Source organism: Pinus tabuliformis, chromosome 6 (genome assembly GCF_031772625.1).
Source record: "Pinus tabuliformis cultivar Carrire ecotype Pingquan chromosome 6, CPIR1, whole genome shotgun sequence".
NCBI classification, from domain to species: Eukaryota; Viridiplantae; Streptophyta; class Pinopsida; order Pinales; family Pinaceae; genus Pinus; species Pinus tabuliformis.
The window spans coordinates 755065811-755137899 of record NC_142292.1 but is presented as its reverse complement, the minus strand read 5'-3'; the positions used below and the strand labels follow the sequence as shown (position 1 = coordinate 755137899).

Here is a 72089-nt window from a genome sequence, read left to right as displayed (position 1 = left end):
TTGCCATCAAGTCCAAAGGGGGAGATTGTTGGCATTATGATACATGTGTTGTACTTGATGGCAACCCACTAATAGCAGAACAACTCATTTGTATATGGTAAATAGATGAATCTACGTAACTAGATGAATCTACAGGAGAGATATCAAATGCGACATAATGCATGGAAGTTGTGTTTACAGATGTGACAAAATGTAGGGTAGTTCAAAGGAATCATTTCAGAACTAATATGGAAAATTAGAATGTAATAGGTCTATTCAGAGGTAACAGGGCACTGTTACATAAGAACAGGAAGATGGAACTAAGGTCTACTGATCAAAATAAAGAAGGTAAAGGAAAAGGTTGATGTAAAACAGTTTAAGAAGTATACGCAGGTCCATCTTGTCCAATCAGTGTATACACGTGGGTTAATAGAAAAAAAGGAGCGTATACATATATACGCACATTCACCTGAGGAAAAGCACATACATGTTGGAAAACCAAGGTTTTGGTCTGAGGCATTTAGTCCAAGATATTTTGGTCCAAGGTATTGATCCAAGGTATTTCGTCTGAGGTATTGACCCTAGGCATTTGGTCCAAGGTATTGGTCCTAAGTATTAAAAAAGGCCTAAAACTATATAAGGATGACAAGATCATTAGGCTGAGTGTGCAAGTATTGAATATCTTATGAAGTGTTAGATCAAATATGCAGGTTATGGTCTTCTGATGCTTTGTTGAACTAAGGATGGACCTATGTTGTTGATTATGGATGATGGATTGGGATCATAAGGCCTGAAATGAATTATCATTATGTGGTTTGATCATGGATAGTCTAGATCTGAATACTGACGCATGTTTTGTTCTGTTAATGTTATGATCTGGGTTTGTCTGAAGTCGAGAATTGCAGCAAAGTTATAAGTATTTGCAAATCTATACACCAATTCACTTTGGTGAAGGTGTGTATACACGCTAGTCTGGCTCTTCCAAGTAGCGTATGCAAAAGAAAAGCTTGATGTTCAGGAATGATTGATCTGTCAGATCGATATTGTTGTTTTGTTGCTGTATTACTGTTTTTTTTCAATGATGTATTCTTAGATATGAAAGTAGAACTGAATGTATCAGGAAATTAAGCCTGATTGATTGATTGACAAGGAAGGGTGTTATAGACATATTTGGGCACTTCAACCCCAATCATATATGTCAATAAACGAAGGGCTCTTTAACCCCTAAAAGTGTTGTTTCATACCCTAAAGGATCATGGTCAACTGATTACATCATTTCCTAGAAGTTCCACTTAAAAAAACACTCAGAACTGTCCAAATCTGGACCATACTGACTTCTCCACTGTCAGGGTGTGATGCATACTAACTCCTACACTAGCCAAGTGTGTTGCATACTGAAGAAGCCTTCTATGGGGTGCGATGAGTGAGAATGGACAAATGTCTGAGACAGTTTGCTAAGTAGATGCTCATGGAATCTTCTAGAAACTTCTCTTATGACACTTGCCTCTTTGAATTCGCCCAGGGATGAGTAAGAGATCAATGAAATCTCCAAGTGGAACCAAGAACTACAAGTGGAATGACACTAATCGAAAACCCAGAGATGACTCACGCCTTTGCAGACATCTATAAATGGATCCCTCATCTGAGAGATCTAGAGGCTGGAATTTTGTAATTTGTAACGAAGTGTTGTTAGTTTGTCTTTGAGAAGAAGCACTGTATTGTTGGGTGATCTTGCTTTTCATGAGGTGAAGAGGGCTTCGATTCTGGGAGGATGATGCTGGATCAAACAGCTGGGTTGTAATTCTCCCTTCTATTTTAATAAATTTCTTTGAGTTTTCCTCCAAACAATTGTGTACTTGTGAATCTTGTTATTTGTGAATGCCATTGTATGTTCAATGTATTTTTGATTATGCATTGTTTATGATATAATAGATCGAGATGCTTTGATGGTGCTTTGTTACTTTGTTTTTACAGGTATTCTCTAAGCACGACAAGTAGGAGAGGAGTTGCAAGCTCTATCAAGGGGGAGAGAAATCAAGCAAGGAGTTAAGCAGAAGATCCAGGTTGGTCCCTTTGCTTCTCTCTTATCTATCATACATAGAGGAAATCACAAATTTATTTGATTGTTTGTTTCTAAGATAGCTGCCAATCTTAGTGGGACTAGAAAATCGAAAAGACATTAGTTTTCCCGGAAACAAAATGGCAACTCCACTGGGAGTCGAATAGTTTGCTTGTTTGTCATTGATTTTTTGTTTTATAAACTATAGATGAAGCCTAAATTTAGCCAGATAGCCTTTGAACTACTCTTTCTCTGCAATTGCAAAGTAGATGAATGTTGCTCTAGTCAATCTCCGGTTTAGTTTATGATTTGAACATTTGACTTACAAACATTCTAGATGCCCAGTTGGTAGCTCAATAACCTCCCAAGATCATCCCCCTATACTTTTCTCTTTACTGTCCATAATAGCTTAGCTTAACTCACTGAAATTAGCTGCAAATTTGAGCGAAAACCTACCTCAGTTGTGCTCTGTGGCCCATCGCATTGTCTATAACTAGAAGCCAGTATGCATCGCACCTCCTGAGTGTAGCAAGTGATATGAATCCCTGTTTCTGTGAAGCACAGGTGCAATGACTGAGTAATCCTATTTCTCTCTATGAAATTTGGGTTTTTTGTCTTTGTTTTCAGCTTTGTTTAGTTGCTTCTGCTGCTTATGAACAGTATCTCATTGTTGAAGCCTCCTTGCTTTACATAGTTTAGCCTACGTTTATTAGGATTAGTAAATGTTTTTATGTGTTTGTCCATCATTTACAGCCCTTCGTCAAATTTTTTCTTAAATCGAACTGTCGTTTTGGTGCAAAAGTGTCGTAGTTGTCGTTTTGTGTCAAAAAAGAGAAGTGTCATAAAGTCTTCCTTCTCTAGATAATCGATTGAACTTTTTGCTATGTATTTGATTTGAATTGTTAATATTTGAAGTGTCAAAAGAAACTTTCTATTCGAAATCGAAAAGTGTCGTTTAGTCTTCCTTTCATTTTGAAAAGAAATTGTCAAAATGTCGCTTTGAAGAAAATAGTTCAGATCTATACTTAGTTTCCCTTTCTGGCATTTTTCACATTAAGGGGATGAAAAACAAATACATGCATTTGAATTTACATTTTGAATGTGTGCAAAAATGATTTAGGAAAAGTGCATTTAGTGTATGCTCTTTGCTCTTTGTTTGAAAGAATCGTAATCTTCTTTCCTTAGTAGCTAGGATTTTCATTGCTAAAAATAAACAATGATTGTTTATCATTTTAGTTTTCATATTTAGGAATTTTACATCTACATCACGTGGTGAACCTTGAAAGGCAAACTTCTAAGCAAGATCAACTCTAAAACAATTTTCAGTGGACTTAACAATGCTTTGGAACCTAATGCAACACATTTAGAGGTCTAGGATAGAGACGTGTTTCGGTGTTGTAAAATCTAGTAACTATTGTTTTCATTGAAGGTTGGGTGATTCCTCCTCTTTGATATGACAAGTGGTAGCACAGACTTGTGCTCCACGTATCATCGAGTATATATTGGGAGACCACAATAGGCTTATATCTTTTATCCATAGGAATCCGTGTCTGTTGCCCTATCAATCGCAATGCACTGAACACAGCATTCGGGAAGATTGACTACCCTACATAAGTCCTTGGTAATTTCTCTTTAATTTACCACCAAGGTGTATATTGTAGTTTTGTGATTGGTTTCGTAATCCCTCTCTCTAGTTTTCCAGAGTAGTCACTTTCGTTCCTTTTTTACTCCTTAAAATAAAAGGTCCATCTGAGCACTTGTCACTTTAGGCTCATTAGAAATCGAAGGCAACTATAGTCATCTTTAGTTTTTTCTTAACTCTTAAAAATTGAAAAAGCAAAGTTGTGTCAAAGTGTCATTAAAATTTATTAAATTTGGAATAACATCCCTATTCCTTCATTGATCTTAGGTTAAGATAATGGAGTCCACTAGTCATGGAATCCCTCTCGAGGGGAATCCTAGTCCATTTTCTTCTTGGGGAAATATTGGTGCTCCGTATATGGCCACATTGTCCCTTCCAGGAATCACAATTGGCCTACTAGTATGGCTATTCTCAACCTTTGTTGTTCAAAATACCGTGATTCCTCAGCAATCGAATCAACAACCAGTTGATACTGAAATTGATCGTTTACCTTCTTCATTTTTGTCTCCCTACTCTTCTTCCTCTTTGCTCGATGAAAATACTGATGTTAGTAACCGAGTGGCTAAGAAGAAGAAGAAAGGGAAGGAGAAGAAGAAGAAGAATTCAGTTTAGCAAGGGGGCAACCATGCAGCATCTGGTGAAAATCCACATATCGAACTTTCCAAACCCAGACATCCATGCACAATTTGCAAAGGAGACCATTTCCATCGAGAATGTCCATGCATCCCTTGGATCTTGAGAGAATGGTCTCCCCATTCGCACTGTCAGATGTCATCAACCTCTGGTGATCATGTTGACAGCACACCATCACCATCAAATGTCATCAACCTCTGGTGATCATGTTGACAGAACACCATCAACTAGTAATAGTGAAGTCAATGGACAGAAAGGAAATGTCATAGTTCCATGTAGGTTATGTGAAGGTAATCATTCTCTTCACCATTGTCCTTTTTTGGATGAAGCCAAAAGAGTCTTGGATAACCTTCCTGCTTCACCACAACAACTTCCATCTGGATACAGGAAACTCTCCCCAAGTCCTTTGCTAGTTGAAAATCCGACCGACATAACTCAAACGTCGGTCGAAACACCTATCGTTGAAAGTGAATCTTCTGAGTCCATACCAGACCAAAGTCAACAGGATGAAATGGCAATCAACCTAGTTTGGGGGCTTTTCATTATAAACCCAAATACAAAGGAACCCATGACTAAGCGACTTGAGATAGCGATCTAAAGGTAGACCCGATGGAGTTTAGGGTAGATTTAATAATATTTCAAGTCCGATAAAAGGCATTTTTGTGGATTTTACATCGTTTTCAGTGTATTTCTCTGTGTAAATAGAGAAATGATATTTTTGGGATTTCAACACATTGATGGTCCCTTCCATTACAAAACCAATGGCCACCATACCTGGAGACGTTTAAAAATGATTGTTTAATGCTGAGAGGGTATTTGAGCGGATAGAGGTCGGGAGCCAGAGAGCTTGAAAGGGAAAATGAACAAACAAGTGTCAATTGGCTTAAAAGCCACTAAATGACAGAGACAGAGGCAGTCAATGTTGAGACAAAGGGAAAATAGAGATGGAGAGCGAGAAGGAGAGTTTGTGTATTCAGAAAATCTTGAGGGATTCAAGTAAACCCTGTTGTTTTATTATTGTTGTTTAGAGACTCAATTTGAGCTCACATTTGTAAAAACTCTGCTCTTGAAGACATAATAGAGAGGTCACCACTAAAAGCTGGACCAGCAGATGTAGCCAAAGAGCTTTGGGTGAACTCCTTGATTATTTGTTGTGTTATGTGTGTGTGTCTATTATGTTTCTCTAACTACTCATTTTCTATATTATTCACAATCTTTTCGATCCATTTACCTAAGTAATATAGGAAAATCCTATACTTGAGTCTATAATACCTTAAAAATAAACTAAGATCATCATTTACAGATCAAATTGTTTTAGTTATATCAGAGATTGATGAAGTCTGGAATAGTTCCAAAGTTATAAGTTAATATTTGCAGATCTGTACGCTGGTTGGATTTGATAAAAGCGTGTATACATGTTGGTTCAACACATCAAAGTAGCGTATACATTATGAAATATGATGTTTGAAGTTGCAGTTGGTTCTGGTTGTTGATGCAAAGTTTTGGGTTCCGCTTTGTGTTATGGTGACTATGTTGTAGTGATAGTGGTCTCAATGTTCAGATTGATTGATTGTGATATGCTTCAGTGATGATGGGTTTTCAATGATTGATTCAGTTGTGGTTGATTCAGATATTGATGATTGAGTTTCAGTGATTGGTTGATGCAAATTTATTTGATGGATGTATTGCAATGGTGATTGATTCTAATATTCAATGTTGTTGATGGGTCGAGTATGAAAATTTGATGAAACGAGGCCTTTATATTGTGGTGTTGCATTCCAGGAGTATCCAGTCTGAAAATTTATGAAACGTGGTCCCTAGAGGAAGAGAGAAGGTCGTAGCCTTCTATAGGTTAGCGCCTACATACTGGTAAACATATCGGCCAGTACAAGAGCCAGGGGGTTGGAGCTCCCTTCCAGTAGTAGTTGGAAAATGAGTGAAGGTTGGAGCCTTCGGTAGGCCGACACCTATGCACTAGTAAACGGATCGGCTATTACAAGAGCTAGGGGGTTGTAGCTCCCTTCCAGTAGTAGTTGGAAAATAATTGAAGGTTGGAGCCTTCAGTAGGCCGGCACATATGTACTAGTAAACAGATCGGCTAGTACAAGAGCTAGGGGGTTGTAGCTCCCTTCCAGTAGGAGCTAAAAAATGAGAGAATGTTGTAGCCTTCTACAGGTAGGTGCCTGCATACTGGTATGAGTCTAGACTAGTACAAGATTGTAAAAAGATTTTCTTATTAATAAAAGAAGACAGAGACAACAACAGCGGGTGGTTTTCAGCCATATTGGGTTTCCACCTTAAATCTTGGTGCTCATCTGTGTTGTTGATGTGTGATGGTTTATTCTTTTATTACTACACATGGTTACTATTTAATGTTTAATAAAGTACTGATGCACTAATTAAAGATCAACATATGATGAATTACCTTAATCATAAGTTCACTAGATATATGTTGGTTACCTTAAGAATAGTTGCGTGCAAACGCATGTTCCCTTCACTAAAGTAGCGTATATAAATCTGATTATGGAAATGAAAAAGTTATTGGTTTGTAAATACTGATGCACCCCCACTCTTATTATTATTTCCAACAATTGGTATCAGAGCGGGTCCTTTGGCAGAAGCTTGATCGCTTGAAGGAGATCCGCAGAAACAATGGGAAAGAAGCTAAAGAAGAAAGAAACTCAAAAGAAGAAGGAATCTCAAAGGAACTGTGATAGTGGGAGAGGCGATTGGGGATTATGTGGAAGCAACTCTTCAGATTCAGAATCACTGGAGAATGAAGATGAACAAGCAAAAGAACTATCAGGTATGAATTTATTGTCCTCTGGTGATACATTTCTATGTTCATTTGAAGATGATGAAAGTGACAGTGAAACAACTGAATTTTCTCTTTTGGGTGAAAGATAAAGATATCAAATAGAGGCATAATTTAAAATTTTCACAGACAAAATTAGAGATCAACAAGATCTATTGGAAAAAAGGGAGTGTGCCTTCAAAGAAGAAGCTACTAGACTAAAAGCTCAACTGGACGAAGGAAACAAAGTAAGGAAGTAGTATAAGGAAAGGGAAGATCAATGTCAAAAGCTGCAAGATGAAGTGACATCAATAAGAAATGAATTAAATAAAAAGAGTACAACAATCAAGAAACTTAAAGATAGATCCAGTTACTATGAAAGTTCTGAAGCTAAGATCCTCTCTCTAAAAGAAGATATTGAAAAATCAAATAAGCAAAATGAAGAACTAGCTCAAGCAGATGAAGAACAAGAAAATGAGAATATCAAATTAAGGAAACCAGTGGAAGAAGGAAGAAAGGTTGAAGAAATATTGAAGAGGAAATATCTGGAAAAGGAAGAGAAATATCAGGTTGAGGTAAATATCTTGAAAGGTAAATTAGAAGAAAAGGATAAATTGTTACGATGTCAAGATAGTACTAAGATTTTGGATAATATTCTTAGTAGCCAAAGGTCTCCTACCATCAAAACTGGTCTTGATTTCATGAATTTGTTGAAGGTGAATCAAGCTCACAACATGAGGCAAGGAACTCTAAAACAAAATCTGAAATGCTCGACAAGGAGATAAAAGGTCAACCCCATCAACAACCAAGGAAACAAAGTCTTCAAAGAAAATCATTCACTCCTAACTATGGAAGTGTTAATCGATTCTTTTGTCTGATGAATAATTTTGAATGCTTTATATGTCATAATTTTGGACATGTTGCAACAAGATGCAGAAGTAGAATGATTCAAGAAAATAACCGTCACATAGGAAGATCATCAGCATCTAGATACTTCAAGGGATATTGTTTTTCTTGCAATATGTTTGGTCGCAAAGCCATTGATTCTTATAGAAGGTATATGAAACATATAAGATGTTATGCTTGGAACAAGTTTGGGCATATAGAAAAAGAATACAAGAGAAAATCTTGGCCAACATACCAAAAGGAACAAACACCATCACACTCCAAGGTATGGAAGAAGAAGGAATTACAATTGAAAAGATGTGGCATAGCTTAGTATACAGATAGAATAGACTCAGAAGGAACTGAAAGTATGAAATTTCAGTGTCCTAATTCTCATGTGCAATTATCATGAAGACAAATCACGTATATACGTGAGTTAGAAGCTTCACAGTCGCATATATGATGGACAAACTCAGAAAAATGATCTGATATGATTCAAACAAATATCAATTATCCTTTCTGTCTTGATGATAGATGACTACAGTCTATGGATGTTATTTAGAAGTGCTTTTGATCCTCATAAGATGTTGATAACTTGATGTATATCTCATTGATGATGCCTTGATATTTCTTACTAATATATGAAATGATCAGATCTGACAGTGAACAAGTGGCACAGGTTCAGGGGGAGAATATGCTAGGCTTCTAATATTGCATTGTTGGCATTATGTTTAGAAGTCTTTGGTACCAAATGATTATTATCAATGGTGATGATGCTTCTATGTCTAAAGTGTTTTGATACATCATGCTATGTTGTGATTATAAGTTTCCTATGATGACGATACTTGTATTGCTTGGGGTTACATGGTTTTTATTCAGATCAAATTTATTGATGATTTTGGATGACTTTTTGATAATGCATACAATACATATATGTTACTTACATGATGATCTTCATAAGGACAAGGAGAAGTACAAAGCTTGAGTACACAACTTCATTATTTGATGACGAGTCACTCATTTCTTTTATGTTGTTGTCATCATGCCTTCAAAGATGCATAAAGTTCATATGGTGTAGTTATAATGCAAGTTTCCTATAGTTCTTGGATCTCACATGGTTGAGGATTGTTGCTATTGATGGTATCAAGAAAGCTTGATGCATGACTATGAGCTCATGGTTTTCTAGATACATATTTCTATCTCTTTGATGGATATACATTATGATTGGATACATGGATGATTACTTAAGCTTCATATTGGTAGATATTGTTGGTTAGCCAAGAGAATGGTGTTGTTACAAGTTCCATATCCATTTGAAGACATTGATATTCGAAGACATGGCTTACTTATTCACATAATGATGATGACTTCTTACTTGATGATGATAGGTTTGATATTCACATATGTTGATTATCATGGTTGATGCTTATCAGATGCGGGATATTCCCTAGTGATGATACATGGTTGATATATAGAGGGTTCTTGTGGAAAGATCATGCAGTTCTAGATGATGATGTTATGATCATAGATGATGACTATGGTGTTTTCACATACATATGATATAATGTGAATAATTGGAGATATGACATATGCTAAGTTGATTCATGGAAGGTTATGATAAGGCTCTTTCTACTAAAGAAACGGAACAGGTTGATCTTGATGAGATCAAGAGGATGAGTTGATATCTATATGCAGCATACTTTGTCACAGGTTGATGATAATTACATTGTCATATCTTGGGAACTGATGATGGACATATACAAGTTGTTGATCTGAATGATACTGATAGATGCTTATGGTGCAGATCATACATGGTGTATGATAGTTGCTTATGACTATCATGGTCTTGGTCTCTATTATAAATGTCATGTATATCATTTGATGTAAAGGTCATGTAAGGACCCATGATGTAATAATATGTCTTTGTCTATCGTAGTCTTTTAATGAATCATTTTTGGTCATATGATGTAATTTTTACCCCCACTATGCATGGGAAGTATAATGTAATCATTTTTATATTTCAGTCATGTATAAACAATTTGGTATATGCCCACTTGGTTGAGAGATTGATGTATGTATGAGTCATTGTTGATAGGAAGTTCAAACTCACATAGTTGAGTTATAGAGTCATGTTATTCTTTTCGAAAATATTTTTGCAGACTCTACATGTGCTCAGGGGGAGCATGGACAATTAGTGCATTATATCATATCAAAACATGCACGAAGAGGGAGTCTAATAATAGAATTCAACATGTCCCTGTGGGGAGCATGATCAAGGTTTATATTAAGCTGTTCAAATATGAAATTATTCATATCAAAGGGGAAGAATATCTTGGTCCACCCTTTCCCTTGATGTCAAAGGGGGAGAGTATTTTTGTGTTGCTTGTTATCTCTAACAGTTTCTACAGCATGCAGTAATTAACACCAACATGGTTGCCATCAAGTCCAAAGGGGGAGATTGTTGGCATTATTATACATGTGTTGTACTTGATGGAAAACCACTTATAGCAGAACAACTCATTTGTATATGGTAAATAGGTGAATCTATATAACTAGATGAATCTACAAGAGAGATATCAAATGTGACAGAATGCATGGAAGTTGTGTTTACAAATGCGACAAAATGTAGGGTAGTTCAAAGGAATCATTTCAGAACTAATATGGAAAATTAGAATGTAACAGGTCTATTCAGAGGTAATAGGGCACTAGTACAGAAGAACAGGAAGATGGAACTAAGGTCTACTGATCAAAATAAATAAGGTAAAGGAAAAGGTTGATGTAAAATAGTTTAAGAAGTATACGCAGGTCCATCTTGTCCAATCAACATATACACGTGGGTTAATAGAACAAAAGGAGCGTATACACATATACGCACATTCACATGAGGAAAAGCGCATACATGTTGGAAAACCAAGGTTTTGGTCTGAGGTATTTAGTCCAATGGTCTGAGGTATTTAGTCCAAGATATTTTGGTCCAAGGTATTGATCCAAGGTATTTCATCTGAGGTATTGACCCTAGGTATTTGGTCCAAGGTATTGGTCCTAAGTATTAAAAAAGGCCTAAAACTATATAAGGAGGAGGATATCATTAGGCCGAGTGTGCAGGTATTGAATACCTTATGAAGTGTTACATCAAATATGCAGGTTATGGCCTTCTAATGCTTTTCTGACCTAAGGATGGACCTATGTGGTTGATGATGGATAATGGATCGGGATCATAAGCCCTGAAATGAATTATCATTATGTGGTTTGATCATGGATAGTCTCGATCCGAATACTAACGCATGTTTTGTTCTATAAATGTTATGATCTGGGTATGTCTGAAGTCGAGAATTGTAGCAAAGTTATAAGTAAGTATTTGCAGATCTATACGCCAGTTCACTTTGGTGAATGTGTGTATACACGCTGGTTTGGCTCTTCCAAGTAGCGTATGCAAAAGAAAATCTTGATGTTCAGGAAAGACTAATTTGTCAGATCAATATTGTTTTTTTGTTGTTGTATTACAATTTTTTTTAATGATGTCTTCTTAGATATGAAAGTAGAACTGAATGTATGAGGAAATTAAGCCTGATTGATTGATTGATTGAGAAGGAAGGGTGTTATAGAAATATTTGGGAGCTTCAACCCCAGTCATATATGTCAATAAACCAAGGGCTCTTTAACCCCTAAAAGTGTTGTTTCATACCCTAAAGGATCATGGTCAACTGATTACATCATTTCCTAGAAGTTCCACTTGAAAAACCACTCAGAGCTAGCCAAATCTGGACCATACTAACTACTCCACTGTTAGGGTGTGATGCATACTAACTCCTACACTAGCCAAGTGTGATGCATACTAAAGAAGCCTTCTATGGGGTGCGATGAGCGAGAATGGACAAATGTCTGAGACAATTTTCTAAGTAGATGCTCATGGAATCTTTTAGAAACTTCTCTTATGACACTTGCCTCTCTGAATTCGCCCAGGGATGAGTAAGAGATCAATGAAATCTCCAAGTGGAACCAAGAACTACAAGTGGAATGACACTAATCAAAAACTCAGAGATGACTCACACCCTTGCAGACATCTATAAATGGATCCCTCATCTGAGAGATCTAGAGGCTAGAATTTTGTAATTTGTAAGGAAGTTTTGTTAGTTTGTCTTTGAGAAGAAGCATTGTATTGTTGGGTTATTTTTCTTTTCATGAGGTGAAGAGGGCTTTGATTCTGGGAGGATGATGCTGGATCAGACAGCTGGGTTGTAATTCTTCCTTCTATTTTAATAAAGTTCTTTGAGTTTTCCTCCATACAATTGTGTACTTATGAATCTTGTTATTTGTGAATGCCATTGTATGTTCAATGTATTTCTGATTATGCATTGTTTATGATATAATAGATCGAGATGCCTTGATGGTTCTTTGTTACTTTGTTTCTACAGGTATTCTCTAAGCAAGACAAGTAGGAGAGGAGTTGCAAGCTCTATCAAGGGGGAGAGAAAGCAAGCAAGGAGTCAAGCAGAAGATCGAGGTTGGTCCCTTTGCTTCTCTCTTATCTATCATACATAGAGGAAATCACAAATTTCTTTGATTGTTTGTTTCAAAGATAGCTGCCAATCTTAGTGGGACTAGCAGATCGAAAATACATTAGTTTTCCCGGAAAGAAAATGGCAACTCCACTGGGAGTCGAATAGTTTGTTTGTTTGTTTTATAAACTATAGATGGAGCCTAAAGTTAGCCAGATAGCCTTCGAACTACTCTTGCTCTGCAATTTCAAAGTAGATGAATGCTGCTTCAGTCAATCTCCGGTTTAGTTTATGATTTGAACATTTGACTTACAAACATTCTAGATGCCCTGTTGGTAGCTCAATAACCTCCCAAGATCATACCCCTGTACTTTTCTCTTTACTGTCCATAATAGCTTAGCTTAACTCACTGAAATTAGCTGCAAATTTGAGCCAAAACCTACATCAGTTGTGCTCTGTGGCCCATCGCACTGTCTGTAACTGGAAGCCAGTATGCGTCGCACCTCCTGAGTGTAGCAAGTGAGATGCATCCTTGTTTTTGTGAAGCATAGGTGCGATGACTGAGTAATCCTATTTCTCTCCATGAAATTTGGGTTTTTTGTCTTTGTTTTCAGCTCTATTTAGTTGTTTCTACTGCTTATGAACAGTATCTCATTGTTGAAGCCTCCTTTCTTTACATAGTTCAGCCTCCATTGATTAGGATTAGTAAATGTTTTTATGTGTTTTTCCATCATTTATAGTCCTTTGTCGAAAATTTGCTTAAATCGAACTGTCGTTTTGGTGCAAAAGTGTCGTAGCTGTCATTTTGTGTCAAAAAAGAGAAGTGTCGTAAAGTATTCCTTCTCTAGATAGTCGATTGAACTTTTTGTTATGTATTTGATTTGAACTGTTAATATTTGAAGTGTTGAAAGAAAATTTCTATTCGAAATCAAAAAGTGTCATTTAGTCTTCCTTTAATTTTGAAGAGAAATTGTCAAAATCTAGTAACTATTGTTTTCATAGAAGGTTGGGTGATTCCTCCTCTTTGATACGACAAGTGCTAGCACAGACTTGTGCTCCCCGTACCATCGAGTATATATTGGGAGACCACAATAGGCTTATATCATTTATCCATAGGAAGCCGTGTCTGTTGCCTTATCAATCTCAATGCACTGAACATAGCCTTCGGGAAGATTGACTACCCTACATAAGTCCTTGGTAATTTCTCTTTAATTTACCACCAAGGTGCATACTCTAGTTTTGTGACTGGTTTAGTAATCCCTCTGTCTAGATTTCCAGAGTAGTCACATTCGTTCCTTTTTTACTCCTTAAAATAAAAGGTCCATCTGAGCACTTGTCACTTTAGGCTCATTAGAAATCAAAGGAAACTATAGTCATCTTTAGCTTTCTCTTGACTCTTAAAAATTGAAAAAGCAAAGTTGTGTCAAAGTGTCATTAAAATTTATTAAATTCGGAATAAAATCCCTATTCCTTCATTGATCTTAGCTTACGATAATGGAGTCCACTAGTCATGGAATCCCTCTCGAGGGGAATATTAGTCCATTTTCTTCTTGGGAAAATATTGGTGCTCTGTATATGGCCACATTGTCCCTTCCAAGAATCACAATTGGCCTACCTGTATGGCTATTCTCAACCTCTGTCGTTCAAAATACCATGATTCCTCGGCAATTGTATCAGCAACCAGTTGATACTGAAATTGACACTTCGCCTTCTTCTTCATTCGTGTCTCCCTCCCCTTCTTCCTCTTCACTCGGTGAAAATACTGATGTTAGTAACCAAGCGGCTGAGAAGAAGAAGAAAGGGAAGGAGAAGAAGAAGAAGAATTCAATTTAGCAAGGGGGAAACCATGCAGCATCTAGTGAAAATCCACATACCGAACTTTCCAAACCCAAAAATCCATGCATAATTTGAAAAGGAGACCATTTCCATCGAGAATTTCCATGCATCCCTTGGATCTTGAGAGAATGGTCTCCCCGTTCGCACCGTCATATGTCATCAACTTCCGGTGATCATCTTGACAACACACCATCAACTAGTAATAGTGAAGTCAATGGACAGAAAGGAAAGGTCAGAGTTCCATGTAGGTTATGTGAAGGCAATCATTCTCTTCACCGTTGTCCTTTTTTGGATGAAGCCAAAAGAGTCTTGGATAACTATCCTGCTTCACCGCAGTGACTTCCATCTAGATACAGGAAACTCTCCCCAAGTCCTTTGCTAGTTGAAAATCCGACCGACATAACTCAACCGTCGGTCAAAACACCTATCATTGAAAGTGAATCTCCTGAGTCCATACTAGACCAAATTCAATAGGATGAAATGGAAATCAACCAAGTTTTACCTTCAGAAGGTCCATCTTCAGATGATACCATTCCCAAAGAGAGTGAGAACAATATTGTTCAAATTCTTTTTGTTACTTCGAAGTCTGATGAAATTGGGGGCAATCCACCCATTCCTTCGCAACAGGAAGAGAATCCCCCAGTTCCCGCTACTCAAGTGGTTCATTCAACCATTTATTCAGTACCCCTCCAAGCAGTCTTATCGCTTCCTTCGATTGGGATTGACTAGCGAGATCCCGCCTTCCTTCTAATGTACCATTCCAGATCATAGTACAAGTGTACAAAATGATTATGTCTGGCACTATCATAGATGAAGGAGCTTCAGTGAGTATCCTTTCCTCAACTGCTTGGAAAGTGCTTGGTTCACCATCGCTTATGCCTATTACACAGAATTTGTCAAGCTTTAACAAAGCAACCAGTCGACCGTTAGGGAACCTTCCTAAGTTACTGATCACTTTGAGTAGGAAAACCGTTCGCCTGAACGTGATGATAGTCCCAGAACCATTAGATTACAATCTAATCCTTGGAGGCGACTATGTTTACAACATGGAAGCTATTGTTTAAACACTCTTTCGAGTGATGTGTTTCCCACATAAATGCAAAATTGTCACTATTGACCAGCTTTCATTTCCCAGTTCAAACATAGCTTCAAGTCAAACATCATCTCCAAATGGTCCTTTTGTGTCAAGAATGTCTCTTTGACCTTCATTCTGTCTACCAAATTACCGCAAGTAGGCTGGTGAATGTAACAAAGCTTTGGGGGCATGCACCCTGGTCTGCTTCTGCAGACGAACCCAGCTGAAAAGATAGGTTTCCCTATAGGTTATGTGATTGGAAGTGTTATCTCACACCATTCTCCTTTGTCTATCTGATGGACAAAGCCAAGGAAGTGTTTCGTCGGCTTCACTGATAAAAACAATCCTGCTTAACCGCAGTGACTTCCATATGGTTACCTGGAGACTCTCCTTTTCTCGATGCCTGGGGGCATGCAAACCTTTTTATGCAAAGCACAAAATGACCATCATTTTTTAGCTTTTTAGATTTTTTTCTTTTTAGTTTTTCAACTTCTTAGGTTAGGTGATTGGTCTAATCCACCATTCACTTTCGTCTATGTTGCGGACGAAGTAAAGGAAGTGTTTTGTCTAAACTGTAGATGGAACCATCCTACCTAACCTTAGTAGTTCCTTAGATTTCTAGTCTTTTTAGCTTTTTAGTTTGGTCATTTCTAGCTTACATAAAAAGAAAGTTAAGCATATGTTACTGTAGAGTTCAAGCTCACTAAAAAATGAACCTACAAATAAGGGACATCTTTGACTGCAAATGAGCAATGTTTCCGCAAGGTTCAAGCTCGTTAAAAAATAAACCTGCCAATGAGCATATGTTCCCCCAGAGTTCAAGCTCGTTAAAAAATGAACCCACCTTTGGTAAATAACCTTTGTGATTTCCATTCTATCTGCCTTTTGAACCTTGGTTGTGTTCCTACCATCACCTCTATTCTTTTGGCCGATCATACACTTCCACTTGATTGTTTACCATTTTGAGGAATAGCTACGATGAGTGGTCCTATTAGCAAACCTCTTCACACCACCATGTTTTGAGAAGTTCCAAGATTACCCAGAACCAGTTTGCTACCCTAAACACCACTCGTTCCTCAAAAAACGAGTCTACTTTAAATTGTTTTCAGACTCACTAAAAATGAAAAGATTGTTGAGAAATTGGCCTCTCCAACTCACTAAAGTGATTGGAAGTGCCATCCCTCCTGTATGTTTTAATATTTTTGGACCTAAGGGACTATACCACAAAACAATCGAGCGCTTGTCTTTTTCAGTTTGCTAAAGTGATCGGAAAAGTCATCCCTTTTGTATTATTTTAATCTTTTTCAGACTCAAGGGATTATGCTACGAAAAAGAACTGCTGGAGTTTACTTTTCGTCCCTTTTCAAACTCTCTAAACATGAAAAGGACTGAGTTTTCATTGTCGTTAGACTCGTTAAAACAATAGCAACAAACTTGTCCATCCAGACAAGAATGAGTTTCACTGTCGCTAGGCTCGCTAAAACATAGCAACAGGTTTGCCTGAAGGGAAAATTATAGAACAAGAATATGTTATCCTCCTCAAGCTTGACAAAAATAAAGAGGTACTGGTCAGTAATGACTGGGGAAAAAGGGAAGAAAACTTGAAGAATTTTATTGGTAGCAGGTCACTCTTAAACATGACACTTTCACTCCATCGCCATGATTGAGTCGGGTTGGGTTATTTCATTCACCGGTCATATCACCATTGGTCCTCCGTACCATCCATATTTTAGGGTTAATGCTACCAATCCATCTCAGTGTCACCAATATGTTCAAGAGAACTCATTTAGAGAATTCACCATCTAGTTAATGCCTCATCCACTGTAATACCTTCACCATCCATTTTTCATGACCACCATTCCTGAACCTTGTATCATCAGATCGTTTTCACCTCAAGAAAATCATTTGCTTAGTTTCGTGTTGTAGATGTGGGATACATCAAGACCCTCCTACGATAGGTCACTTCTTGTCGACATCAGCTCATTATCCAAGAATTTGACTTAGAAACAACCCTTTCAATACTTTGAAGCTTGCATGCCTCAATGGCAAGTTTCTCACTTCCGGTGACGGGTTTACATCAATGGCCTTTGACCGAAAGGTTTTCTGTGGTGTTTGACATCGGATCATATATTCACACCACGTGAATTGTACTGCAGTACTTTGAGGATCATTATCATTATCGGTGACTCCTCTCGCACCTGTTAACAGCTTGCATCAATGGCTGGTAATCAAGTGATGTATTTCCATGTTCGGCTTCAAAACATCTTCTCACATGGATCAACTTGTACATCGGGAGAAGATTGAACGAGTTTGAAGACCCCAGATCTAGTTTCATCCATCCAGGCTGCGATATATTCAGGAATATAAAGACATCAAATGTAGACAGAAGTTGCACAAATGATCATCCAAGCTAAGGGATGATGACTCTACATATAAAGAATCACCAGTCTGCAACCGCAAACAATTATTTGTCCTACGTACATGAAAATGAATTTATAAAGCTGACCATGGGAATGCCTGCCTTAGCTAGATCATGAAAATAATATGATGATGTATTGTATTGTATCTTATACAAGTCACCTTCCAGTTCGAATACCTCGGATCCTCATGATAAATAATTTCACCCGACATTAAAATATTTATGACCTTATGCTTTATGGGGCAGCTGTTATAGACATATTTGGTCACTTCAACCCAATCATATATGTCAATAACCAAGGGCTCTTTAACCCCTGAAAGTGTTGTTTCATACCCTAAAGGATCATGGTCAACTGATTACATCATTTCCCAGAAGTTCCACTTGAAAAACCACTGAGAACTGGCCAAAACTGGACCATACTGACTGCTCCATTGTCAGGGTGCGATGCATACTAACTCCTACATTAGCCAGGTGCGATGCATACTGAAGAAGCCTTCTATGGGGTGCGATGAACGAGAATTGACAAATGTCTGAGACAGTTTGCTAAGTGGATGCTCATGGAATCTTCTAGAAACTTCTCGTATGACACTTGCCTCTCTGAATTCGCCTAGGGATGAGTAAGAGATCAATGAAATATCCAAGTGGAACCAAGAACTACAAGTGGAATGAAACTAATCAAAAACCTAGAGATGACTCACACCCTTGCAGACATCTATAAATGGACCCCTCATATGAGAGATCTAGAGGCTGGAATTTTGTAATTTGTAAGAAAGTGTTGTTAGTTTATCTTTGAGAAGGAGAATTGCATTGTTGGGTGATCTTACTTTTCATGAGGTGAAGAGGGCTTTGATGCTGAGAGGATGATGCTGAATCAGACAGATGGGTTGTAATTCTCCCTTCTATTTTAATAAAGTTCTTTGAATTTTCCTCCATACAATTGTGTACTTATGAATCTTATTATTTGTGAATGCCATTGTATGTTCAATGTATTTCTAATTCTACATTGTTTATGATATAATAGATTGAGATGCTTTGATGGTGTTTTGTTACTTTGTTTCTACAAGTATTCTATAAGCGGGAAAAGTAGGAGAGGAGTTGCAAGCTCTATCAAGGGGGAGAGAAATCAAGCAAGGAGTCAAGTGTAAGATCTAGGTTGGTCCCTTTGCTTCTCTCTTATATATCATACATAGAGGAAATTGCAAATGGCGTTGATTGTTTGTTTCTAAGATAGCTGCCAGTATTAGTGGGATTAGCAAATCGAAAAGACATTAGTTTTCTTGGAAACAAAGGGTGATCATTGTTGCTATCTATTTAGAACTCTATAATATGACAATAGATCTTCATAATGTCACTGACTAGTACAGTTTGTGGTCTAGAGGTTTTATGATTCAGTATCTATAGAGGTATACGCATGTTGGGCAAAAGGAAGTAGAGTGTACATGCAAGTTTGCTTCATTAAAGGAGCGTATACATTTTGACACATGCATTTTGAGGTTACAGTGTGTTCTAGTTGTTGATGCAATATTATAGGTTCATATTTGTGTACTGGTTACTGTGATTTGTCTATTCCAGTTGATTGGATGAATTTTATTAAGTTTGAATGAATGGTTGATTTAGTTATGTCAAAGGTTCAGTGATTGTTGTATTCGGTTGTGTCAGAGGTGTCAGTGATTGATTGTTTTAGCTATATTATAGATTGATGAAGTCTGGAATAGCTCCAAAGTTATGAGTTAATATTTGTAGATCTGTACGCTGGTTGGATTTGATAAAAGTTTGTTTACACGCTGGTTCGGCACATCAAAGTAGCGTATACATTATGAAATATGATGTTTGAAGTTGCAGTTGGTTCTGGTTGTTGATGTAGAGTTCTGGGTTCTGCTTTGTGTTCTAGTAACTGTGTTCTAGTGATAGTGGTCTGAATGTTCAGATTGATTGATTATGATTTGCTTCAGTGATGATGGGTTTCAATGATTGATTTAGTTGTGGTTGATTCAGATATTGATGATTGAGTCTCAGTGATTGGTTGATGCAAATGTATTTGATGGTTGTATTTCAATGCTGATTGATTCTAAGCTTCAATGTTGTTGATGGATCCAGTATGGAAATTTGATGAAACGAGGCCTTCAGATTATGGTGTTGTGTTCCAGGAGTATCCAGTCTAAAAATTTATGAAACATGGTCCCTAGAGGAAGAGAGAATGTCATAGCCTTCTATAGGCCAGTGCTTACGTACTGGTCAACATATCAGCTAGTACAGGAGCCAAGGGGTTGGAGCTCCCTTCCAATAGCAGCTAGAAAACAAGTGAAGGTTGGAGCCTTCTGTAGGCCGACACCGACGTACTAGTAAATGGATTGGATAATACAAGAGCTGGGGGGTTGTATCTCTCTTCCACTAGCATTTAGAAAATGAGAGAAGGTTGTAGCCTTCTGCAAGTGGGTGCCTGTGTACTGGTATGAGTTTGCACCAGTACAAGATTGTAAACAAATTTTCTTATTAATAAAAGAAGGCAGAGACAACAGCAGCAGGTGGTTTTCACCCACATTGGGTTTCCACCTTAAATCTTGGTGTTCATGTGTGTTTCTTATGTGTGCTGGTTTATTCTGTTATTACTACACATGGTTATTGTTTAATGATTAATAAAGTTTTGATGCGTTGATTAAAGATCAACATATGATGAATTAACTGAATCATAAGTTCACTAGATATACGTTGGTTTCCTTAAGAACAGTTGCGTGCACACGCGAGTTCCCTTCACTGAAGTAGCGTATATAAATCTGATTATGGAAATGAAAAAGTTATTGATTTGTAAATACTGATTCACCCCACCCCCCCCCCCTCCCTGTCAGTATTATTGGATGTTGGAGTTGTATTGTTGTCATTTTCCCTTCTTTGTTGCCGCTAAGTTTTCACTTGGTGTTTGTGGTTGTTTGAATTTCTTTTATAGATCTTCATTTTTTGATGTTAAGTTGTGTTGTTTTAATTATACCTTCTTTGTTACTTCTGATTTTATCATTTTCTTTGGCTACATTGTTGCTAGGATGTTTGACTACTTTAGCACAATTTATTGCTTCTTTTTCTTTACTTTTCTTTGTACTTTATTCTCATTAATATCCCAAATAATTCTTGATGTGAGGAGATCTTTGAATGTTGAGAATACCATCTAGGATTTTGGTACTCTTATCAAAATTCAAATATAAATTTAGTTGATCAATGGATTTTTCTAAATCATTTACTAAGGAACCAATCTTAGCTTCCAAATTATCATAGTGACATTCTCTTTTAGTCAATTGGCTAGTCACCACTTCATTCATTATTTTGGCTTCTTCCAATTAGGTCTTAATGACAACAATTATTTTCATTAATTCATCAAAACCTTGTTCCTTATTCCCATAGTCCTATAATAATTCCTTCTATATGCAACTCATTACTATTATCCTCTTAACCTCCTGTGGAGAAGAGATAAGTTTTTTTCATAATTATATATTCTCATTAAGAGTTTCTTCAACCTCATCTAATTCAATATCCTTTTACCATTTGTTATTTCATTTGGATTTCTTCATTGCATCAAGGGAACTGTTGAGATCACTCTCATGATCTATATTCCTTTCAAATCCTTATTTCTTTGATTATAATGTCTCCTTGAGAGTAATGAGTATAATCTTTTCTTCATCACTACTAGAAGTACATTTGTTACCTCTTTCAAATGGACATTCATTTTAAAGGTAATGAAGATGTTTATTATTTTTCTCATGGGGTGATATCTCAACTTCAAGTTCTACTTTATTACAACCACTTTTCTGAATATGTATATGAACATTTAAAAGCAATATTACCTTTTCTTCAACAATTAAAACAAAATAGTAGCTTATGTATGGTTTGTATTACATCTTGTTTACATTTTCCTTCATCTTCTAGATATGGATTATTCTTTTGATGATAAACAAACTAAACTCATGACAACATAGTCTCCTATATGCTCTAATTCATTTTTTGGGTATCTAAGGTCTTCAATCTTTGTTTATCCCTTTGATTCTATTCTTCATGTATACATTACCTTTTCTTATACAATATTACCTTTTCTTATACAATTAAAACAAAATAGTACCTTACCTATGGTTTCTAGTGCATCTTGTTCAACTTTTCCTTCATCCTCTAGATATTGATTATTCTTTTGACGATAAACAACTTAAACTCATGACAATGTATTCTACTTTATTCTCTAGCTCATTTTTTGGGTATTCAAGTTTTCAGTCTTTGTTTATTCCCTTTGATTCTCGTCTTCATGTATAAATTACAACATATCTAGATATATTTTGCACTCCCACAATGTGTTACTTTAACAGAGTTTGAAATTGACAGCTTACTGAAGATAAACTTCATAGTTTTTGTATTACATTCATTATTCTTCCTTCCACTGTTGATATATACAATTCAAGATCCATTAAATAATACTTCATTATTTCTCTTTAGATTGTATAGTTTGATCAATCTAATAATAATGCTTTATTTGGGGAAATCCATCTTGATTAGCCATTGTCCCTTATGTTACACTTTCTAGTGGTTATATTTTTCCTTAAAGAACTTTCCCAACTATAGATATTTATAACTATGATTATACTATAATGGAATATTTTAAACAATAATAAAAAATATACAACTCAAATAGTTTCAATATCAATTATATAATCAACCCATAGGGACACCATATGCATGTGGAAACCCATAAAAGAAGAAAACCACAAAAAATATATTAGAACATTATTGTAGGCTTCAACCTACTATTAGATCATATTTATTAGCACTAACCAAAAGGAGACACCCATCCCCTAATTTGCAAGCACCAACTTGAAGAGATACCAACCCAATTTCTTTATAATAATAAACTTGAAGGAGGCACATATCCCCTAATTTGTAGGAACCAACTTGTAGGAGAAAAAACCTGGTAAAATTTATAGTCACCAACCTAAAGGAGACCCTTATCCCCTAATTTACATGCAACAACTGACTTTTCCTAGTGGATCCCTCTTTCATTACATTTTCAAACTTAGATCCACAAGAACATTCTTTTATCTTTACATATTCAAACTTATTTAATCTTTTATCTCATCTTGATTATTCTAAACCTTGTGCTACTCACACTCTATTTAGGCCACTATCATCACACTTCACTTTCTAACATGCTCAAACTTTCTGTACTTCAATCAAATCTCAAGTTTGTAAATTGATCTATTATGTTTTCTTCTTTATTAACTTTGATATCACTCTTTTCATTCTCAAATTATTCTTCTGACATGTTATACAACACTATATTATGTTCTAAACGACATGTCCTCTGGTTTATATTCCATCTATTAAAATCACTAGTACTTTCTTATGTTGTAAAGTTTGTTGAAATGTAGGTTTGCATTTAGATAATCTTAAGCCCAGCTTCAACTCTCTTACCACTACTTCCAACCTTCTCTCTTCCCATGAAAGTTTTTCTTTTCCTTTTTCCACTAGAGAATTACATTTTTTAAAGGCTCAAAATGTGTACTTTCACTTAACCAATTTGCTTAACTAACTTATGCAATGTTCCTTCAACTTACAACCGTTTAAATATATAGAGGTTGAGCTCCCTATTCAAGTGTTTTTATCTAATTTTATAGCTTTTATCCCTTTATTTACCATGGGAATTAATACAAGGTATTATCCATGGATTTTTATTGATCAACTAGATCACATAATATTCTTGACCATATCAACCCATCATACTCCATTCACATGCAATAGCCTCATAGTTTATATGATTAGAAATATGAGTTGAAGTATCTTGTTGAAATGTGGATATGAGGTCAATATTGAGCTCTTACTACAAAGGTAATTGGATATGGGTCAAAATGTTTGTGCTAAGGAAGCATAATCACTCTAAGAATTCCTTTAAAGTTTTATATATTGTTTGGAAACATAACCAACCAGAGTTCCTTGGAAAATAAATTACCACATAAAATCATCCACCAAAGAATTTGAATAGCACCATAAATGGTAGGCCTTAATATGTGTGGTTGTTATTTCTCTCCGAGTCCCTTTGAAAATAGGAATATCAAGTGGTAATTTGGTAATATAGGTGGTCACCTAAAATCGTGGTATATGGGGTCATTTGTGAGTTTCTCCAAATCCACCAAATCAAGTGATCTAGGAAATGAAAGCTTATGTTTGTTGAATTGATCAAAAGGTGATGAGGGGGTGGTGATAGATGTTACAATCTCCCCATAGCACAAGTAGTGGAAGATTAGGGTTGAACAAGAGGACCACTCATCTCAAGGAGTTGAACACCAAGGACAACAAGCATGGTGAAAAGATTATGAAGCTTGGGGAATGGCCCCAGGGAGAAAGTAACTCCAAAAATAATTATTTATAATGGGATTGTTCCCCATATAATAATAATAACCTCTCATCACAAAAGAACCATCATAAGCATACAAACTAATTTTCATAGTGGCACTAGTGGGGCTAATTCCCTTAGGTATGTTAGCCCCTCTAGAGTAAGGGAAAGCCTGAGAGAAAGGCATTTCTCCTAATATAGAACCACCTCAAGGATGACACGTTCCTCCAAAAATATTATTTCCTCAAGGGTGATCAGATACAAGTGAAGGCCCCCCTACATGTTTCGCAAAGAAGATATACCCAAATTAGGCATTGAATTTGTGGGAATGAATGAGCTAAATGGGAACACAAGAGTTCTTATTGGTTGGATTGAGCTAGCCCACTTTCTAGACACAAATGTGCATAAAGGTAGGGATACAAGAACTCTTTGAATACTTCTAGGGCTTTCTGAGGAAACTGGTTCAATACCCCAATAGGAAAATGGTGTTGTCAAGCTTGGAGAAGTGGGTCGTATCACACCAATTGGTGATAACGTAAACATAAAAATTGATGCTTCTAACATATATGGTAATGGAGGACCCATCTTCCCCATAGTAGAGGCACCACTCTCACCAAACATCAAATGGGAGAATAAGGGAAAAGGTTAAGAAGAAAAGGAAATTAGTCATATGAGTACAAGGCCAAAAGGTTTGGTTAAAGGTGGGTTGACATGTGGGGATTGAAACTCATTAATAAGATCAATAGTAACTATTTATTCCCTCCCATAACTAATATTGTACGCCCATCTTGAGTTTCACCTAAGTCCTCTGCTACTTGATCTATCCTATATATTCTAGGTGGTGCACCTTCCTTTTCAAGAGAAAGTTATAAGTGTATTTGAGAACATTGAGTAGTTTGGATAGGCATTGTGAATATTTTAGTTATTTAATCAATTAATGTAATAAACCCTTATGGCCAACCTTGACTCATAGTAAACAGCATGCATTATAAAAATCTTTAGGAGATACAACAATCAAACCACTACAAAAGTACCTCCTAAAACCTAAGACTCCCTAGGTGATGAAATCCCCACTTTTATTGGACTAGCAATGGACTGAAGAAACAATTAAATTGACCTCCTTGTATTAGACTTAATTGGTGCAAGTTATATCGTTGGGGTTGAGCATCTCCCTCTAGGAGCACTAGTACCATGATTAACATCAACCTCAGGAACTATAAAGACTTCCTAACCATAGCCACATATGTAAGGACCCTAAAGTATAGACTAACAGGGTTATTGATTCAAAACAAAATAGCTAACGGGCCACATGTAATCAAAACTATATGGTTAGGAAAGGTATATATGCTGAAAACCTCTAGATAGACATCTCTAAGTGAGTCGAGAGCCTCTGAAAGAGGTACCCATGTTACAAAGATAATTCATAAACACTAGTAGCCTCAGGGTGAGGATTTCACCCTCAAATTCTCAATGGACTTGTGTGCTCGAATCTCATGTAAGAGAAGCTTTCCTAGTTATGTCGATATGAAAACAGATTTACACTTTTTAGTAGTTCTAGTTTTAATTTGATATCTTTGAAGAGTTTCCTCTCCAATACCCTACTTCAAGGCTCTCGAATCCTAAGCTACTATTGGTTTGCAAGAACTGAAAATGCTATTTGATTTTAGTAGCACTATATTTTATGGCTTTTATTTAGCAATGGCAATGGAGTGCAAATAAGTTGTTTCGAAATTACTCGAGACTAATCCTAATGAAAACTATATGAAGTGCAACTTTTTCGCTTTTGCTTTTGATGAAAACTAATTAAGGGTTGAGATTATTTTTCCTTTTTCCAAGTGACTAACAACCTCAAATTCAATCTCAATATTCTCTCTTAAATTTAATAAACCCAAAAAATAAATATGATCCACAAAACAACCCAAAATATAAGTTACACAAAAAGAAAATCTCAAATAATGACAAAGCAATAAATCTAAGTATTAAAAACATCAAAACTAATACTTTGCAAAGGAAAATTAGAAATAATGGTTTGTCACGGACATCTAAACAAAATATTTAAATGAAAAGTAAGTTTTAGATTTACAACTTAATGTAGAAAATATAAAACATACACGTGTAATGACCTACATGGGAAGCAACTTCAACCCTAGACAAGCAAACACTATTTGAGGGGTCTATAAAAAAAGGATTCCTTCATAAGATAAACACACAAATAGATCACAAGTACTTCCCAAACTAATCATATCTAGTTTACAATATCATCAAAGAAACAAAAGTACCAATAACTGCTAGAGGAAATCAAGAACAAGAAAAAGAAACATTGACAAACAAACCAAATTTGCAAACAAAAACAAATTCACCCAAATTAAAGATAAATTGAACCATATTACATCAATAACAAGAAGAGGGTAATATGTCTAGGATGAAGACAATAAATCACAAAGTAAATCCAATGAAAACTCACCTAGAAAATGAGATTGCACCTAGGTAACATACAATGCAAGAATCAATCACAACAATACAATAAACAAAATTTTAAGTGTAATGTGACTCTGTGAATCATTAAGGTAGTAACTGAAACCCATGTGTGAATTAAAAGTGAAAATAAAGCCTAGGTCAAGCAATAATTAATCAAAACCAATTTGTAACATACATAAACGAGGTTGAAAAAGATAGAACAAAACTTAGAAATGATTAAAAATAAAAACAAAACCAAGGAGAGACAGATAAAAACACTAGTGTTAGACTCCTAGGTATGGTCACCAATTTTGTTGTGTTAGGAATTTCCTTGAGATAAGGAGCTGTTGTTGGATGGAACTAGCCTTTTGATTCCCATGAAGGTGTGTGTAATCTATGTGAATCCCTAAGGCCATGTACCAACACATGACATATAGGTCTATAATGTAGAGAATTAAGCATACACCTAATCCATTGTAGGACGATGGAGTATATCTAAAAATAATTATGGAGACTGCTCCTATCAAAAGATCTTACTCCTTTCACTACCTAGATCCAATCTCTTGTGGACACTTACGATATTTCATTCATGGGCACATGGAATTAGTGACTCGTGTTATTTAGTGTGAGGTATAACATGTTTTATATCCTTTAAAAGTTTTAGGGATACACCATTATAATATGCCAAAATAGCCTTTAAAATACTTGGGGATTCTCCATTGTCATGTGCAAAAATTGAAGGAAAGGCTCATTTAAGAAAAGATTGCATTTAAGTCAATTATATTGATAATAAATCTATTGTTGGTTGAGTTTTGCAAATTGAAAATTTTAAGAAAAATCATGTGTGTTGTTGATATACCTATAATTATTTTTAATTATTTTATTCTCACACCATTTTAATGATTAACAAAAAAATGCATAAGATATATATAATATACACAAATATATTAAAAAAAAAAACAAAACATAATAAATAACCATACAAATTTGAATAAAAAGAAAATTGTTAATTTTCAAAATAGAAACACAATTCATAAAGCTATTTGACATTTTAAAATCCACATCTCTGAACACTAAAAATAAATAAAAATAATATATATCTATCTCATAAAAACTCAATAGAAAATTTAGAAATGACTTAAATTATTTCTCTAAACTAAAACATTTCATTGAGCAAAGAGAGGCTCCACAACCCATATATTAGAAAGATGTTATCACATAATGTTACATTAAAATAATCTTAAAAATATATGTCCCCTATTTAATGAAAAATAAAGAATAATATCAAATATGTTAGCTCAATTAAGTTTCTTAATGAAACCCACATATACACAATAATATTATCTATCAGAAAAGGAAATAAAGCACTTAAAAAATTGGAAAAAAAAAATATAAATTTCATTTAGCAAAGCATGATGTAGAAACCTTGAATTAAGATGTTTTTGTTCTTCAAAAATGCTTAAAATATATAATCTATAACATGCAGTGATGAAAAAATTATTTGTTTGTAAATTGTGTGAGGTAAATGTTGTCTAAGTAATAAGTATTTAAGAGATATACAGATTTACCATAATTATTAGAAATATGAGTGTGTTATATGTGTGTATGATTTGATTGACCTTAAACTATTTAGATTTGTAAATTATAATCCATTATAAGAAAAGAGAAGAAAAAATGGAGAATAACTTAAATGTAAAACAAAGTCACAATTTAAACCTGGATCTATCAAGCATTGAGAGGATGAAATATCTCAAGGTGTAAACGTCTTTTTGAGTGTAAATCTCTAGTGAAAAATTTGGCGAAATGTTTACATCTTAAGATATTTGATCTTTCTTAATACTTGATAAAACCAGTTTAGAAAAAACCTAATAAATTTTATATGTAAACTTTTTATAAAAATTATAAAAAAATTATAAAATATTTGATCTTCTCGATATTTGATAAAACCAATTTAGAAAAAATCTAATAATTTTTAGATTTAAACTTTTTATAAAAATTACATAAAATTATATATCATTAAATTATAAAATTGCTATGCACTAATATTTTAAAACAAACCATAAATAATTTTATACTTAAAACACTATAAAATCTACATTTAAAGTTTCAATTTAGAAATGACTTTAGGTATTCTCTAAACTAAAACATTTCACAATTTTAAAATTTAAACTTTTCTTAGAAATTTTTAAATTATAGAAATTTATGCCAGAAACAAATATAGTATATTATTAAATTATGAAATTAGGCATGCACTAGATTTTGAATCAAACAATAATTTACAAATTATTTAAATATGTGTATATTTAAACACCTTATAAAATACACATTTAAAATTTATTGAATTTTAATGTGATATATATTATATAAAATATGTGTGTTTTTTGTTTGATAGTGATATTTGATATATTAACAAGTTAATTCATTGGGTATTAATCGTATCCATCTATATGTTACCTTGTACATTTTATGCATATCATTTTTTATGCAAATAAAATATTAATATAATTATTAGTAAATATTTATAGAAATCAATTTATAATGAGTTTTGAAATTGATATTCATCTTTACATTGAATTTTAAAATTTGAAATTTATTAATAGGTTAATTTTTTTAATTTTAATTTTAAATTAAATTGAAAAAAATAAAAAATAAACATATAAACCTAAATACCTTAAACCTAAATAAACATGTTACACAAACCTATCAATATAATCTAGCAAAAATGTCTGAAAAAACAACCAAACAAATAACCTCTCTATGACCACATATGTGGGTAACGCTTCCTTAAATATCACAAAATGGGAAAAAGTCGTAAACAAAACGGAAAGAAGAAAAGGATGTACTTGAATGGAGTACCCCAGGAAGCTGGCATCCCTTTCATTGAATGCAAGGCTCAACGAACAAGATTAAACTATGGCGACCACCCGTACTCATTGTTGTCGCCCTCTCCATTGGGAAAGAGCTAACCAGCGATCCCAGGGTATTTAATGCCTCGGGATATGTACGTCGGTTAAAGTGATAACAAGCTAAATCCAAGTTTCTGTATTAATTAATATTTTGGCTTTTGCATGTTATCGGGTTAAACTGCGCATATCCCCGAACATTAAATACCCTGGGGATGGCTGATTAGCTCTTTTCCCTCTCTATTGGCTTGAGTTAAATTAATGATAGCCGACCTCAGTTATCGACGCCTCCTTGTTCCTTGGTTCTTATGCATATAAATCAAATACTTCGGAGTTTTATAACCACAATTGACGACCATTTCTATTCGATTTTCGTCACGACTTTTTATTTTATCCAATAGAATTTAACTATTTTATCCAATAGAATTTAACGGAGAAACCTTGTGAGCTGGGGCCTTGCTTGAGCTGTTTGGTTTTTTGTGCTTTTAGCTGCGTGTTGTATTGTTCGGCTTTCAAAACGGAATGGAACGTGCTCTTTCATCAGTGAGCAATGAACTATTTGAGATGCAAATGGTGCTACAGAAATATATGGACGTTATTAGGTACGAGTTTGCTTACGATCCAGTCCAATTACCACTTGAACAAGATCCCGTCCAATTACCACTTGGACAAGGAAAGCATTTGTACATTGGTTTTGTTTTTTAAATTGAAAAAATTGTAAAGGTTTTTTAAATTGGACAAGGAACGTATTTGTACATTGGTTTTGGTTTTCAAGTGTGAGCTGGTTTTGGTTTCCAAGTGTGAGAGCTGAGAGCTTAATGGATGTTTTTTAAATTAGAAAAATTGTAAAGGTTTTTTAAATTGGACAAGGAATGCATTTGTACATTGGTTTCCAAATGTGAGATATTAATGGATATTTTGAAGCACACATCACATTGGTTTCCAAATGTGAGATCTTAATGGATATTTTGAAGCACACATCATTCATCGTATCGTTTGTTTCATTCATCGTATCGTTCATCATTATTGATTGATCACCTTGAACAAAATAATACCTTCCAGACCACAAAATAGTACCTTAGTTGTTGACTGATCACCTTGAACAACATAATACCTTCCAGTAGACAACAACATAATACCTTCCAACAGAATAGTATTTCTGTGGGGAAAATTAGTCTTTGACTCTTGCCAAATGAGCTTAGAGACCTATAGAAGCCAAATGGTTTTAAAGACATACTACACTACTATGATCTGTTCTTTGTTAATTCCTGCAATGTACTTAGTAGATTGTCACACCCTTGCTAGAAATGACAGACATTCAATTAAACTTAAAGGTTATAATAATTCACGGTGCTATGTTACAACAAATGTTAGTGAATTACTCAATGTTGTGTACCTTTCAATCAAATTTTATAAATTAAAATCTCATTGGGTTTATTTCTCTGGTTAGAGTGCCTTCCAATTTTCAATTGGTTATCGACTTTGTGCATGAACTTATAACAGAATTGCCCCATAGTAATCAATGAAGCGATCAATTATGAAATGATGCTTTAAGAATGCTGAGGTGACATTACATCTGTTGGATACTTGTGTGGTTTTCCAATTAGTGTGGCTACTGATTTTGTGGTTGTTCATTGCAAAATTTTGAAGAAAAAGCCTTCCAGGTGTAGAATTTGATGATGTCACACAAAGCATTTCTCCGGATTTGAGGTTCCTTACCACTGTTATTGAATCTGCCACTTCTGCTAATTTGCTTCTTTTTCATGAAAAGTTAAAATAACTAGGGAACCATTTTTTCTTTAGAATATGAAACATTGAAGAGACCACTCCAGAAGATGATGTTGTTGCCATCATGAAGAAGTAGTTAATGGTAATAAGAATACATTTTTTCTCAAAAAATCATCATTTTGGTTTGTTTTCTGGAGGCTTTTGTGACCAGATGCTGATTACACAAGTTAATTGTTGCTCCTATCTAACGACTGCTATTGATGTTCGTTGTTATCTGAAGCAACAGGTTGTCTCTTCAGATTCCAGGTATTCTTAAAACTTGATCATCAAAAAAACAAAGAGGAAAAAGTTTATGGTAGAGTTCTTTGTTGCTCCTACTATCTGGAGGCAGCAGGTCGTATCTTCAAATTCATGGTATTCTTAAAACTTTATCATCAAGAAAACAAAGAGGAAAAATATGAAGGTATCGTATATGTTATTTTCATGTTGCTGATTGGAGAAAATCATTGTTGTTTGTAGCATTGGAAGATTGATGGTACGATAAGAGAGTAAATTTATTAAACGGAAAGTGTTGTTTGGTTTCTTGGTCACACATTGAAACCTCTATTTGACAGGGTGAAACAATTCATTAAATGTTCCCTCAGTACAACCAACAAAAACTAGGCTTTGGTGTTTGAAGTCAGGACTAGATTCTTTGTCCTTGCTTTTCTCCAAAGAGTTGAAACCAACACACAGGGTTGAGAGTTTGTTAAAACTAATATGCGTCTAGGAAGGAGCATTTATGGCAGTACTTACACAAGGAGGAATGCTTTCTGACTGCCATAAATTACATGGGAAGAATTACACTATTAGGGAATAAAGGATAAAGACAATTCATACATACCACAATTTAAGAGAGGCTTTAATGATTGTCACCCTATCAATTGCAGGCGACATTATTCCCCATGTCCAAGATGTTGAGGATACCCTTCAATATTGGGAAAAGCTTTTAATAGTACATGAAACTCTCAAATTATGACACTTGATAATTTAAGAAGAAGGTTCAATAACCAATCAGCTGACATGTTAGAGATCAGTAAATTTCATGTTGACAGAGCATAGAAGAGAGTGTTGACCTTAATTATTTTAAGTAGTTTGCCTTGTTCTTTCAAAGATTTTGCAACGACTTTGACAATTATAGTAACAACATTGTCTTTGTCCTTTGAAGAGCTTGAAGAGCTCTCACTGCAAAATGAGCAGCACAATAAACAATTTTGAGGAGGAAAATAACCAAGGAAAACGATAACAATTTTGTTGCCAAACCGACAGAAAAGGAAAAAGAAAGCAGAAAATATTTCAGAACAATGTAAGAAGGAAAATTTCAGACCAAGATATGACAGAAAACCCAATCAGAAACAAATAAAGTAGGAGAGAAAAATTTCATTCAAATTAGAATAATGTCTGATTTATTTCTATTGTGGTGAGACAGGCTATTTGAATAAGAATGTAGGGAAAACCTATATGATATTTCATGTGAAAAGTTTAATAGACAAAAATAATTATGTCGATAATAATTCAGTTGATAGGAAAGAGTCAAAGGACACATGGTATGACTCAGGTGCCACACAACACATAACAAACATAAAAGAATGGTTCACTTATCTTTTATGGACACAAGTGTAGAGAAGAGGACTGGTTCTCGTCCAGCCATTCGAGTGCCTCCTTCAATGCTGCATCTATTTTCTCCTTATCATCGGAGTCAATTTTGTCAACAAGCTTTCCCTGGTCGTTAATTGTGTTTTTCATGTTATAAAAATATGTTTCCAAACCATTATGAGCATCAATACGTTCCTTGACCTTGTTGTCATCGTCTGCAAACTCTTCGGCCTCTCTCACCATTCTTTTAAATTCCTCTTGGCTCAGTGTTCCTTTGTCATTTGTGCCATTGGCATCCTCTTCAAATGTAAATTCAATTTGAGGAACTCCCCTACCAACATATTATAGGTTTGATTCTCCTGTCCACTAGACTTGACTCACCAAAAACAGAAACATGAACAAAGGAATAGAAACAAACCTTGGAGCCAGAGGAATTCTAGAGCACTCAAATGTCCCAAGCCGGAGGAATTCCAGAGAGCACAAATCTCCCAAGTTCTCTACAATATTTTGTTAAACTTCATTCACCTTCGAAGACCTGCAAAGGAAAATTACTGAGTCAATCATCCTCCCTACACCTATGCTATTGTAAAAATTCAAATAACCCATCAGGCAGCTTTTAGAAGAACGATATAAAATATTTTAGACCAACATGAATTGACACGGTTGTTTGTTGGTCCTGATAGGTTGTAAACACCTGAGACTCTTTGTAGGAATAACAGTGTTCCTTGGAATTAGCTTTGTCATCACTCCACCAACAGTCTCAATACCCAAGGTTAGAGGAGCCACATCTAGTAAAAGTATTTCTGCACATAAATAAGAGCAACAAGATTTCAAATCACTGGATAAAAAACCAAAAATTCATTTAGAACTGAATAGTATAAAATGTAGAAACTGTGGACCTACTTTACCTTTAGTTTCTTCTCCACCTTCTCCACTAAGAATGCTACCTTGCACTACTGTACCAAATGCAATGACCTCATTAGGGTTTACACCCTTGTTTGACTCTTTGCCATCAAACCACCAAGAAAAAATCAGTTACAGCACCTTACTTTCATTATTACTGTAACTAATTCATTATTTGACCATCTTCGAGCTGCTTTCCAGCAAAGATCAGACGCTGCTGGTCAGGTGGAATACCTTCCTTGTCCTGGATCTTGGCCTTAACATTGTCAATGGTGTCTGAGCTCTCAACTTCCAAAGTTATCGTCTTGCCAGTGAGGGTTTTGACAAAGATCTGCATGCCACCTCTCAGACGAAGCACGAGGTGCAGGGTAGATTCCTTCTGGATATTGTAGTCGGCTAGGGTTCGACCGTCTTCTAGCTGCTTTCCGGCAAAGATCAGACGTTGTTGATCGGGTGGAATGCCTTCCTTGTCCTGGATCTTGGCCTTTACATTGTCAATAGTGTCAGAACTTTCAACCTCGAGGGTGATCGTCTTACCAGTGAGAGTTTTAACAAAGATCTGCATCTTGAAAGAGGTATAAAGCTAATGAAAATGACCTGCAAGTGAACAGAGGACATTGTAATACTGAAACCACAAAGTAGCGGCAATAACATAATCACTATGAAAGCAAACATCCAGAGAGAGAGGACTATAAACAGCACGACATACAGTGAATTTTCTATATGAAGACTCCTTAAAAGCATTATAAAACCCAATCATAAATTGAAAATAAAAAATCACTATATATACAGGTATGTAATATTTAGATATTTAGATTACAGAACCCAATCATAAAATGGAAAATACAAAAAAAAATCACTAGATACAGGTAGCCCTGAAAGACTAGAAACAGACACGCAGCCTTTGAAAGAAAATTTCACCAACAGATGCCTTGGAAACAAGATATTAACAATATGAAGGCAAAGAAGAAATCTCAGAAGTCATACGATAGATCGAACTGGAATAGATATAAACCAACAAAGCACACAAAACTAAAAGCTTAAATGGTAAAAAGTCCCGAAGGACAGGCTACAGAAGATTAAACTTCTCAGGCATGTCTAAAGAAGCTATAAATATGAAATCTCACTAGAATCAAATCTCTAAACAATCATACCTTAGCCAGGTACAAAAAATTGAAAGAAGCCCTAAAGTTAAGACATGTCTAAAGAAGCTGCAAATCTGAGATCTGCCTAGGAACGAAGCTCTAAACAGTCAGACCTTAGCAGCATATTAAAGAAAACTTCCCCACATACGACACAAAGGAGACAAAACACAAAAATAGGGTCAGATCCAAAGGTAATGAAATTCACAAACTTGTAAACCAAAAACAACGAAAACTCTTTCGAAGCAGACATCGTTGATATCTTCAAAAGGAAATAGGGAAGAGAAGATCAAGAGGCCATACCTGTAAATGAAGAGCTTTGTGACCATTTCGCTAAGAGAGGAGAATGCAAGCAAGAATTTGATGGATAGCGTGAGGGTGGGTTGTATTTATATAATGCATTGAGTGCACAGCTATGAAGATGGATACATGGATACGTGTAGCAAAAAAATGACGTGTCTAAAGTCTAACCATACAAGTGTTTAACAAAGTGTGTGCCAGGTGTTAGAAGGAAAACAAAAGTGTAGAAGATTGAAGTGATTCAAAGAAAGGCCTAAAAATCAAACCATAGCCAGGTACAAAAAATTGAAAGAAGCCCTAAAGTTAAGACATGTCTAAAGAAGTTGCAAATCTGACATTTGCCAGGAACGAAGCTCTAAACTGTCAGACCTTAGCAACATATTAAAGAAAATTTCCCCACATAAGACATGAAGGAGACAAAACATAGAAATAGGGTTAGATCCAAAGGTAATGAAATTCACAAACTTGTTAACCAAAAATGACGAAAACTCTTCTGAAGCAGATGTCACTGATATCTTCACAAGGAAATAGGGAAGAGAATATCAAGAGGCCATACCTATAAACAAAGAGCTCTATGACCATTTCGCTAAGAGAGGAGAATGAAAGCAAGAATATGATGGATAGTGTGAGGGTGGGTTGTATTTATATAATGCGTTGAGTGCACAACTGTGAAGATGGATACATGTAGCAAAAAAATGACGTGTCTAAAGTTTAACCATACAAGTGTTTTACAAAGCGTGTGCCAAGTGTTAAAAGGAAAACAAAAGTGTAGACGATTGAACTGATTCAAAGAAAGGCCTATCGGCCTAACTAGCATTTGCACCAGATGTTGCAAAGGAAACGTCGTAAGGCATAAATTGAAGAAAGCAAATAAAGCAAAAAAATACTTTGATAAAGAATAAGAATATATTGAACACTCAAATCAATTCCCCATTAACTGGAACCACTTAGTAGACATTCCATACAAAATGGGCATATGATCCAAGAACATTGGTGCATAAGAGAGCCAATTAGTCAGGTAACATAAGTATAAATGGTTTCATAAATTAAAATCCACAAGTCTAACAAATCTTGCTTGGCCATTTAAGATATAGAAGCTATCTTGTTTAGCCATTTAAAATATAGAAGCTTTGAAACCTTTGTATATGAGCTATTGTCAAAGGACTGCCCTTGTCCTCAGAAGCATTACCACTAGTACCAAGGAGATCAGGACCTTCAAGCTGCCGAACCCCATGTATTTCATTGCATGATCTTAATGATTTCATTTGGTTATGTAAAAGCCCCATGCATTTCATTGCTTGATCATTATGTAAAAGGTTACACCTTCTCTGGAAATTTAGAGTTTAAAATTTAAAGGCTATCATCATATTTTGGTCTTCAATGCTGATTGGCATGACATGAATCTGTGGGGTTTTTTTGGGAGTTATCCAGGCGACCTTGCCCAATTTTTTGTTTGAAATCCCGTTAGTTTTTGTTGTTGGGGTTTCTGTTTTTTTTTTTGCTAGTGCGCCCTTTGGGGTTTCTTGGCCGGCCTGCGTGTTCTGCTCACTTGTTGGCCTCTTAGCCATTTTTTTGATTCGTTGTGAGACATTAAATGTTCAGCCTAACTAATGTTTTTAACATAGCATGTTCCCATGAATAAATTTACCAGGTGGTTGTTTTTTTTTTCTCAGGAAAAATAAATTAATTTAAAAAAAAATAATGCATTCATTTGATATATATATATATATATATATATATATATATATATATATATATATATATATATCTATATATATATATATATATATAAGTTAGTAATCAAATTACTAACTTAATCATAATTTTAAAATTAAATTATGATTATTATAATTACAAAACATTATAATGTTTTGTAATTATAATAATCATAATTTAATTTTAAAATTATGATTAAGTTAGTAATCAAATTACTAACTTATATATATATATATATAATGATTTTTTGTAGTTATAATAATTATAGTTTAATTTTAAAATTATGGTTATGATATGTATAGACTTTTTGGTTTGTGAAATAAATATATTCTTTTGTGTAAGATTTGGTTACAAAAGTTTATAAAAATATAAGAATATAAGTGTTTTTCATTTTAGATTGAAATATATAACCTCTTAAAAGATACATATTCTTAAACTACTAGTATTTTTTTGATAAATAATTAATTATTAATTTAATTTATAAAATTTAAATTAATTAATCATATAAATTTGATGGGTATTTGATGCCCATCAAAGTATTTGATAATGTTCAAATCTTATCGAGAAAAACTGAGAATGCAAATTAATTGTTAAAAACATCCAAACTGGATTTAGTTTTCACAACCTATATAATCCCTGAGTCCTGGTATATTCGGCTGCCGACCACCATTACGAGGTGCCAGAGACTTTTCAGATCCCGTGATGGTAAGAGAAAGTCTAAGGAATATGTCATTCTGCTTCATCAGTGGCAGGGCCTGTTGTGTTGTCTTTCCCAATAATTTCCCATATAATGCGATGGCAAGGCTTTCCATCATGGCACTGGTGCTAGCTGAATTTGACAGAATGGAGAGGAGAAGAAGCAAGTGGCTCCTCCTTTAAAAATATTTGAACAGTGGATTTTAGTGAAAGCTATTTTTTCAATGGAACGAAATGTAGGGAGAATGTGTAGATGCCTTTTTGGTTCCTTGTTTGTTATGGGTCCACTTCTCTCTGCTGCTTAAATGAAGATAAACTTTACAATGGAAGATAAGTCAAATTTAGATATAAATTGGCTTTGAACCAAGCTTTTGTATGATGTGGATGGAACATTTATATTCTGGGAAAGGGAAATTTGTCATCATTTGTGTGTGCATCTTTTGAACAGGGACATTCTGTAGTCTCTATATCCTTAGGGGCCTCGGTAACCAAAACAGGTTGATTATGCTGGGGAGGATAAGAAGAAGATGCATCAATTGCCGAATCTGATGCGCTGGATTCTGAGTGGTCATATCTCTCAGAGGCATCTGCAGTTTCCATGTCTCCTGCTGTTTTGTATCTTCGGAGCAAATGCAATGGAGAAGATCCATAGATTGGAGTTGTTTTTCAGCTTTGAAATCCCGAAAACACAGTTGATCTGCGTGTAAAACCAGGGGAAGAATGCTTTGACTTTCTATCTCGTTTTGTTTTTTTCTTAGCATTTTGTTGCCATCTGTTCAAAGCATTGGTTGTCTGTTCTTCAAATATTGCCTTCTTCATGTGAGATCCCATCTGCATAAAAATATCCCATCATATTTTAAGAGCATATTCCTTTATACATGATATTTAACCAGAACAGAGTGTTTTTTGAACGATCCAAAAGCTCACTAAAACATTTGTACATATTGGAAAAACAAAATTTGCCCCAAAAATGGATGTTCTCTATCTATCAACAAACAGGGTAAAATGAATGTTCTCTATCTATCAACAAACAGGGTTATATCAAGAAATAAAATTAAAATGATTTAAAGAGAAATCATCATTTCTATTTCTCTGCTTTTCTAGAAGGCTCGAGACTGCAACAAAATTTAATTTAACAAACAAAAGGAAGGATATTTTAGAGTGGTCATACTTTTCATTCAAAAATCCTCTGAGGCTTTACCTGAAGCTCTGAATAGAGAGATAACTGCTGTACAAAAGAAAAATTAAACTCCACTGTTTTCTATCTCCTGATAAATTTGTCTACTATGAGTTTAACTATTTTTAATGAGGTGATTTTTTAACCGTTTCACCAAAATCTGATGATACAATTTTTGGTGAGATCACAATGTTTCATTGTATTTTTTAGTACAAAAATGGATTCAATGTCTTGAAAAATCCCTTAAACATTTGGATTGTGAAAATTCAACAACTTAAAGCTAAAATTTCCCTATTTCTAATCAGAAACTATGGTTTTAACAATTTCTACTCATATTTTGGGCAAAATCAACCAAAAAAAAAATCAAAAGTGGTGTCATTAAACAACTGTGTTAATGCATTATCAGGTGACACCTTATCTCTAATTTTATCAGTACAAGTAAGATATTTAATATCACAATGTAGGGTTTGATTAATCTATTTCCGTACAAAATAAACCAGGTGAATATAGTAAGTGAATACTTGGACGATGTAACTCTCCTTTTTTGTAATTATATAAGCCAGCATTTTCTCAAGTTCAATCGATCATGTCAAACACCTAAACTGATTGTATTTTCAATGAACATGGAGTAGACTGACCTGTGTCACAAGGGCATAAAGTGGAAGTGTGATGTAACTACATAGAAACTGCACAACAACCCTAGACACAAACACAAGCAACCCAAGGTAATCCTTATCAGATGATGATGGTATTGTCACCTAATTTACCTGAAATTTATATACGGAAGAGTGAAACATTTAAATATTCAAATTACAGAATGTGTCACCCTCAAGGTGGACAATGAAGGCTGGGTTTAATAAGGAAATTAAAGACTTAGTACAAACTGAGAGATAAGGTTCCATTTTTGCTGATGTCGTTTGACATTGAAAGTTTTCGGCCGAAAAGAATTCTGAGTAGACTTAGAAAGCTTCAAAACCGCGTGAGTCTTCAAAAAAGACTTTTCCATAAATTCAGGGCTGCAAAACCTTTTTCATGTTGGTTCTTACATTCTTTCTGATCTTGCATACTATTTTTAAACATATCAATATTTATTGTATGCATACATTGCTTTTAGTCCATGAAAAAATAATTGCAGTCCTACTCTGCTTTCATTTGCAAAGCCATCATTCCAGGACTTGATGTAATGGCCATTTGATGATGTGGTAGAAAGTTAGAAGAGCAGTGTTGACACTGTAGGTAGTGGTTATATGCGCTGGTTATAATGGACAAATCTCACAATAATGGTCTTGTATTTCTATAACTCTGTTCTTGACATATTTAGGAACCTGCAGTTTCATGGCAATCTCCAAATTATTTTCTAGAATAGAGGTGAACTGAAGTCTGTTGGGTCCCTATAATACTAGTGATTACCCCATTACTATTGTAGTTATACCCCTTATTTATATTGATGTACCCATGTAGTGCCCATATTGTTACTATTGTGCCACATAGAAGCCCACTATTGTTATTGTTGTGCCCTACAATATTATTGTTATGTAGGCTTTGATTGTATTGGGACCACTTAGACTCCTATATATAGAAAGGAGGTATTTTCATTTGTATCATCCAAGAATTGTTCATTTATGTAATGTAAAGGAGGTTGCCCCCTCGAAGAGCCTGAATTCTAAGGCGTGGATCTCTCTTTTCTATCTTTTTGTGAGCTGGTTTCATAACATTTGGTATCAGAGCTTTGGATTCTAGGGTTTCGCTGCTCCAAACAGGTCATCGTGGCATTTTCGCTATAACTTTTTTTCTGGGACTATTCAGAAGTCGCAAAAAAAACCCATTTGAGAAGAATTGGCGCTAAACCTTGGGTCCAAATTTCAGAGCTTTTATCGCGATATTTTCGGAGATATGATCTGAGGAAGTTGGTCTTTTTGCAGACTCCTGAATTACATTCAAAACAGGTGACCTGGGGAAAATCGTCATAACTCTCTCTCTGAGGATCGGATTGAAATTTCATAAAAAGGTTCAGAAAGAGGACGGACTGTAGTTTCTTTTGTGTGTGTTTCAGATTCAAAGGTTGAAACAGTGACTCGTGGCACGTCGTACAAGTTCGCTCTACTGAACCAGTCTAAAAGCAAGTCACGGTGGGAGATTTCACATAACTCTTCCTGGGAGAATCCAATTTGGCTCAGACCTGTGGCATTGGAAAGAGGACGCAGAAGGCTACTACAGGTAGCAATTTCAGAATTGGAGGATCCGAAATTACAGAGATACATCAGATTCAATATCAGGCTTCTATAAAGTGAAAAAAGGTGTGTAGTTTTTTTTTTAATTTTTGTGTAAGCTTGGTTTAACGGAATTCAAAGGGCATAGTAAAACATTATTATCGGTAACTGATGCCCCGAGGAAAGAAAATGCAAACACCTAGTAAGGAACCTGAAAGCTCTAGCATGACTCATGAAGAAGAGGAAGAAATGCTACATGATATATCAAAATTACAAGAACAAGTGCAACAAATGTCACGCTCACAAAAGCTAACAGAAGCTAAGATAAGTGGCGTGGAATCTAAGGTAAATGGCGTGGAATCTAAGATAAAGGGAATGGAAGCTAAGATGGATGGCATGGAAGCTAAGATTGACGCTAAAATTGATGGCATGGACGCTAAAATTGATGGCATGGATGATAAGATGGATGAATTGAAGAAGTTGCTACAAGAAAGGGTCACTAATGGTGAAAAGGTAGTAAAGGAAACTCATGATGAGAACAAAAGAAATGTTAATCATGATTCCATAGACGCTAATGTTGGATCGAAGACTCACCATGTTCCAAAAATCGATATGAGGAAGTTTGATGGCAAGGATCCCGCCACATGGATATTACAGATGGAGCAATTCTTCGATCTCAATAATGTGCAAAACACACAAAAGGTACGTATGGCAACTTTATATTTGGAACCAAATCAGTTTGTATGGTATCAATGGCTTTGTTCTCGTAAACAATTTATCACTTGGGCAATTTTTACGGAAGAATTGATAGCACATTATGAGGATACAAAAAGCAACACTTTTTTTAGCCAATTGATAAGTCTCAAACAAAAGGGTTCAATAATGGAGCACATTGAGGAGTTCCAAAAATTGAACATAAGGATAAAAGATATTCCAGAGGAGCATAGGATTGATGTGTTCATAGGGTCTTTAAAGGATAATATCCAACATGATGTGCGCCTTTGGGAACCTGATTCATTAGAGAAGGCATTCAGGTTAGCAAGAAAAATGGAAAGCAAAATTATGGCAACTAGGAAGCATACCATTCACAACTATAAAGATGGAAGTGTTGTTGCCCATAGTCTTCCACAACCTACAAGGTTGACACCACAACAATTGGAAGAAAAAAGAGCAAAAGGGCTTTGTTACAATTGTGATAGCAAATACACAAAAGGTCATAAGTGTGCTGAGAAGAAATTATTCTACATAGATTGTGAAGAGGAAGAAGAAAAGGAGCAAGAAAGGTCAAAAGAAGAGGATATATTCCAGGAACAAAGCCTAGATGAAGAACAAATAAATCCGACCATATCTTGTAATGCATTGGCGGGAATTACCACTCCTCAAACCATCAAGATAGAAGGACAAATCAAGAAGAAAAAGGTAATAGTGTTGATTGATTCAGGAAGCACCCACAATTTTATTCATTGTAGGGTAGCAAAAGAATTGAATTGCTTCCTATATCCAGCACCAGAGTGTCAAGTGATGATTGCAAATGGAGGAACAATAAATTGCTCTGGAAAGTGCCATAATATCAAGCTATCCATGGGAGAATATGTATTGACTAGCCCAATGCTTTCCATTCCAATGGGAGGTGTGATGTTGTACTAGGAGTCCAATGGCTACAATCCTTGGGTACAATAGCTTTTAATTTTCAAGAACTTTTCATGAAATTTTCTGTGGAAGGAAAGGAAGTTGAATTAAGGGGTATTGCAGGGAAACCAGGAAAGATAATCAGCTCTAATGGTATGACAAAGCTTCTAAAAAAGGAGCAAAGGGGTGTAATTGCACAATTATGTTCGCTAGATGTTTCCACATTGGAATCATCTATTTCTCCAGATCTCCAAAAAGTCCTGGACAATCATTCCAAGGTATTTGAGACTCCCAAAGGTCTCCCACCTATGCGTGATCATGATCATGCTATTCATCTGATTCCAGGAAGTGTTCCTCCAAACATCAGGCCGTACAGATATCCCTATGTCCAAAAAAGTGAAATTGAACGTATGGTTGCAGAAATGCTAGAGGCTGGTATAATTCAACCGAGTCAAAGTTCTTTCTCTGCTCCAGTAGTATTGGTGCACAAGAAGGATGGATCATGGCGCATGTGTCCGGATTATAGGGAGCTCAACAAGCTCACTATTAAAGATAAGTTCCCCATTCCTGTCATTGATGAATTACTGGATGAATTGCATGGATCAATTTACTTCACCAAGTTGGATCTTCGTTCAGGATATCATCAAATCAGAATGAAGATTGAAGACATTCCGAAAACGGCATTTAGAACTCATGAGGGTCATTATGAATTTTTGGTCATGCCTTTTGGCCTTACCAATGCACCTTCAACATTTCAAGGTTTGATGAATTCAATTTTCAAACCATTCCTTAGAAAATTTGTGTTAGTATTTTTTGATGATATACTAATCTACAGCAAGTCTTGGAAGGATCATGTTGAACATGTTGACAGGGTGCTACAACTATTGGAGGAGAAACAATTATATGCAAAAAGATCCAAATGTTTCTTTGGAGTCCAGGAGGTGGAATATTTGGGTCATATTGTATCTCATGAAGGAGTTAAGGTAGACCCTAGCAAAATTAAAGCCATTAAGGAATGGAAAATCCCCACATCCATAAAGCATCTGCGAGGATTTCTTGGGTTGACAGGGTATTATCGCAAGTTTGTTAAGAATTATGGGAGAATAGCAGCACCTCTAACAACATTATTGAAGAAAGATGCATTTTCATGGACTCCGGAAGCAACAAAGGCCTTTGAACATCTTAAAGAGGCAATGTGCCAAGCACCGGTCTTAGCTACACCGGACTTCACAAAAACCTTTATTGTGGAATGTGATGCTTCAGGAAATGGAATTGGTGCTGTTCTAATGCAAGATGAAAGACCCATTGCTTTTGAAAGTCGTCCAATCAAGGGAAAGTTTTTAAGCAAAGCTATTTATGAGAAGGAAATGTTGGCAATACTCCATGCACTTAAGAAATGGCGACCCTACCTAATGGGAAGACACTTCAAGGTAAAAACAGATCATGATAGCCTTAAATACTTTTTAGAACAAAGATTATCCTCTGAAGAGCAACAAAAGTGGGTCACAAAGATGTTGGGTTATGACTTTGAAATCATCTACAAAAAAGGGAAGCAAAATGTGGTGGCAGATGCACTCTCAAGAAAGGATGAGGATGTGGAAGCATTGTTGTGCGCCATTTCTATTATCCAACCAGATTGGATAAATGAAGCAAGGGAGGAATGGAAGAATGACGAAGAAGTGTGGGCACTTATTCGAAAGCTACAACAAGATTCCAGTACGTCTGATACATTTAGCTGGAAAAATGATTCGTTATGGTACAAAGATCGCTTATACCTCTGTAAGAATTCCCAGCTAAAACAAAAGATTCTTATGGAATTGCACACTTCTCCCTTAGGAGGGCACTCAGGATTTTTAAAAACTTACCACAGGGTTAAGAAGGAATTTTTTTGGGATGGCCTTAAATCAGATATTCAAAAGTTTGTGGCAGAATGTTTGGTTTGCCAGCAAAATAAAGTTGAAACAATTAAGACACCGGGTCTATTACAACCTTTATCCATTCCAAGCCAACGTTGGGAGGAGGTTTCAATGGATTTTATCACAGGTTTACCCAAGTCTGAGGGAAAGAGTGTCATCATGGTGGTAGTTGACAGACTTACCAAGTATGCACACTTTTGTGCATTATCACATCCATTTAAAGCCAGTACAGTTTCTACTGCATTTATGGAAACAATTCAAAAGCTACATGGAAACCCAAAGATTATTGTAAGTGACAGAGATCCCATTTTCACTGGAAATTTTTGGACAGAATTATTTTCTTGTCTTGGTACTCAGTTAGCTCATAGCTCATCTTATCATCCTCAATCTGATGGGAAAACTGAGATAGTAAACAAATGTTTGGAAGGATATCTTCGTTGCTTTGTATCTGATAAACAGACACAATGGGTCAAATGGTTGCCTCTGGCTGAATGGTGGTATAACACTTCCTTTCATACAGCAACAAAAATGACCCCATTTATGGCACTTTATGGGTATCAACCACCATCCATCACATCATATTTAAGAGAAAATTCTAAGGTTCAGGCAGTGGAACATCACATCGAACATCAACAACAAGTCCTCCAACTCTTAAAGGATAACCTCGTGTTGGCACAGAATAGAATGAAACAACAGGCAGATCAACATCGCAGTGAAAGAAGTTTTGATGTAGGTGATTGGGTATTCCTACGGCTACAACCATATAAGCAAATGTCCCTCAAGCAAGCTAAGAAGGATAATAAATTATCACCAAAGTATTATGGTCCGTACAAGGTGTTGCAAAAGATTGGTACTATGGCATACAAATTGGAGCTTCCTGCAGCTTCTCGATTGCACCCAGTTTTCCATGTTTCATGCTTAAAGAAGGTTATAGGCGACAAGCTCCCAGTTCAAACAATATTGCCAGAACTTGATGAGGAAGGAAAAATTATATTGGAACCGGAAGCAGTTATAGAAACAAGAACTCGACAGCTACGAAATCGATCAATTTCAGAGTACCTTATCAAGTGGAAGAACTTATCCGCTGAAGATTCCACATGGGAGGACGAGAATTTTATGCAGAAGTATCCTGAACTACTCAAGCGTTGAGGACAACACTTTTTTGAAGGAGAGGGGCATGTTGGGTCCCTATAATACTAGTGATTACCCCATTACTATTGTAGTTATACCCCTTATTTATATTGATGTACCCATGTAGTGCCCATATTGTTACTATTGTGCCACATAGAAGCCCACTATTGTTATTGTTGTGCCCTACAATATTATTGTTATGTAGGCTTTGATTGTATTGGGACCACTTAGACTCCTATATATAGAAAGGAGGTATTTTCATTTGTATCATCCAAGAATTGTTCATTTATGTAATGTAAAGGAGGTTGCCCCCTCGAAGAGGCTGAATTCTAAGGCGTGGATCTCTCTTTTCTATCTTTTTGTGAGCTGGTTTCATAACAAAGTCCATCTTTCTATATTCTAAAGAATGAGGTCCTATCCCAGCTCGGTCAGGGGGTGACAGCATCAGTTCAATGGTCAGGGTGGAAATCTGGGCAGAGTTATAGGCTCTTGGAATTTCCTGGAGGTGCAGAGGAAGAAAGAGACACAAAGAGAATCCTATAATTTCGGTGCAGAGAAAAGAGAGAAGCACATAATTGGGCTGCAGAGAAAGAAGTGAAGGAAATGGCAGTCATTGTGTGCATTTGTGTGTTGTTTTTATAAAATGAATGTTCTCTATCTATCAACAAACAGGGTAAAATAAATGTTCTCTATCTATCAACAAAGAGGGTTATATCAAGAAATAAAATTAAAATGATTTAAAGAGAAATCATCATTTCTATTTCTCTGCTTTTCTAGAAGGCTCCAGACTGCAACAAAATTTAATTTAACAAACAAAAGGAAGCATATTTTAGAGTGGTCATACTTTTCATTCGAAAATCCTCTGAGGCTTTACTTGAAGCTCTGAATAGAGAGATAACTGTTGTACAAAAGAAAAATTAAACTCCAATGTTTTCTATCTCCTGATAAATTTGTCTACTATGAGTTTAACTATTTTTTAATGAGGCGATTTTTTAACCGTTTCACCGAAATCTAATGATACGATTTTGAATGGTTATTTCAAGGGAGATGACATTTAATTGTCAAATTTATTTTAAATGTTTTACAATATCCAATATTTAATAAAACTTAAAAGTTCATTTTAATAAAATTCGAGTTAATATTTAAAAATAATAAACAAAAATGTAATAAAATTCGAAAAAATTATTAAAAATAATAAACAAAAATAACAACAATAAAAGAAAAATCCACTATAAATGATGGACAAGATCTAAAACCTAAATATAATCTTGTAATCTTAAAACAATATTGGACACAAAGGAAGGCCATCTCTATTAAAAAAACCCATCTTGTTCAAAGGTCAGAAGAGATAACCCTAATCACAAGACAACCCCTTCTTAGAACATAGAGAAATTATAGATAAAATTTCTGGCAAAGTAAAAAATGGTATATTGAAAAGAAAAATCATTTTGAAAAGTCACAATCCACACCAAAAACATGTCGAAAAACAAAAGTCGAATTTCTCGGAAACTTATGGAAATTCCGGTCATATTTAGAGAAAATCTGGCAAGGATTTTTGGAGATCCAAGTTATAGTTGTTAAACTTCAAAATTTTAGGTGTCTTAGACGTTTTTGATGGTGTTGAATCCATTTCCACCATCAAAAACACGATACAAACACTGTATCAACAAGATTTTTTGAAAATTTTTAACCCAAATTCAAGCCACTTTTGGTCGTCCGGCAATCCCTCCACCTCGTCAGACGACTCCAAAACAAAATACCTTACACACCAAAAACATATTGAAAAACAAAATACCTCCACACTGTAACCCTAAAACTGTCTTCCTTTGAGAGAAACCAAAAAAAACCCACAGAAGTTACAAAATAAGGAACATAGAAGACAAACTTCCCAGCAAACATAAACAAGGGCTTACAATAAGGCCACAATCCACACCCAAATCGTGCTGATAGACAAAATACCGCACACAGTAACCTAAAGCCGTCTTCGTATCAGAGAAACAAAAGACCCACAAAAATTACAGAGTACAAATTTAAATCCAGCTATAAAAATCTGCAAATGTCAATGTTTTCATCTCCTACAAATAAACCCTCGACAGAAATAGGAGGGAAATTGGAATTTAGTGTGACTTCAATACCTCAAAAGGCAATGCGGTGATGTAGCTCCTAAGTGAGGTCACAGACTTCAGAAAACCTTCACAGCGAAGAGGCAGAAGAACAGAAAGACACCAAAATGATATTCTTCTATCCTTCGGCACACAGTCATGTTATGATGAGAGAAATAAAGAAAAATTCATTCTGCTCTCTGAGAAGGACTCACAGATGAGATCGTAATGAGGTATGCGGATGGAGGTACTTTACGGCTACTTGGCATCGAGTCTTTCTGTGGTGTTTTTAGATGTTGGGATGTCATTGTGGAATTGATACAGATATTAGATCGGGAGGATGTTCTATTAAAGAACGCTTTATCTATAGGGCGTTCGTTTTTCGTTTTCTGATCTCTTCTTCCGATCTCTGGGGATTTCGAGGGATGCTCGGGGGATCTGGTATCTGATAATATTGGATCCTCTCGCTGTTCCGATTTTCCAGATGGCATACATCAACGGGGATTCTGGCTGGTTGGCCTGAGTGGCAGATTGCCTGGACTTCCCATTGATTTTCTGGTTCAATGGTGGTATTGTGGTCCATATAGATGTTGATTTACTATATCGGAAATTTTCTATTTCTAGTATGGTAGCATCAATTTAATCAATTTGCAGGGAATGCAACCATTTTCTGGTTTTGCAACGGTTAATGGGGTGATATTTATTTTGGCTCCTTTTAGTGCCGGGTTTTCTTTGGGGTGATCTTTCTATATTGATATCTGATCTTTTGGATACTAGCGCATCCCTCTTGAAATAATCGCACTGATTTGTCCTTTACCCTGCATTCCCTTCACCTCTGTAAGTTGCGTCTTCGAATTCTTGGTCTTCTGCCGGTTTTTGAGCGGGTTTTCAGGAGGGTTATACACGTCTTTTTTTTCAATTCTTTTCGAGCGAGTTGTTTGAAGCAAAGGGCCATTTCTCTCTTAGAACACATGAATGGCCCAGCAAGTCCTTTTACAGCTACAATATCAGTGAACCTCTACATCCGGCAAGATAAGACTGGTACAAGGCACATCATTTGTCAGCAGATATGCAGGGTTCTTCTGATCAGCCCACCCAATTTTTGCTGCAGTCTGCCGGAGCAGGAGGAGATGGGTTTATTCCAAGACTTAAAGTAGAGCGAGCCAAAAATAAGCGTGCTCAAAAGCACATAAAGGCTTTGACAACAATGAAGGAACTAACACTAGGTCAGGATGTCAATTTGGACAGGGTAGAATTGGGTAGAATCCCTATCTAAGAGAGCATTAGTGGGTAGGCTCAACTATATCTCAATAACCCATGACCAACTCCTAGACTGGGTAAGAAATACTTGAAAGCCGCCCGTAGGCTATACCCCTATAGTAAACATTTTTGGTCAAAAAATGGCTGCATTTTTATTTTCTGTCTGAGAGCTATCTGGAACAGATTCTGGCTGAAACCTAGGTCATCGGATGGGGCTCGCTCTGGCTACAACAATGGCACACGGCCTTCTACCAACTAACTGAACTCCAGCCGCAAAAACATTTATGGGTAATGCTGCCAGGCTTCTCTCTTGAGTAATGGTCTAAAGAAATTCTCATCAGAGTGGCCAACTCCTTGGGAAACTTCATCTACCTGGAAGAGGCTTCTTTACTAGCTGCAGATAAGCGCGTAGGTTGCGTTCTCGTCGATATGGACACTTCTGAAGGTTTGCTAGAGTCTTTGAAAATTCTTTGCGGTGAGAAAGAAATCGTCGAGCCATTAGACTACTAGAAAATCCCGTTCAGCTGCGCGGATGAAACTATTCGACCCGATGCCAAATGAAACGATGAAACTATTCGACTTGATGCTAAATGAAACGCCCAAACCGTTTGGGCAACCCCTTTGAATCAACGATCAACGGCTGAAATTGTTGCTATCGTCTAACATATAATTGTGTGGCTTACAAGATGACAGGTAGGCAGAGAGGGGAGTTGATTTCAGAGAGAAACGCCTTACGGCGTAATGAGATATGCAGCTACCGCAATATACAACCACTGCATTAAATCACTGCTCTGGTAAGAAACCCTGAAATAAGGAAAATTTATCCTTACCAACAATTTCCCAAAATAATGTTAGGATACATGGGCTAAAATATAATTATACATACTTTTTATTAACAATAAGAATGAGACACACTCCATTCATTTCATAAATTTAATTATTTATAATATTTTAATGAAAATATAATTAAATGTAATTATTATTATCAATAACAATAATGAGACACTTTCCATTCATTTCATATATAAGGACAACTCCAAAAATAATACACTATTGAAATATATCAAAAATTAAATATAATATTGAGAACATCTTTTTTTTTTTTAATTACATTTATTAATCAACAACTATTATATTAAATTAAATAATTAAAAAATATAATATATTAAAAATTAATTTAATTTAATTTTTTTGAAATTACATAAAATTGAAATTATTAAGAATTAATTTAAATTATAATTTATAAAAGTTATTAAAAATTATTTTACATTTAAATTTTAAAAAAAACACAATATTAAAAAAATTATAATATTTTTTATCAATTTTATTTAATTTTAAATTTTTCATGAAATTAATTATATTTATATAAACTTTAATTTATTTTAATTAATTAAAAATTAAAATAAAACTAAAGTAATAAATTATATTGTAATTTCAGCCCAAATTAATACAATAATACTACTTTTAATCTAAAGTAATCATACTCTAATTTAATCCTAATTTCATGACTTGGTATTGAATAGATGGTTACAGGTTGCGTGCGTACTTACCAACACTGCAGTGAATGCTTTCGACAACTGCACCTACAATTAAAAATACATACGACTAATAACTGGGTTTTATTTTCATTTTCACAGGAGCTAAAAACCTGGAAAGCTATCGATAAGCAGATGAGAATGAGAAGCTAATCACCCCGAAAATTGTCTGCTAAGCAGATGAATCATAAACAAGATTCACCAAATACTTAACGGGAAGTTTCCTCGGCTGCCTCTTCTACTCCATTCGGCATCGGGATCCAACCACAATAACTTCTCAATATTACCGCTGTGGAAAATCTCGGTAAGAATTAAAAGGGGCCACAACATATTTAAAAGGGGCTTTCTCGGCTAGTTCCTCAACTCTTCACTGCATTGCAAATCAACCACAAAAAAACTTTAATTACATTTTAACAGACTTATGATTTGAAAAAATCAAACCAGAATGAAAAATACTCGGCCAAAGTAGAGGACGAATCCGATGATGCTTGAGAAGCAGCCAGGTTCGAAGGTGAGACGCTTTAAAACGTTACGCAGGACACTAGGTCATCTAACAGAATAACACCACCTCTCATTATTACCGTGTAAAATTTTAATTACATATTAAAAAATTTAACAGACTTATGATGGAAAGAATCAAACCAGAATGAAAAATACTTAGCCAAAAATAACGAATCTGAAGATGCTTGAGAAGCGGCCAGGCTCGCAGGCAAGTCGCGTTAAATATTACGGGGCACACTAGGTCGTCTCAAAGAATAAAACCGCCTTGGATTAATCACATAACCTGCATGCATATAGCGGAAGATGGCCCAATGAGATATACGGCTACTGCAATGTGCAATGAAACCCTGCACTGGTAAGAAAAGACATCAAGAAATCGTCCGGCCATTAGACTACTAGAAAATCCCGTTCAGCTGCGCGGATGAAACTATTCGACCCGATGCCAAATGAAACGATGAAACTATTCGACCCGATGCCAAATGAAACTCCCAAACCGTTTGGGCAATCCCTTTGAATCAACGATCAACAGTTGAAATTGTTGCTATCGTCTAACATATAATCGTGTGGCTTACAAGATGACAGATAGACAGAGCGGGGAGTTGATTTCAGAGAGAAACACTTTACTGCGTAAATATTTGAGTGTGTTCATTCTAGAATTGCGCAACTTGAATTAGATATAAGCACAACGATCTCTAGAACAGTGGAAGCACCTCCTCCTAATACTGGGGTACTCCTTAAATTCATAAAATCGGGAACTTCACAGGTGTGAAAATGGCTTAACAGATTTTCATGTACTTATTATGTAGGTTGAATTGGAATAAATTATCTCATGTGATGAAGCTGAGAGCAATATCCATCATAATCTTAATTGTAAGTCTATGAAGATATAATTTATATGTTTTTCATATTAATCGTAAATATACGAATATACGAATAATACATGCTTTCTAATAAGATATTAAATAGAATGAGATAATTAAGATACATTATATATTAATTATAATAATTTCTAACATTGAAAGTAACACCTCGCATAGTAAAACTCCTTACTTTTGGTTTACAAATCTACTATATTAAATATATAGAATAAAAAAAATTTAGAAAATCACCGAGTAAATATATTCTAGGTGTTTTGTTTAATATTAATATATATTTTGTTGCAGAAGCTTTTATAGGAAAATATTTGTATTTTATGGTTAAAATTGCTTCAATTTTCTCTAATATAATTGTAAAGGGATTTTTTTTTTTCTTTTATAAGTTTTTTAATTACAATTTTACATTAAAATCTCTCGTAAATTTTACAAAATTATCTCAAAAATAGTTTAAACTTGGAGCACATAAAAACATATTGCTTAGTTTTCCTCAAAGAAGCTAATGGATCACCTCCTTGCGTGAAGATGACCATCCATGAAAGGTTGCACCAAAAATTTATGCCATCTATGGACCAAAACCTAGATTGGTGAGTCTATGCTTGGAGCAAAGTTCCTCTGCATTCATTACTTCTGCATTATATTGTAGCTTCAATAAAGGTAATTTTAGCTCTAGACAAGCTAGCTTTTTGTCCATAAGAATTTGCAGCCATTCAAGTTTTTTTAATATATATCTCGTGTTCTTTTTTTAATATATATTATTTTGGAGAAGCTTTTTTAGTAAAATATTTGGATTTTACCGTTAAAATTGCTTCAATTTTCTAGTATAATTGTAATAGGTTTTATATTATTATTATTATTATTATTATTATTATTATTATTATTGGTTTTTTAACTACAATTTTATATTGAAATCTTTTATAAATTTTACAAAATTATCTTAAAAATAGTTCAAACTTGAAGTACATAAAATATATTGCTTAGTTTTCCCTAAAGAAGCCAAGGGATCACTTCCTTGCCTCAAGGTAATTCTCCATGAAATGTTACACCAAAAAATTATGTCATCTATGGACCAAAACCTAGATTGATGATTCTATGCTTAGAGCAAGGGTCCTCAACATTCATTACATCTCCATTAAATTGTAGCTTCAATAAAGGTTATTTTGACTCTAGACAAGCTAGCTTTTTTTCCATAAGAAATTGCAGCCATTCAAGTTTCTTCTCAAGGAGTTTAAATTTTTCCTCCCTCTCACTCTCAATAAGCTCGAGGTTGTGATCTCAGACATAACCATTAGTAATTTGAATAATTTCTTAATTGGTTGCTTCCAATTTTCCAAATTGCCATCACAAACATGACACTCAAGGGTGGCCATGAATGCACTTTTTATCACCTTCTTATACATGAAATGTGAAGCCACTGAACCATACAAAGAGAAATAAGAAAATATGTGTAATTTTCCAATAGCCTTTGCACATCATCCATGTTGTTTTCAACATTTGTTGATGCAACTTATATGCAGACATCATTAACACATGGTGTTTTAAGCCATGCTTCAAGGAACGTCAATTCAAGGAAGGAGAAAGGTCAAGTATTGTATGTGAGGAGGAAAATGAATAGAAAATTCAAGAAATTAGAGGCCTCATTGAAAAAAAAGGATTTTGAGGATTAGTTGTTATCTTTTTGTCAGTTCAGTTTTGGAGCTCTCTCTCTCTCTACTCTCTACCTCTCACACTCTTGGACACTTAGAGAATTCTTGGAGCACTCTAGTATTGGATCAAAAAAATAAAATGAAGAGAAAATAAGGCAGAGGGAAACAAAGATGAAGGAAGAGAAGAATCAAGTGACTACAGTGGCATTACTTGCAGGTATCGATTTGTATGTGTGATTTCCTTTCTAGATTTAGCATGCATGGTACATGCATGTGTGTATTTGGTTCTCTTGCTATCATTCACATGGGTTTTTCCAGTCATGACAATGATTTTCAACCTTGCCTTTCCATTTTAGGATAACCATGGTGTGATGGGTTCTCTTTTACTTAGTTCAGCTAGATTGTCAGAGATTTTGAAACTCAGTGGGGTGGTCTCCAAATAAGAACATAAGCCATAGCAATCCCTCAACCAGTATATGGTAGGATTTATGTAAAGCCATATTTTTTGTACCTTAGTGGGTCTACAAATCCTTAGCCAGTGAATGGTTGGATATATGATAAAGCCTAGAGTTGTGTGCCCTCGATTAGGCCTAGGAATCCTTGACCGATGAAGGGGGTGATATATGGTAAATCCTAGTGCGTGGAGTCTTGATTAGACCTAGGAGTACTTGATCGATGAATGGCGTGATATACAATAACTCCTAGAGATTAGGAGACAGGGAATTCCTCACATTGTAGGTGGAGAGATTCAGATGCATCCATGCTTGTATAGGCCTAGTGATTCTAGGACTGTTATATAGTGGGGTTGCGATAAAGGCGGGTATTGTATGTTTATTGTTTTGTCCTAAGAATCCATTGGTGGATTGTGGTAAAGCTTGACGAAACCTTGTTTTTTGTTGTTGTGAGTCCCATATTCATGCTTGGAATATGTCACGAGGATGATTTTCTGAAAGAAATATTTGGTTTAGCTCAATCTATTAATGAGTAGTTTGTGTAAGTCCATGACTTGGTTTTCTTATTCATTAACTCCTTCTCCTTCGGTATTTCATGTATAAATGTACTTTTTAATATGTGGATTTTATGGTTGTTATATCCTTGTTATTTCTAATGGTTATATATTGGTTATGAGTATGTTTTCTGTCAAACATGATGTATGGATCTTATCATGTTTTGATTAGAAAATGAATGAAAAATGAATATATGACCTAATAGATGATAATGTGGCTATTTTGATAAGGTATCAATGCTTCTTCACGAATCTGAGATAAGTATGAGACCCATATGCTTAAAATTGTTTTCATGACCTATAGATTACATATTTGTGGCATGCTTGACGAAATGTGTGTCATGGATAGTAGGGGTAAGATCAAGTACTTGTATCAATTATTTAATTAGTAGACTTATTCCATTGTTATTATTCATTTCTGGAATTTTCATTAAGTTCTAGGGAGAGGCCTAAGACCTAGCCCTAAAATGGTGGCTCAGAATTAGAGTTCGTTGGCTCAAAACTACCTGAAAAGGCCCAAAACCATTGGCATGCCATGTTATCGGAGCGACTAGAAGGCGTTAGTTTCATGCATGTCTTTCCATGTTAATGGCTAAGGGTCCAGATCAAGAAAATGACAAGTTGTCTTAGGGGTTAAGCACCTGGAAGGGTTGGTTACCCACTAAAATGTTTATAATGCCTGAGGAAGGTGAGATTGGTTATGTATTTTTTATTCCACTTCCTTAACTATACATGGGTAGTTGAATAACATCAGAGTAGCCTCTAGTCACATGTTTACCCCAATGGAACGGTTAGCTTGGGTAAATTTGGGAGGAGGGTGTTATAGTTAAATGAAAGGAAACATTGCATTAGTTCTTTTAGTGCTTTGTTAAAGCAAATGAGAAGTTAAAAACATAGTGGAAGATATTCATAGAAAATCCATGTTACTCATAGAAATAGGTTGCATGACTATCCAATTTTTTTATGATGACTGCAAAGGAATTGAAGGGTTCAATGTTCAAACTCTATAATAAACCAGGAGAAAAAAAAGTACTATATGCCCAAATCTGGGTTTGACCAAAGTGAGCCTTGGCTACTATTACTTTAAAAATATCTCATAATTCTTCTCCAAGAGTGACATGTAGACACAATTGAAGTAATTTTTAAATATTTATAATTATATTAACCAAATTTCATACCAACAGATTGAAAGAATCAGATGAATAAAACTTAAGGTAAAAACCCCAATCATAGTTGAGGGTTTTAAAACAAAATTTCAATAGTAAGTAGATAGACTAAAATAAATTCATCTTATGCGAGATTCCATCAAAAATAACAGACTAGGATAGATGTAGGATATCTGCTAGTTGCTCATACGAAAGACTTTGAAACAAAAACATCAAGTCACAACTATTCTGAGTGACCACATTCTATAGTGAAAAGGATAAGAGTATAAAAATTTAAGTGTTTTACGTGGTGACTGGATCTAGCACCAACTCTAGAGGAAAATCCCAAATTCATTCTCTGGAATCCTTCACGTGGAGAAGATAGGATTTTAAAAAGGAAAATTAAATAACTATGAGAAACCCTAGAGGCTCTAGAATGTGCAAAATCTTACCTGTAAATTAAATTTTCAACAAATGAACAAGTCATTGAGTCGAGCATGAAGAGAATTCCAAATTCATGAACATATTAGATCTCACCTACAACCAGAGTCATGAGAATTAGTCCAAGAGGTAATAAATTTCAAGCAGAGGCACATATAAGCTGAAAATATGACATTTATCATTGTAAGAAAACCCAACTTTTATAATGTGGGCATAAATCATAATCCTCATGAAAATTCCTTTGGTAAAATCATCAATGCAGGAACGAAACATAGGAAGCACCTAGAGGGTCCAAAATGTCGACATGCCTTACCAACATGCATAGTGATTCTTGGCTAGTGCAAAGAGTGAAATGAGTTTCGAATTAGGAGGAAGAGTTTTGGAAAAGGCCATAAACAATGGTCCATCATTGGATCAAGACATTTAATCATAGTCGTTTGTAATCTCACACATTCATACACCATGTCAAACCCATGTGAAAGGTTCGACGTGGTATCTAGTCCTAGTGATAGGTGTACACCTGTATTGGAACCATTTAAGACTTATGCCAAATTGTTATGTGAATAAGGAGGTAAAATGTATATGAATATACCAATTAACCCATTTAAATAAACATAGGATATATATATATATATATATATATATATATATATATATATATATATATATATATATATATATATGTGGCATGGAGCTATATGTAAAATTGTTGTAATGTATTCATAATTGAATGAAGGGAAAATTTAAAGTGTGAATGGTTAAGTGTTCAAATTTCAATGGTATGTGGCAAGGAACCAAATTTGTGTTAGAAATAAAAAGGAAACCTTTAAATGTAAAGGTTCTCAATATAACCTTCCAATCAAGAACTTTCATGAAATAGATTGAAATTAAAATTTTGTACAATATATTGAAATTATAACCAAAATCTCAAGGAATTAGTAGTGAAGCTCACAAGTGAATGGAAGCGAAATTATGGGATACAAATTAATAAGGTTATCAAACAAATGACATGCATGTATCCTTTTAACAATATAAATATTTCAATGAATTATTCATACAACCATTGGGTGAGTATCAAACCCATTAACTGGAGGAAACACCCCACATCTTAATGAGTTTCAAAAATAACATAAAATTTAGAAATTTGATGATGGCAATTAACATAATAACATAAATCAGATCCATATAATGAACGAATTACTAGATTTCAAGCATGATTTAAAATGAAGGCAAGTACAATTATAATAGTACTGCAATATTTTATTTTTTTGAGCTATGAATTGAACTACATTACACTTTTATACTTGGGGGCACTTTGATTCTTTGATGGCATTCTCTAAGAGAGGAATAAGAATAATTCTCATTTTTCACTTGATGTTTGTGGATACTCAATTTTTTGTTGTAAACTATGCTTGGATGTTGGAGTTGTATTGTTGTCATTTTCCCTTCTTTGTTGTCGCTAAATTTTCACTTGGTGTTTGTGGTTGTCTGAATTTATTTTATAGATATTCATTTGTTGATGATAAGTTGTATTTTTTTAATTATACCTTCTTGTTTACTTATGATTCCATCATTTCCTTTGGCTACATTGTTGCTAGCACGTTTGACTAGTTTAGCACAATTCACTACTTCTTTTTCTTTAGTTTTCTTTGTACTTTATTCTCATTTATATCCCAAATAATTCTTGATGTGAGGAGATCTTTGAATGTTGAGAATACCATATAGGATTTTGGTAGTCTTATCAAAATTCAAATATCAATTTAGTTGATAAATGGATTTTTCTAAATCATTTCTTAAGGAACCAATCTTAGCTTCCAACTTATCATAGTGGCATTCTCTTTTAGTCAGTTGGCTAGTCACCACTTCGTTGATTCTTTTGGCTTCTTCTAGTTAGGTCTTAATGAAAACAATTATTTTCCTTAATTCATCAAAACCTCGTTCCTTATTCTTATAGTCCTGTAATAATTCCTTATATATGCAACTCATTACAATTATCCTCTTAACCTCCTCTGGAGAAGAGATAAGTTTTTTTCAATTTATATTCTCATTAAGAGTTTCTTCAACCTCATCTAATTCAATATCCTTTTACCATTTGTTATTTCATTTGGGTTTCTTCATTGCATCAAGGGAACTATCGAGATCACTCTCATGATCTATATTCCTTTCAACTCCTTATTGCTTTGATTCCAATGTCTCCTTGAGAGTCATGGGTATAATATTTTCTTCATCACTACTAGAAGTACATTCGTTACATCTTTCAGATTGACATTCATTTTCCAAGTAATCAAGATGTTTCTTATTTTTCTCATGGGGTGATATCTCAACTTCAAGTTCTACTTTATTACAACCATTTTCTGAACATGTATATGAACATTTAAAAGCAATATTACCTTTTCTTCAACAATTAAAACAAAATAGTAGCTTACATATGGTTTGTATTACATCTTGTTTACATTTTCCTTCATCCTCTAGATATGGATTATTCTTTTGATGATAAACAACTTAAACTCATGACAACGTAGTCTCCTATATGATCTAATTCATTTTTTGGTTATCGAAGGTCTTCAATCTTTGTTTATCCCTTTGATTCTATTCTTCATGTATACATTACCTTTTATTATACAATATTAAACAAAATAGTACCTTATCTATGGTTTCTAGTGCATCTTATTCAACTTTTCCTTCATCCTCTAGATATGGATTATTCTTTTGATGATAAACAACTTAAACTCATGACAATGTATTCTCCTCTATTCTCTAACTCATTTTTTTCGTATTCAAGTTCTTCAGTCTTTGTTTATTCCCTTTGATTCTCTTCTTCATGTATAAATTACAACATATCTAGATATATTTTGCACTCTCACAATGTGTTACTTTAACAAAGTTTGAAATTGATAGATTACTGAAGGTAAACTTCATAGTTTTTGTATTACATTCATTATTCTTCCTTCCATTATTTATATATACAATTCAAGATCCATTAGATAATTCTTCATTATTTCTATTTAGATTGTATAGTTTGATCAATCTAATAATAGTGCTTCATTTGGGGAAAATCTATCTTGATTAGCCATGGTCCCTTGTGCTACACTTTCTAGTGGTTATATTTTTCCTTAAGGAACTTTCCCTACTACAAATATTTATAACTATGATTATACTATAATGGAATATTTAAAACAATAATAAAAAATATACAATGACTCAAATAGTTTCAATATCAATTATATAATCAACACATAGGGACACCATATGCATGTGGAAACCCATAAAAGAAGAAAACCACAACAAATATATTAGAATATTGTTGTAGGTTTAAACCTACTATTACATCATATTTACTGGCACTAACCAAAAGGAGACACTCACCCCCTAATTTTCAAGCACCAACTTGATGAGGTACCAACCCAATTTCTTTATAAGAATAAACTTGAAGGAGGCACATATCCCCTAATTTGTAGGAACCAACTTGTAGGAGAAAAAACCACTTAAAATTTATATTAACCAACCTAAAGGAGACCCTTATCCCCTAATTTACACGCACCAACTGACTTTGCCTAGTGGATCCCTCTTTCATTGCATTTTCAAACTTAGATCCACAAGAAAATTCTTTTATCTTTACATATTCAAACTTCTTTAATATTTTATCTCATCTTAATTATTCTAAACCTTGTGCTACTCACACTCTATTTAGACCACTATCATCACACTTCACTTTCTAATATTCTCAAACTTTCTGTACTTCAATCAAATCTCAAGTTTGTAAATTGATCTATTATGTTTTCTTCTTTATTAAATTTGATATCACTCTTTTCATTCTCAAATTATTCTTCTCACAGGTTATACAACACTATATTGCATTCTAAACCACATGTCCTCTGGTCTATATTCCATCTATCCAAATCACCAGTACTCTCTTATGCTCTAAAGTTTGATGAAATGTAGGTTTGCATTTAGATAATGTTAAGCCTAGCTTCAACTATCTTACCACTACTTCCAATCTTCTCTCTTCCCATGACAGTTTTTCTTTTTCATTTTCCACTAGAGAATTACGTTTTTTAAAGGCTCAAAACCTATACATTCACTCAACCAATCTACTTAACTAACTTATGTAATCTTCCTTCAACTTACAACCTTTTAAATATACAGAGGTTGAGCTCCCTCTTCAGGTGTTTTCATCTAATTTTATAGTCTTTATCCCTTTATTTACCATGGCCTTTAATACATGGTATTATCCATGGAGTTTTATTGATCAACTAGATCACATAATATTCTTGACCATATCAACCCATCGTACTCCATTCACATGCGATAGCCTCATAGTTTATATGATTAGAAATATGAGTTGAAGTATCTTGTTGAAATGTGGATATGATGTCAATATTGAGCTCTTAATACAAAGGTAATTGGAAATGGCTCAAAATGTTTGTGCTAAGGAAGCATAATCACTCTAAGATTTCCTTTAAAGTTTTATATATTGTTTGGAAACATAAACAACTAGGGTTCTTTGGAAAAGAAAATACCACATAAAATTTTCCACCAAATAATTTGAAGAGCACCATAAATGGTAGGTTTTAATATGTGTGGTTGTTTTTTCTCTCTGAGTCCCTTTCAAAATGGGAATATCAAGTGGTAATTTAGTAATCTAGGTGGCCACCTAAAATCGTGGTATATGGGATCATTTGTGAGTTTCTCCAAGTCCACTAAATCAAGTGAACGAGGAAATGGAAGCTTATGTTTGTTGAATTGATCAAAAGGTGATGAGTGGGCAGTGACACACGTTACGATACCCCATAGCATAGGTAGTGGAAGATTAGGGTTGACCAGGAGGACCACTCATCTCAAGGAGTTGAACACCAAGGACAACAAACATGGTGAAAAAATTATGATTCCTGGGGGAATGGCCTCATGGAGAAAGTAACTCCAAAAAGAATTATTTATAATGGGATTGTACCCAATATTATAAGAAGAACCTCTCATCACAAAAGAACCATCGTAAGCATACAAACTCATTTTCATAGTGGCACTAGTGAGGCTAATTCCCTAAGGTATGCTAGCCCCTCTAGAGTAAGGGAAAACCTGAGAGAAAGGTATTTCTCCTAATATAGAACCACCTCAAGGATGACACATTCCTCCAAAAATATTATTTCCTCCAGGGTGATCAAAGACAAGTGAAGGCCTCCTACATGTTCCCCAAAGAAGATATACCCAAATTAGGCATTGAATTTATGGGAATGAATGAGCTAAATGGGAACACAATAGTTATTATTTGTTGGATTGATTTGGCCCACTTTCCAAACACAAATGTGCATGAAGGTAGGGATTTGAAGACTTGTAGGGGTTTCTGAGGGAACTGGTTCAATACCCCATGAATAGGACAATGGTGTTGTCACGGTTGGAGAAGTGGGTCCTATCACACTAATTGGTGATAACATAAACACAAAAATTGATACTTCTAACATATATGGTAATGGAGGACCCATCTCCCCCATAGTAGAGGCACCACTCTCACCAAACATCGGATGGGAGAACAAGGGAAAAGATTAAGAAGAAAAAGAAATTAGTTATATGAGTACTAGGCCAAAAGCTTTGGTTAAAGGTGGGTTGAAATGTGGGAATTGAAACTCATTAATAAGCTCAATAGTAACTATTTCTTCCTTCCCATAACTAATACTGTACCCCCATCTTGGGTTTGACCTAAGTCCTCCGCTACTCGATCTATCCTATATATTCTAGGTGGTGCACCTTCCCTGTCAAGAGAAAGTTGTAAGTGTATTTGAGAACATTGAGTAGTTTGGCTAGGCATGGTGAGTATTTTAGTTATTTAATCAATTAATGTAAGAAACCCTTATGGCCAACCTTGACTCATAGTAAACAACATGAATTATAAAAATCCTTAGGAGATACAACAATCAAACCACTACAAAAGTACCTCCTAAAACCTAAGACTCCCTAGGTGATGAAATCCCCACTTTTCTTGCACTAATGATGGAATGAAGAAACAAATAAATTGACCTCCTTGTATTAGACTTAATTGGTGCAAGTGATCTCGATGGGGTTGAGCGTCTCCCTCTAGGAGCACTGATACCATGATTAAAATCAACCTCAGTAACTACGGAGACTTCCTAACCATAGCCACATAGGTAAGGACCCTAAAGTATAGACTAATAAGGTTATTGATTCAAAATAAAATAACTAAGGGGCCACATGTAATCAAAACTATATGGATAGGAAAGGTATATATGCTGAAAACCTCTAGAGAAACAACTCTAAGCGAGTCATGGGCCTCTCAAAGAGGTCCCCATGTAACAAAGATAATTCATAGACACGAGTAGCCTCATGGTGATGATTTCACCCTCAAATTCTCAATGGACTTGTGTGCTCGAATCTCATGTAAGAGGAGCTTTCTTGGTTATGTTGATATGAAAATGGATTTACAGTTTTTAGTAGTTCTAGTTCTAATTTGATATCTTTGAAGAGTTTCCTCTCCAATACCCTACTTCAAGGCTCTGGAATCCTAAGCTACTATTGGTTTTCAAGAACCGAAAATGCTATTTGATTTTAGTAGCACTATATTTTATGGCTTTTATTTAGCGATGGTAATGGAGTGCAAATAAGTTGTTTTGAAATTACTCGAGACTAATCCTAATGTAAACTATATGAAGTTCAATTTTTTTGCTTTCGCATTTGATGAAAACTAATTAAGGGTTGAGATTATTTTTCCTTTTTCCAAGTGACTAACAGCCTCACATTCAATCTCAATATTCTCTCTTAAATTCAAGAAACCCAAAAAATAAATATGATCCACAAAACAACCCAAAATATAAGTTACACAAAAATAAAATCTCAAACAATGACCAAAGTAATAAATATAAGCATTAAAAATATCAAAACTAAGACTTTGCGAAGGAAAATTAGAAATAATGGTTTGTCATAGACATATAAACAAAATATTTAAATGAAAAGTAAGTTTTAGATCTACAACTTAATGTAGAAAATATAAAGCATACACTTGTAATGACCTACAAGGGAAGCAAGTTCAACCCTAGACAAGCAAATAGTATTTGAGGGGTCAATAAAAAAAGGATTCCTTCATAAGATAAACACACAAATAGGTCACAAGTACTTCCCAAACTAATCATATCTAGTTTACAATATCATCAAAGAAACAAAAGTACCTATAACTATTAGAGGAAATCAAAACAAGAAAAAGAAACTTTGACAAACAAACCAAATTTGCAAACAAAAAAAAAATAACCCAAATTAAAGAAAAATTGAACCATATCACATCAATAACAAGAAGAGGGTAATATGTCTAAGATGGAGACAATAAATCACAAAGGAAATCCAATGAAAACCCACTTAGAAAATGATTGCACCTAGGTAACAGAAAATGCAAGAATCAATCACAACAATACAATAAACAAAATCTTAACTGCAATGTGACTCTGTGAATCATTAAGGTAGTAATGGAAACCCATGTGTGAATTAAAAGTGAAAAGAAAGCCTAGGTCAAGCAAGAATTAATCAAAATCGATTTGTAACATACCCAAACAAGGTTGAAAAAGATAGAATAAAACTTAGAAATGATTAAAAATAAAAACAAAACCAAGGAGAGACAAATAAAAACACTAGTGTTAGACTCCTAGGTATGGTCACCAATTTTGTTGTATCAGGAATTTCCTTGAGATAAGGAGTTGTTGTTGGATGGATCTAGCCTTTTGATTCCCATGAAGGTGTGTGTAATCTATGTGAATCCCTAAGTCCAAGTACTAACACATGAAATATAGGTCTATAGTGTAGAGAATTAAGCATACACCTAATCCCTTGTAAGATGATGGAGTAGATATAAAAATAATTATGGTGACTGCAGAAGATCCTACTCCTTTCACTACCTAGATCCAATCTCTTGCAAACACTTACAATATTTCATTCATGGGCACATGGAATTAGTGACTCAAGTTATTCAGTGTGAGGTATAACATGTTTTATATGCTTTAAAATTTTTAGGGATACACCATTATAATATGCCAAAATAGCCTTTAAAATACCTTGTCTCCAGTGTAAAGTGCAAAGATTGAAGGAAAGGCTCATTCAATCAAAGCTTCCATTTAAGTAAATTATATTGATAATAAATCTATTGTTGGTTGAGTTTTGCAAATTGAAAATTTTAAGATAAATCATGTGTGTTGTTGATATACCTATAATTATTTTTAGTTATTTAGTCTCAGACCATTTTAATTATTAACCCAAAAAAAAAGCATAAGATATATATAATATACACAAATCTTAAAAAAAAACAAAACATAATAAATAACCATACAAATTTGAATAAAAAGCAAATTGTTAATTTTTCAAAATAGAAACACAATTCATAAACCTATTTGACATTCTAAACTCCACATCTATGAACACTAAAAATAAATAGCCGATTGTCACCCTCTCCATCGGCTTTAGTTAATGATAGCCGACCTATCACCCCATTGTCACCCTCTCCGTTGCCTTGAGTTAATGAGGTAACATAGCCGACCTGTCGCCCCAGTTATCGACCCCTCCTTGTTCCTTGGTTCTGATTCATATAAATCAAATACTACGGAGTTTTATAACCACAATTGACGAACATTTCTATTCGATTTTTGTCGCGACTTTTTATGTTATCCAATAGAATTTAACGGAGAAAAAACCTTAAGAGCTGTCTGCTTTTTTGTGCTTTAGCTGCATGTTGTATTGTTCAACTGTCAAAATGGAATGGAACTTGCTCTTTGAACTAGTTGAGATGCAAATGGTGCCACATAAATATATGGATGTTATTAGCTACGAGTTTGCTTAGGATCCTGTCCGATTACCACTTGAACAAGATCCCACTCAGTCTTTATAATAGAAAAACCTTAGAGTCCATCTGGGAAATGAAACGTCATGCACAAAACCCCTTTACTAAACAATGGTTCAATGCCAAAAGTGCTATTTCCCAAGGAGAATTGAGGCGGGAAATGCAAGACTACATTAAACTTCAGAATGTCTCTGAGTGTAGAGGTGCTGAGCTAGATGTAATATTAGAGTATACAAAAATTTTGGAAGAGGGAGAGATGAAACAAAATTTGGATATATTGCGCAACTCTGCCAAAAAAGTTACAACCCAAAAGCAGTGTTTGACGATATGGAAGAAAATTAACCTACTGCGCTTGCATTGCCAGTTTCATCCTAAGTACATAGAAACTAATTCATTATTCAAGTGGTGATGCTTCTGAGGAGCATTACAATAGGAGAAGAGAATATAGAAACTGCAAGGGATGTGTATAAGGAAATCAGGAAGGCAATTGATGTTATAAGTCTGAAAATGGAGGACATTCATGCTGTAAAAAGGAAATCCAAAGAAATTGTCCTGATCCGACGTTATATCAAAATGATACAAGATGTTTACACTTATAACAAAGGTTATGCGAAAATCGAATCCCTTGTGTTGCGAATGTTTTGTAAAATTTTCTGTGAGATGAATGCTCAAGCCAATAAAATCCTTAAAAACAAATCATACGAAGGTATTGTAGCAGTTACGGGTCCTAATTTTGTTACAAGCAAATTTTTAGATACGAATGCGGAGGATATCAGCGTGAAGACCTTTTTTTCCAGAGAGAAAAAACGGAATAGGTTATATTAAGAGTATATAATGTTCAGAAGTACATTGAAGGCTTGAAACTTCAGCCATTAAAGCAAGACATATTGTGCAAAACAAGTGTAATGAATATGACGGCATGGAGGCATAAATCCGCAGCAAAGAAAGGCGGAAAACATGTAATCCAAACCAAAAGAAGGAATGGAGAATCCCAAAAAGATCAGAGAGGAGCTGAATGGCGAATCCGAAAATGCCAAATATAAACAAGGAGCTGTATCCAAAAGAAGAGCTGAAGGAGCTGTTCACAGAACCAAATATAACGAAGAGCTGTAGCGAAAAGAAACAGTATGACAGAAATAGAAAGAGTTGTTCCGGATATTCCAAAAATGACGATGCGCTGTTGCAGAAAGAGATATCTGACTGGAATTGAAAGACACAGGCATCCATTTTAGATCGGAGTGGGCATAGACCCCAGAATGGAAGGAAGAATGGAGGCGAGCGGCAGGTGACATTCTTGGAAAATGCGGCTGTTTCTCCACTTCCACATGTTCCAGCAAGAGATGATGAAGAGAGCCTGCCAGTTGGGGCGTTGAGTGCCCCACCAAGAGAAGGCTTCCTGTACAGAAGAGAACGACATGTGAGGAAAGCCATAGATCAAGGAGAGATCGTACCAGATAGCAGAGGAAGCGGAACAGTGAAAGAACATATGATAGTTCGATTCGAGCTCTGCGAGGCAAAGCTGACATCTGCCAGGTCCATGCCATCCTTTCTTTTGCAGAACATCCCAGGAAAGATTCTTGTTGAAGAAGAGAAGCCATGAAAAGAGAATGGATTTGAGAGGGCAGGGGGCTTTCCAGAGTTTGGCCGGAAAGATAGAGGGGAGAGGAGGCAGAGCGGCTATAAAGATAGAGTAGAGATTCCAAACAGAGATGGGGCGGATGGTGTTATCAGTAGACCAGATGAGATCATCCTTGGTACCTAATTGAAGAATCCCGCGACCGGTGAACCTGGCAGTGAAAGAGAGCCAAAGAGGATGGAGGGTGGGGGGAATGGCTAATTCGAGATCAGATTTCCAGAGAGGTTCGAGAGAGGACCATGAGTCAATAAGAGTGTTCTAGGTGAAAAGACCCCTAGTGTGAAAAAAGGAGAGTAAAGGCGGGGGGATCATGGATTCAAGGTTGTATAAGGTGGGGTCTATACCAATGAAGACACTGGAACCAGAGAAAAGAGTCCATTTTAAATTCTTCAGGAAGAAGGGTTGGACTTTTTTAAAGCTGAGCCAAATAGGGGAACCATTCCTTATTCCAAGAGAAGACCTTCTGAGCCAGTATGCCAAGTTCCTGCCTTTTAGGTATTTTTGATTGATTAAAGAACTCCACGGACTGTTCCCGAATATGCCCCTGTGAAGAGATTTGCAGATGAGAGCTTTTCCAAAAAAATTCATGTTGAGAAGACCCCAGCCACCTTTATCTCTTGGCCTGGTAATAGAATCCATCTTAACAAGATGGATTTTAGACTGGATAGATCGTCCCCCCCACAAGAAATTCGCTGCGATGGACTTCATTTTCTTGATAACAGAAGCTGGGAGAAGAAAGAGGTGGCCCCAATACACCGCGAGTTGGGAGAGAACCGCCTGTACCAAGACAAATCTGCCAGCAAGGGACAGAAAACGCATTTCCCATGATGAGATCTTGAAGTAAAAACGATCGACGAGCCAGGCCCAGTCCATACAACGATAACCCTTCGCTTTGAGGCGGAAACCCAAATAAGTGAAACCATCCTTTATCTGGGCAAGATTGATCTGAAAGCGATCGGCAATCCACTGTGCTAATGCAAGGTTTGTATCATTGTGATAAAGCACTGATTTCCCGCAGTTGATCTTAAGGCCTGTAGCAGCTTGAAACTTGTTGATTAACAGAAAGAGGCAGATCCAAGTGGATTTACACAGAATGGCAAAGATTAGGATATCATCAACGAAAAGATTGTGGGAGAGCTGGATGTCTCTGCATATCCTGACAGGCTTGCATCTACCATCAGCAACGGCAAGATTGATGTGCGAACTAAGACAATTCATTACCAAAATGAAGAGGAGGGGGGAGAGAGGGCAGCCCTGTCGGAGCCCTCTCTCAGCATGAAAGAATGCGGATGGGATTCCGTTTATAATTACTGAGAAGTGAACAGATTCGACGCACGCCATGATCCAGCTAATCGCCATGGGTCTTAAGCCAATTTTCGCAAGGAGAATTCTGAGGAAGCACCAATCCACGCAATCGAATGCCTTTTTAAGATCGATTTTAAGTGCAGCAGCATCGGTGTTCTTGGAGCATATGGAGAAGAGGCATTCCTGAGCCATGGCGACTGCGTCCATGATAAGCCTGTCCTTTAGGAATGCATGTTGGTCCTTTGTAATGAAAGAGTTTAGAGCTTTCTTCATTCTTTCAGCTATAATTTTGGAAATGATCTTGTAAAGCAAATTGCACAGGGCAATCGGCCTATAGTCCCCCAGTGATGTAGATTTATCACGTTTTGGAATTAATGCAATAAAGGTGGCCGAGAGAGCACTGTTTATACTTCCAGAGTGGCGAGAGGCGTCCACCATGCTCAGCAGATCTTTTTTGAAAAGATCATAAAAATGGGAGAAAAATTCCACCGGCCAGCCGTCTGGCCCGGGGCTCTTGTCTTTTTTAAAGCTCCTAATAGTCTCGGATAGCTCCCCCTCCGTGATGGGCCTGTAGAAGACATCGTTTGCTGCGTCGTCGAACATGACCGGCAGAGGTTCTACCGCCCAAAGCATATCATTTAAATCACTGTGTTGCCTTTTATATTGTTCCCTAAAGAATCTTGTGGCTTCTTCTGAGATTTCCTGTTGGGAGAAAAAACAGTCTCCATTATCGTTCTCGATTTTCCATATTGCATTTTTAGATCTGCGGGCATTTGCGAAATTATGGAAGAATCTGGTATTTCTGTCCCCGTTCTTGAGCCAAATAGCTCGGCTTTTTAACCTCCAGGTTGCTTCCTCTTGTTGAAGTAGAGCTTGTTTCTTTCTTTCAAGGGAGCTGATGAGAGTTGCGTTGTCGAACGTCCGGCCGCTCTGTTGGATAGAAGAAGCGAGCCGACTTATTTCCAGATTGATGTCATGTAGATCCTGTGAGTCTCTGCGCCTCTTTTCAATCTGCCAAGTCTTTGTTTTCTCCCTGAGCTGTTGGATTTTGTCACGGAAGGTGAGAAGAAAGGCGTCCTCGGCAAGATTGATGTCCCTCCAGCTGGATTTTATGAACTCGTTGAATGATTCGTCCTGTAGATGGATAGAGTTGAACTTGAAGGAATATCCCATTGTGCGTTCGGCAGGCCCCCAATTCAGGAAGATAGGCTTATGGTCGGAAGAGAAGTCTCCCCCAGTTTTTGCGGACGGCATTCCCCATTTTTGGATTATACTGGAGTGTAGGAGAAAGCGATCAATTCTTTTTGCTATATAGGCATCGCCCAGCCTGCCGTTGTCCCATGTGGGAGACATAATCTCAGGGATGATATCGACGAGGTCCCTTTTTAAGAACTCCCTTCTCATTCTGTCAGCCAAACTGTCCACAGGGCGGCAATGACCCCAGCATTCTTCCGAGCTGAGAGTGAAATTTAGATCACCTGCAATAAGCAAAGAGTTAATGTCTAAAATTCCAGAGTTGAACAAGGAATCCCAGAAGGGGGATCTATGCCTGTATGGCGCGTAAATGTTCAACATATTAAGAATTTGAGGACGTCCTCTGATGGAGGCCGAGATAAGAATGCCGGCACTGCACTTGTAGGCTTTTGCTTTGATGTAGTGCGGGTCCCAAATAGCCACCAAACCGCCAGACAGCCCTTCTGCATTAGTGGCAGCCATATGCCATGATGGGAACATCTTTCTAAAGAAGGCCAAGGACACCGAGCTGGAATGCATTGTTTCCTGGATAAAGATTATATGAGGCCGAGCAGCAAGAAGAGTCTCCCTTAGAGCCAGAAATTTTGGGGCGGCTCCCAGACCCCTGATATTGTAAGAAATGAGAAAGGTCATTTGGATGGCTGACCAGCCGAGCTTGCTCTAAGGGGCTGTGGAGGAGATGCCTCGAAAATTGGAACATCTATCAGAGGAAGATTAGTGATCCCTAGATCGGAGGCAATGGTCCTACCTCTGAAATGTCGACTCCCACCTCTATGCTTCTTTCTGACAGTGATATTCTTGGCGGAGTTGGGGCTAATGATGGGGAAGGATGGCTTGTGAATGGTTAGAGGTTCTAGGATCGAAGGGTGGCGATTGAGAAGCTGGTCTATGTCACTGTCATAGTTGTTGACCGGGGAGTCCGATGGAGAGTTACACGGGGTCGGGGTTGTCTGAGGTTCTTTCCCTTTTTGGGTGGCAGATGGCATGGAAGGCGAGGAAGAGGAGATGAGAATCGGATGTGATCCAACTACAAAGTCTGCTACGTTCATTGCCGGTGGAGGAGGGACCGCTTCCTCTTCAAACTGTTCTGAAACTGGGGGACTAAAGAAATCAGACCTGTTCTTGAGATGTGAGCTCTTGAACCCTGCAAAATTAGGCGACTGAGGCCTAAACTGTGAATCTTCCTGAGAGCTTCGCAACTCTGTGGATTTGAAAGAGAAATTTTCCCCCGGGGGGCTGGCTTTTTCGGAGCGGGAGTCCGAATCCTCTTGCGTCGCTTTTTCCAGGTGGGAAGCGATTTGTCTGTGTCGGCGGAATCGGCAATCTCTGATGAGGTGGCCTGTTCGGTGGCAGGAGGAGCAGCGAAACGGGATACCCCAAAAATCGAGCCTTTGGAGTATCTTTGAACCATCGCAGAAGATCTCTATATGGTCTGGATAACTACCCTTATATGGTTTTTCAATGAGTATCCAGGCTATTCTTTTGTCCTTCTCGCCTCGAACCCAAGGGTCGACATAGATGAACTTGCCAATGGCATCTCCAATGATGGCAAGAATCTCCGGCGTCCACAGATGAAGAGGGAGATTAGGGAGTTTAGCCCAGATCAAGCTGTGGGAGGGAGTATTTTTGAGGGGATCGAAACCAAGGTACCATCTTGAGAGAGAGAGAAAACTTCTGCCCGATACCCACGGTCTATTCAAAATGAGCTCCAGGTCGGCCTCCTTCTGAAAATGGAAGGAGAACCAGTCCTTCATGAGGCGGGAAATAATTGGAGTGTATCCTATGATGGGAGGCCAAGATTTTGTGACCCAGCTTCTCATTTGTGTCTCATCCATTTCCGGGAAGTACCATTTCCCCACCAGAGCAAACTTTTGTAGACTCTCGATGCGCTCCAGCAGGGATGTGCCAGAGACAGAGATCGCCTTGGGGGGAGGAGCTGTTTTGACAGGGGCCTTTTGTTTGTAGCGTCCCTTTTGATGCTTGTAGGAGGCAAGGTTCCCGGAGAGGGGAGGGTCCCGCAGCCCCGGAGGCAGAAAGTCCGACAGCGTGTTGTGCCACGTCGGATTCCCACAGGCCTGATTGCGGGCAGACTCAGCTTCAATGGCCGCGGCAAAAAGTGCTTTCGTGGCCGGGGAGTCGCTATCTTCTGCCATCTTAGTCAGAAAGGAAGTCCCGAGGGATCTGTAGAAAAATCCCAAAAAGGGATCCCCCGTACCTTGGAAGATCCCAAAGAGGAAAACCGACGGAGAATGATGCCTGGAGATGAACGTTCTGCAGAGACTCTGGCAAGAAGAAAGGACAAACTCTAAATTGAGAAGACTCTAGAGAAAGACTTTGGGGGGAATGGTGACGCTAGCCAGCCGCCGAATAGGCCATATCGAACAGAGAAGGAGATAAGATCATTAAAGGCGCAAGAGGGAAAAGATATGAGTCACCGGAAAAAGATTTGAATTTTGTTGCCGGGAGAGATGGCCGGAAATCCCTGGAGTCCTGGAGAGGATTCAAATACGGAGCAAAGGGGCTATTTCAGATCATGGAATTTCTATTCTCCAGATATCGTGGATCATGACATCTTCTTTGGAAGATCTAGTTCACAAACAAATGTTGGTTAATGCTATAATTATCTGCATCTCTAGAGAAATTAATAGTTCAGAAGAGACAACGAGGGACAACTCCTCGAAGCCGAAGCAGAGGGAAGACATAATTGCAATATGATGACCAGGTCACTACACTATGTATCATTAGAGGTAACAAATATGCCTATTTATAGTGGTCTAGATATATTTTTGGATGAATTTGAGAGGGAAGTTCTAGAAAAAAAATGATTTCAGGCC

At 35.9% G+C, this 72089-nt stretch overlaps 1 protein-coding gene across 1 annotated transcript; it reads right to left on the bottom strand.

Moving 5' to 3' along the window:
• Positions 1–31806: 31806 nt before the first annotated feature.
• On the bottom strand, positions 31807–35368 carry LOC149260932 (polyubiquitin). Its single transcript, XM_089421410.1, has 3 exons — positions 33814–35368; positions 33600–33708; positions 31807–33440 (listed from the first exon to the last, which is right to left on the bottom strand). The coding sequence occupies exon 1, from the start codon at positions 34371–34373 to the stop codon at positions 33972–33974; it is 402 nt and encodes a 133-aa protein (XP_089277536.1). The 5' UTR covers positions 34374–35368; the 3' UTR covers positions 31807–33440; positions 33600–33708; positions 33814–33971.
• Positions 35369–72089: the final 36721 nt, after the last annotated feature.

Excerpts from the sequence above, each read along its gene's own strand:
- LOC149260932 (XM_089421410.1), bottom strand. The coding sequence starts at position 34,373 with ATGCAGATCTTTGTTAAAACTCTCACTGGTAAGACGATCACCCTCGAG.